A 72089-nucleotide genomic window follows, 5' to 3' on the forward strand; every position below is an offset into this window, starting at 1 on the left:
ATCTATCTATCTATCTATCTATCTATCTATCTATCTATCTATCTATCTATCTATCTATCTCATCCTCTCTCTCTCTCTCTCTCTCTCTCTCTCTCTCTCTCTCTCTCTCTCTCTCTCTCTCTCTCTCTCTCTCTCTCTCAAAGGCTGTGTTCCGATACCCACCGTAGACGATTAAAAAGAGAACTAAGCGGACCGCGGCCATTTTATACGTATCGCTCCAATTCTGACGAAGCCGCCACAGGAGGACAGCTTCGCGAAGACATCCTCGAAATCAAAAACGATTCAGGCTACTTTGCTGTACAAACTTTATTGCTTGTCAACCAGTATTTATTCTAACCGATCAAGGAGTGAAATTTTCAGTTGTTAATGCACCTTGGTGATCGTCCTAGTCTTCTTGCTTGTCCCTCTTATTCCCTGGCGCCGTTTACCGTGCAGACAAGACGGTAGCTGCACAGAATGCTTGGAAACTTCGACGGGAAGATCACCTGCGCAGGATACAAACTGGTCACGCATTGTCGTGCGCTTAATGTAAGCTGTGCTGTGTATTTAAGATGTTCGCACACGCAAAGTGGTAAAATTCAGCGATAATACATGCTTTTCCTAGCTTTATTTCTTGCCGACGCGAGGTTGCGTCAAGTGGCAGAGAGGTCTTCCAGAAGCGTTCCACTATACTTGAGCTCGAATCTGTCTTCTTGTTAGTCAAATGAGACTGTCCTCAATGCTCGCGAGAATCGGAACACGGCCCTGTATTTTCACAGGGGACATGGAGGGGAAGGCGTTACCGGAGGCTGCCCTGCCACAGCAGGTCTCCTGGGAAATGCTTGCGATTCGCTGAAGCCCAAGCAGGTACGCTATTGACGAGGCGTTGGTGTACCTGAGCTTCTTTATTTATTTAGACTGCTGTGTTATTGTTAGCAACATACAAATGGTTTACGGCAGAACATGATTTATTTGCACTGCTGACGACTGCTATTGCTAATGATTGACAAACTGTACTGCTGAATTCTGCCCTGTTTGCTGCCCCGTGCGCCTCTCGTCAAAGCCCCTTTAGTGGTTTTTTCACCACGGTTCTCAACACTACTGTTTTCAACCTCTTACGCTGGAATAAAGATTGATTGATTGATTGATTGATTGATTGATTGATTGATTGATTGATTGATTGATTGATTGATTGATTGATTGATTGATTGATCAGGTTTAGACTTAAAAATAGCGATTCATACAATTTTTTTGTGGTATGAAAATACGTGTGAGTGCGTATGCCACCTTGCTTCAGGTTGGTGGCCGGGGATCAGAGCCGAAGAAGAAGTCCCTGCCCGTCAACAGAGGCCGCTTGGCCAAATCGGGCAGGTTGGCGTTCTTTCGACATGTAGCGCGTTGAATAGGACTGGTCACAACTAAGCAGCCCGATAGGACGCACCAGACAGGGGCTACAGAGCGTGCTCGTGCTTGTATGGTGTGCCCTATCGTATTTATGAGTTATACTCATTTGTACTCGGTGCGTTACAATATGAACGAGGGAGCTCGTACGATCGTGCGAAAGAGCTCGTGTACGCGCAGCTAAAGTGTACACCGACACAAAGAGCCACAGCTTAGACTTGCCATTGCCACGTCAAAGGAAGCCGCCTCTCGTGCGATTTGTGTCACGTGCTGCAGTCGTACCCAAGTGCTCGCGTAAAAGGAAGACGGAGGGTGAAGGGCATGGAACAACGTACGCGAGGAGAGGCGTTACTCATCCAGCGAAGGCAGGCTGGAAGGGAGGTAGGGGCAACGCCAGTCGAATTGCGTGCACTCCCGCGGGTATATCGCGTGTGTGAGCTGACGTGCTTTGCGCCAATGTGCCGCTTACGTACAGAATGATTTTTTTTTTTTGAGACGTCTGGGTGATCCCGGAGCGGTATTTTCGAACGACCACTTTCGGTTATACGACTACTTTCGCGAGATTTCGTGCGAGACTTGGCATCGGACGCGTCGGCACCTTGCGGCCGACAGTGCCTGGCAACACTTTCGTGCAAGTTCAGTGAATTGATCACTTCGTTTGAGTGGAGTGCTCAGGGTCTCTAGACTGTAGATGATTGTGCGCATTTGGGCCAAATAGTCACAGCGTTCTTAGAAAAACTAAACTGCTCGAAGCTTACGGAAAATACTCAAATTTTATTAATGACAGCTTGTATCAACGTCGTCGAAAGTAAAAATATATCATCCCTGCATTCTCTCTGTCTCATTTCAGTCCCTGCAGGCCGGTATGGCCCATTTCGATCTGGTCTTTTCCGGTTTGGTCCAGTATACCAGGCTGACAGTCTGACAAGGCGGCGTTTATACTATGCCACGTGCCAGCTCGTCGCTGTTGTGGCTGCGTTCCCCCGATCGCTTCGCCGCACTGCGCACAACTACAGCGCAGCGATGCGCAGCCGAGGGCCAGCGCGGAGCCCGCGCACCTCTGCCTGCGCCTTCACGATTTTACGGTGCCGCCGGTTTGCGGGCGTCGAGACGTTTTGTACAAGCCCGCGAACATGCCGTATACAAGCGCAGCTGTCAAGCCTTCCAGTTATAAGGCACGAGCAGCGGTGTTTCTCTCGTCAGGCTAAGTTAGATCTTTTTGTTCAGTTGGACGGCGCTGGTTCGAGGAATAACTGCACCAAGTTCATCTTTTATTACCGCTTAAATAGGAAAAAGAGTAGACAATGTACGAACTTGAGTAAAAAGAGGGCGAACGAAGGATAACAGGGGAAGATAGTACGCTTTTCACGGTCTTGTGTCATATATATATATATATATACATATATATATATATATATATATATATATATATATATATATATATATATATATATATATATATATATATATATATATATATATATATATACATATATTTGCGAAATTGTATTTCCTCGAAATGCATTTCCGTGTCGGTCGGCACTCAACCGAGGATAGTGCCTTGGCGGAGGTGAGCTGCGGGCTGGAGTTGCGCAAGTTTTTATTAAATTGTGTAGCGTCACACCTTCTTAGTTCCGTTCACATTTTGTTTGTAACTATAGTTTCTCACTGTTGCAGCAATAATAATAGTGGTTAATAAACCCTAGTATGCTCCCTAGGGACCTTTAAACGGGCTGATGGTTTTTAAGTTGTCCTTGAGCTGGATTATTTGAACAGGCCGATATTATTTGGAAAAGAAATCGAAACACACACTAAAATAATTGACAGAAGTTCAATAATTAACTTCAGAATTAATTAATTCAGGGCACATGTTGCAATTTACGAATTTTAGCTGATGAGTCTGCAAGGCGCATCCACTTGAAACGAATGTCCGATGACACCAGTTTCGAGATATTATATGCACAGGCGTTCCAGTTATTTTTGTGTTTCAACGCATAAAACATTATTTTGCTAAACAAAGTAAGTGGAAGAGTGAATTTTTACGACGAGTTTGATAACGCGTATTGTGAAACTGCCGACATTATGGAAATTCATTCCAAGTTTACACGCCTTGCGAACTCACCGACTACCATTCGTAAATTGTCATACGTGCCGCAAAGGGATTATGTTGCTTTCTCTCTCTTAACATTATAATTAGTGATTTTTGTTAATTAGCTGAATATGTGTTTCGACCTCTCGTGCAAGCACAGGTTTTAATGTCCGCCTCTCTGAATAATCCAGTTGAAGGTGGATAATTATGTCATCTGCAACAGGCGATTTTTGAGAATTATGTCATCTGCATTACACTGTAACATAATTTACACCCTAAAGAGTGAAAAGGGTGTACATGTGTCTATAACTCACACCCTTAAGGTGTCAATTATATAGATAACACCCTAAGGGTGTGAGTTATAAACACATTTACACCCTTTTTAACTTTTTAGGCTGTAAATTATTTTACAGTGTAGGCGATTTTCGAAAATTCCGTAAAACTTAAAAATGATCCCCCTGGAGAACTAGTACCATCGCCGAAATAGGGAAGAAAGTGAATATCTTGAAGGGGCAGCGCAAAAAGACGATGACAGAAGGCAGGAACACACAGGACCTTCTAAAGTGAATGATATAATTCACTGTAACGAGGCGAATCTGTGCCAAGGTATGTGCACCGATTCTTTCGAACGCATTTTGCCTATAGTCCCGTACACAGTGGACGTTTCATCCTTCGGTCAGACATCTTAATGCGTGCGAAGCTCGAGCAACATTTTGCTGTCACTCCTGCGTCTTCAGCTATCATAGGCTGCCAGCAGTGAGGCTATGTAGGCTAAGCTCCGCAGTACCCATTGAGATCACTTGCTCTTCTCGCAACCACTAGACCTCCCCGTACCTTTTTCTTTCTCGACACGGTGCTCTGTTTCAATTACGTTACAGATAATTCTTAGCTTAATTCGCGAAAACTTCTCCGTCATTTCGCACGACCAATTTAAATTATCCAATCCCAAACTCCAGTTTATACAAAGTCCGCATGGACAATTATGACTATTTCGTCACAGGTGGCGACGCATGTACGAGACAAAGGACCATTTCCTGACCCTTGTTGTGCTGTGCCGCTATCTGTAACAGCTGACGATTCTTAATTCTTTTTCTTCGGCTAAATATCCTTTTTGCTGTTCTCTAAAAGGCCAGCAGCAGAAGAGTTACCTGGAAAGCGTTTCAGGTACAGGAGGTTGGCGAGGCTTGTCCGTCCGACATCTTAATGCCTTTACACGGGGGGAAAAGGACGTACTTTATTCCTTGTATCTTTCTCTCGAACTGTACACGTTAGGGCGCGTTCCCTTGGCCACGGATAACTTTTTCCCCCTTAGTGCGCCGTCTCTATGCAGAACGAGTATACATAGGTGTGCGTATACTCAGCTCTCGCTATATGCAACGACGCGTAGCGCGGGCAGTAGAAAACCTATAGCTTGACATATTTATGGGAAAAAAGTGTCTGCGACCAGAAGGCGTTTAAGGCAGTTCGCAGCCTTTGGTTGTTTTTCGTTTCTAGACCGCCTTGTTCGTCCTTCTTCTTGCTCGCGGAAATCCACGATGCCGCAGCACCGGTTTCGCGCCGCTTGCGCCAGGATATATCGACGCCGAAGCTCACTACTCGCAGGTGGGCATAGTCACGGACCGTGTTCACTCAAATAAAAGCCACTTCGATGTTTCGTTCGTTGAGAAGAGAGACCGCGGGAAGGAACAAGAGGCACGAAATCGCGCTCTTGTTCGTAGTTAAGTACGTACGTACTAAGTACGAATAGTACGCACGTAGTACGTAGTAATGTACGTAGTTATGTACGTAGTTGTACGTAGTTAAGTACGTAGCTGTACGTAGTTAAGCACGTAGTTGTACGTAGTTAAGTACGTAGTTGTCGCTATAGCGCGACAGGTCGAATCAGCTGGGTGAGCCGCGAGGGGCTCAATTTTTTGGAACCACACGAATCCGACGGACACGAAGCCGATCGAGGAAAGCATGGACGCAATTAACTATGTTTCTTTAATTCAAATGTGGAAATAATAAGGAAAAACGAAAATTAAAGCAGAAAGAAAGACAATTTGTAGGCGGTGGACGAACGTGCAGAAGCTGAAAAAGAAAATCAATAATGAAGTTGGCAGTTTTGCCCGAAGGGTGAAGCATTGACAGCGGCATCTATGTTTATTGCTTCGCGCTTGAATTCCTAGCTTTAAATATACGTGGATGCGACTATAGGTAGATCCGACACACGCGGGTGCACCAAAATTTCCGGCACCCCTGTAATTGCACCTCACAGGCGCCCCGGCGCTGCCCGTAAGGAGAGGCCTCAGTGAAATTATACAACTTTCAGATTCTGAGCACTAACATTATTTCGCACGTTTTTAAACAACCGGGAGAGAGCCTGCACCACCTTATATTTCCCGAGGGATCAGTTATAGCCCGCAAAGAAACTTCACGTCTCCTCATCGAATTCTTAAGAGAGACTGGTTTTATGGACATGTGGTGAAGCCCTTCAGCGGTATTGTGCGAGACGCTCGGGCGGAGCAATTGCCGGCCTTGATCGCCAGGCTAAACCCGCCTGTTGCTACACTTCACCACCACCACCACAGGAGACAGAAGAACGAGGAGCTACGAGGGGAGCAGGACGGCGAGCGGTGATCGTATTGGTGGTGATGATGCACTCGTCCATTATCAATCAATCAATCAATCAATCAATCAATCAATCAATCAATCAATCAATCAATCAATCAATCAATCAATCAATCAATCAATCAATCAATCAATCAATCAAACTTTATTTTTCAAGATCATAAGAAAATATGGGCGCTATAACGTAAAACTATTCCAAACTTTTCTATTCCAATTCTGCTATCAGCCCCCCACGATGGGTCAAGAACTTTTTTCGACCACCCCCACTTCACCTGTCTGTCACGGGACGTCACTAAAACCGCGATACCTCCCCATATGATATGATGTGTACGCACTGATTATGCATGATTTGACAGAAAAAAGAAAAACAATAGCCCTTGGCTATTGGTAAAAAGTTTTCGGGCTGCACCCACTTCACCTGCCTGTCACGCGACTTCACAAAACCGCACGAACTCACCGCGTCAAAGTGACGTGTACGCGATAAAGATCCATTAATATGCCGAACAAAACTTAATTTTCTTCGGAATAGCCCAGGCTGCCCCGTTCCGAAAGGAACGGGGCAGCCTAAATAAATAAATAAATAAACAAAAGATGACAGCCGCCGATCGCTGAGACGCTGGCTACTCGCACCTGCCGGAGAGCATGGGTGTATTTGCGTATAATAAAACTTCTTTCATGGCCGTGTAACGTTTTCGAGCCCTTTTGAGCACGTTTACCACCTCATTCTGCCAACTCTTCTTTGCTGAGGGTCAGTTTTAGCGTCATTCTGAAGCTTCCGTTGCATGCCGCCGTGATTTTCGACCAGCCACCACAAGCTAAGTAAGGGAAAGCCGACCAATCGCAGACGCTGGCACCACCCTCTTCATTCGGTTATCGATTTTCAGTGCACTGGCTCTGCTTCAGTGAATCCCTCTCCACTTGAGCGTTCTCCTCGCCTCTTGTCAGCCAATTAGATATGACAAGCCGCTCAGTGTGGGCAATGTTATTCGTTTTTCAAGCAAACAAAAGTGACCTCCTATGAACGAGGAGAGTGTTTGATTGGTCTGTTCAGACAACCCTGCGGGTGACCGCCCGGTGCTTGCGTCGGTAGTTACGCCAATTTGACGTCAGGAGATTGGAATAGAAACATATGGGAACAGTTTTACGTTACAGGGCCCTATATATACAAAGATTCTTTGGACCGATAGCCTAAAGTGGCTAGTGGCCGGTCCAATGCAATATACAACAAAATATGCATAGAGGGAAAAAGAATCACGCAATAAACACACATAAATTCATATATATACGCGTATATAAGCACAACTATAATACGTACATACATATAGTGAGCATAATCTCAACGATGTCTCTCAACAGACACGCAAGTTCACAGGTCTTGCATAGAGAGCAAAAATGACTTACATGATAGGCCGAAATTACGTGCAGTTTTTATTTCAAGCAGGATCTTGTTCCAAATTTTCGTTCACCTAAATTCTATTAATCTTTCGCCATAAACGTTACGACCTTCGGGCAGGTTAAGGTCTGAAGCATGACGCGTATTGCGTATAGGAAGTCTGCTGCACAGTGTGGATACCGCGGCCGCCATTAGCCCTCTCGCCCTAAGGTTACCGTATACGCTACCGAAGACCTTCGGTAACATATACGGTAACTATTTCGCCGTAAAGGCCCTATAGGCACCTGGCGGCCGTCGTAAGGCGCCAGCAACGTCACACAGAAATGGCGACGTGCCGGCGAACAACGCCGCGAACGGCAGAAGTCAGAGCAGTGGCACGTGAAGCAGACGACGGCACGAACGCGTCCACGGTGCATCCAGCGACTTCGCACTGCCGGTTTTAAGGCCTGACGTGCGGGAAAAGGAATTTTCGTTTGCCTGATTTTGAGAAAGGTCGCCACTTGTACGAGGCAGGCCACATTCATGGCACCAGGTACTACATAAAGTGCAAAACTAGTGCAAATTGCGGTGCAAACGCGTCCCGCCAACAGAGCTCACCGCGGTAAGCTAAGACATGGAGCGCCAGCACTTATATACCAGATGTTATTTTGCTGTGCGCGTTAACATTGTCGCGTACTTAACCATGTAAATAGAGGAACAGCACAAAAAAAAAAGGTTCACCGACGATGTATGAAAAATCTACAAAATACATACCATTGGGTAACTATCATGAGGTCGTCATAGGTGTGCGCCACTGAGTACGTGCCCCAAGAGCCAATTGTGGACATCTGCCGTTCATGAATGAACTTTTTCTGACGTCTACTTGGGTCACTGCAAGTGTCACAACAGAGGCGAGTTTAATTATTTATTTACTAATTAATTTAAGTCATCTCACAGGCTCCAAGCAGCGGCGCTTTGTGTGAGGGGGGATTACAAAGATAGGATTACAAATTTTCTATTAGTGATATTGTTGACTGAAACAGCAACCTTGTAGTCGCGCAACATCGGAACTGAAATAACGCGTTGCCACTGAAAAATGTTACGTATAGGTTGATCGTGGCATATGACGCTCAACGTTCGCTTTTGGAATCGTTCTAGAGGTTTTACAAAGCTAGTGCACGACACACCCCATGAATCCAGGCAGTAACTTATGGGACAGTGGCATAATGAAAAGTACAGTGTACGACGTATAACTTATAGCCCTGTTAGATTCCTCGCTTGCTGCAGAGAGAGAGAGAGAGAGAGAGAGAGAGAGAAGTCATAACGGAAAGGCAGGGAGGTTGACCAGGTTGAGCTCGGTAGGTTACCCTGCACTGGGGAAGGGGAAAGGGCACTGAAAGAGGACAAGGAAGAAAGAAGTTCATGCACAGTTTGCACTGTTACACACACAAACGTTAATCGCGCTTGCTGCAGAATTACAAGTTGTCATGCAAAAAGACTATTTCCATTTCTGACTCTGCAAGAGAGGCATGGATAAGTGCGCGAGCATGCATTCTTTTGCAGTGTCAGAAAAGGAGACGGTATTTTTAGATCAAGACTTCTAATTTTTGTCTTGTACCCGCGTATTCACGCTCGTTCCGAGCAGACTACGGAAAGATGGCATTCTTCGACTAAAAATTGGTTTGGCGGTCGGAGTGCCTGTTTTTCTTTGTCTTTGTTTTAGCCGTGCCATTCCCGCCTATATTGAAGATTGTAGCCTTCAACAAGGTGTTGTCACTACCAAGTCTGTATTGTAGGCGGGCGTGTGCGGTATACGCGCGAATTTTTACACCTTTCGGGGGCGGTGGGAGCGGCGCATTCTCACTCGCGGTGTCCCCGGTGATTTCTCTCACCGCCGCTTTTTATTGTTGCCTCGCTGGTGCGGGGGGAAAAAAGAAGAAGAGCGGCGCCGCCTCCTCACACGCAGGTGTTCACGCACTTCCGCCGGCTTCCCGCTTTGTGTGGCGCCGCTCTCGGCTCGCTCTTCTGCAGCGCAGCGATCCTGGGCGGCATGGGTTGAAGGCAGTGGAATACGCGCACACGCACAAAGCTTTATGTAACAAACTTGCTAGAGGGAATTCTGGCGCTGGGATCGTTTAGATATCACGGGAATGACGATTAGCACATAGTATTATCTCGGTACGTGTGACTTCGGACATCCTTGTCGCTCTGTTCAGTACGGTTTATCGGCCTTTATTGGCCTAAATTTTGAAGACACTACATTTGTTTCTAAGCGCACAAGGCAAGAAGACTGTGCACATGCATCAATTTATCGCTTTTATAACACAATTTCTTGCTCAGAATTATAAGTTTTCAAAAAGGTCACAAAGCCGTTCGAAGCTAGAAGGGCGAAGTTTAGACAAATCCATATACTACCCATCATTTATATGCTGACTGAACCGCCATGTTTGTAGCCCCCGTAGACGCCATATATGCCGCCAGAGTTCCATCTATTAATTTTGTAGGGAATTTTATGCGTACGGATGACTTGTAGTGACGACATCTGAGGTCGCCATGTTGGAGGATCAACACTATGAAAAGCTGCTTCTGACGAAAAATAGCGCGAAAAAACAAGGGATGACAAAGAAACACCACACGAGCGCAGGTCTGCGTTCATAATCGTATTTCGCGATGTTTATTTTCTAAATTATTATTGGGAAGATGCGACACCTCAGCGGTTTCATCAGGGGGACGTTTCTGCGACGATCACTTCGACGGCACTGCCGCCTTCGAGTGACGTAGTGCTCAACCAGCCAATCAGCGCGCGCCTGACGGTGATACTGTCGGCGAGGCTATCGCCGCAAGTGATCGTTGCAGAATACGCCCCCAGAAGTGCTTTTCCCACAGAGGCATATATATTAAACTGACTGGAGGTAATCATTAGAAAATGAGTTGTAAACATTAGATGAACATCTGAGGGAAAGGGTCCACCGATTAACCTTATAATACACGGTCTGAAGCCCAAACGAGACACGCAGGAAAATGGCGGCGTGATGTAGTTAACGGTGGTCGAGCAAGGAATGTCGCGTGGAGCCTGAAAGGAGCGAGATTTATCGTTGCATGTGCTGCCGTTAGCGCTTGTTCCGAGCAGATCAACTGGTTCCCGATTCATCGAGTTCATAACTGGTTCCACACATGCGAAATGCTGACGCTCCGAAAGCGTCGAGTCGTTCGTATGCTAAAAAAATTTGAACGCATTTTCTAAAACACTGTGTGTTTGGAGGTGAAACACGCACAACAGTCGCGAACACTCGCAGCACATACAAATACATGCATACTCCTTTGAACACTATGCACAGGAACGCACAGATTGCTTTCAAGATGCTTTCAAATGGCTAAACACACATGCTCCTTACAAAATTTTTCAACGAGACTAATTGTTCAACAGGAACTTGTACATACAAACGTGCCAGGTTTCATTGCACGTATCACACGTATCACACGCAATCACTGCTCAAAAACGAATTCGCTGTTCCAAGTCTGTCATATTGGTCACCACTGCACGTACATACATACATACATACATACATACATACATACATACATACATACATACATACATACATACATACATACATACATACATACATACATACATACATACATACATACATACATGCAAACTATGACATAAGGTCCACACAATGAATGCAATGCCATGCAGGTGTCAATGCTTCGTCACTCCACAGCTTGCGTGTCCCACGCGCGAAATCCTTCAACCAGCGGCGCATTTAGCCGCCAACATACCCCTTTCACAGGAGTGACGCGCTGTGACGTCCCTGGATCCGGGGGGCGGTGGTCTGCTAGGACGCCATACGGACCACGCGCTCCAAGGGAGAAACGCCTTCGCGAGCTCAGTCCCGGGGCTACTACGCCCATAGAGAGGTGCGAGATGTGGGCCGCACCCGGTCTATGTAAAGGAGCGTAGCTGTTTCCGTGCATCGCTGGATGTGCCCTCGAGTTTTATTATTTCCCTGCGTTAGCGGAGGTGCACTCCCAACATTCGTCACGTGGCTCCCTGCGGCGTACCAAGGTGACGATGTGGCCTTGTCGGCCGGTCGACTTTAGGATCGAATGCAGCGCCACACCCGCGTGTGCACACGAGAAGGAATGAGACGCAGATCCATTGACACTGAGCCGTTCAGTGGCTGTGGCGCTGTATAGGCACGAGGTCGCGCGATCGATTCCCACGACGGCGGAATGCAGAAATGCTCGTGCATGTAGCATTGAGCGCACGGTAAAGAAATGCAGGCGGTCGAAACTAATCCAGAGTCATCCATTATGTGGCATCTCTCGTAAGCCATGCCTGCCTGCGTTGCTCTGGTTAGCGACACTCAAGCCGTACATGCGCAGTGATGGTGCATATATTTCAGATTGCACATTTGGGTAACGGGCCGACAGAATACAGACCCTCTATCCTTGCTTTTTTTGTTATCGCGTTTCCTCTAATTGCCTCACTTTTGGCCTTCCCCATCCTATCTCGTACGCCATATACATATCATCGATTGGTTCGCTTGTACCGCCGTGAGCGCGGGAGAGGCTAATAAGCCAGCTATCTAATCTTCGTACGCGACATACTAAATGGTGCTCTCCCTCAAATTGCCTCAAACGTGCCGTGAAATCGTGTTTTTTGGAATGCAGCGTACCGAAATTAGAACACCTACCGTACCCTCTCGCGTGATCCCTGAAAAACTACATCCGTCTCGCTGTTATGGAACGCCGGAGCGAATCGAGGAAGAGGATTACCGATATAAGTTCTACCACGACACGACGCATGCTGTGCCGCCATCTGTCGTCCGGGTTCGACAACGCTGAGCAGGACCCCTTGGCGACAGCTGCGTCGCTTGTCCTGCTCCGTTGCCCGGTTGTCCGATGTGCCCCCATCCGACTCGCGGACGCGCCCCGGAGTTCGACCGGGCCGCAACCGTCATCGCCGGGCTTCTTTATCAGCGACCAGCCTGTGAACGGAAATAGGTCTGCAACAGGAAGAGAAGGGCCAGCTTGCCGAGATAAGATGACTGCGTCGAGAGCCAGCGCGCGGATATCGCTCGCAACGGTGGGGGATGCTTTCTGAGGAAGGGTCGCGTGAGGCGAAGGTGAGGAGGGGGGGGGTGCACTGATAACGCGGCGAGCGTACGAAAAGGCCTTCCGCGAAACAAGGGAAACCCGTCGCCAGTTTGGAACAAAAGCGGCTGTGGCGCGCCGATAAGGCGAATCGTAAATTCGTGCCGCGCGCGGGAGAGCCTTATCGGTTATGGGCCTTGGCTGGCTTATCGCGAAGGTTGAGTGCTCCGGGCGGGCGCTCGCTCCGGGGCTGCAGCCGATACAGCCGCGACTCGCCGGTCGCGTCCGCGCAGGCGCGCCCGAACAAACCCGACGCGAGGCACGTCTTCATCGTGATGGCACGAGATGGCGAGGCAGCGGAAGGGAGGGGCCACGATGTGATGGCGGATGGCAGCGAAAACCCTGGGCAGTGGACAAGAGGATTGGAAGCGAATTGAATGAACGAATGAATGATTTAAAACACGAGTGCTTTTAAAAGATACCACTAGGCAAGGGGGCCTTCTGTCTAGGCCTTGGCAGGTGAATTTCTTGAGACACTTCTTGGGGGGCGTACTCCACCATGGTATAGCGTTTGCTGTGCCTGGATGAAGTGAACGTTCTGTAGGGAATGTCCACCTTCCAGAAGCGCTGGGGCTCAAATCTGATGGTAACGTTAACTGGCCAACAGTGAAGAGAAGCAACAGCACGTCAGGGTACCAGGAAAATATAATAGTAAGGGAGGTGATAAGGACGAGATAGTCACAGGCATGGGTAACATAGGAGATGAATATAGAGATAGGCAGAACGTTAGATTACAATGTTGCAACGTTTAAGCAATTCACGCATGCTATGTGATTATTTGTCGCCACCTCAGTTCAAAGGGCATGTCATTAGCGATCATCGTCATCATAGCCTTGGCGATAGAAAGAAAGAATGGATGCAAAGAAAAGGAGGGTTGGCTAGCGGCACGGGGGAAGGAGAAGGGCGATAAAAGGAGAAAGAGAGCTTAAGGCAGAGAGAGAGAGAGAGAGAGAGAGAGAGAGAGAGAGAGAGAGAGAGAGAGAGAGAGAGAGCGGCAGGGGCCACCGTTCTTAAAGTGCATCGTGAAGCCCCGTAGACAGCAGGAATCTTAGTATGATGAAAAAGGTCTTCTTCACGGATGTTCTTTAGGAACACTGGCTAGAGCTTTCAATTCTGATAGGGGACGATTGTCCAATTGGTTCATCACTATGCACATCACTTACCTCCTCGGCCCGATAGCGCGGGCAGACACAGGTCATGTGTGCGAGTGTTTCATCACCGACGCATGTGTCTTGGCGAGAATGAGCCAATACGATGTACAGGGCGAATGGGAGGCTAGACACTGAGAGTTAGTGAAGGGAGATGGGTGCCACACCCGGATGATGTGGTGATGGTCTGGGTAGCATTTACATGAGCTTGGGGCGCCCAAGGCGGCGAGGATTCGAGTGCCATCGAGTGTTGTACTCGTGGATGGGAGTCATGGCACACTTTTCGTGTCTGTGCTCTCCGCCACAGGGCGGTGTGCTCTACGTAATGCTGGGTGCGGGAACGCAAATTTGACCTGGGCGGAGCGTTGTTTGCTCATGGTCGAGGAGCGGGGTTGTGTCCGGATCTTCTGATCACCGTGGGCGCTGGGTGTGAACTCTACAGCCCTTGTAATGATGAATATAGTTGCGGCAGCACAGTTCTCAAGAACGCAGAAAATGCTTGCCATCCAACGTCAGAAAAACTTCCGTAAAACGCGCACAAGAAGTTCTGTTTTGTTATGGAACTACCTGCAAGCTGGTTTTTCACTTTATGCGTACCCCACTTATTTATTTATTTATTTATTTATTTATTTATTTAAATATACCTTACAGGCCCAAATGGCATATAAGAGCTACGGTATATAACAGTAAAAATTCCTCTTAGCCGGTGTCCTGCCCCATTGGTATAATCTCCTCATTTTGCTTGTCTTTCAGACAGTCATGGCTGCAGGAGAAGAAATAGACGCCGCAGGACTTGCACGTGATGTCATTCTTGAGCGTACCCGAACCAAAGAAAAAAAATAGCGAATTCTTTACTTTATTAAGGCGCCCTCTCTGCATATTTTGGAGCGTTATGAGGCACGCGTAAAGATGCTAGACGCAATAAAGATTGCTGCCGTGTTCCAGGAGACCACGACAGTTGGCTGAAATACTAGAAAGACATACTGCAAATGTATACAGGGAATTCCCCCGTGCCTAGCTGTACCAGGGCGGAAGTCTTCCGGCAGGACAGAAGTATTTACTGGACGTTTCGGTCATATACATACTGTGCACAAGTGCCGGGCAAAGTTAATCACTCGCTCTTTTTTGGGGGGGGGAGGGGGGGTCTTAGAAAGTCTGCGCGAAGCCGCTGCCATTATTACTTTGATAAAGCGTTCGCTTGAGCCCTTGTTTTGTAATCGCGGGGAAGAAGGAAGTAGGTATGGATGGCACGGACATAAACTCGCGTTCTTGCGATCCCTCCTCTCCTCATTGCGGCATATTGGGCAATGCACACGCTGACTGCGCTGCTGGTTCAGCACACAGCAACTTCGAGCAAATACCTAATATTTTTTTTTTTCTAGGAGAGACGGATCAGCCACAGTGCATTCTCTTGCGGACGCTCACACCTTGCTATCTGCACCGACAGGGAGCGGCGGTATACGCCTATTCGGAACCAATGAGCGATCTTCAGATGCCGTGGTTGCAGGAGTGATCACGCATGTCTGTCTGCACCGTATTCACCTGAACGTTGGCTGTACAAAAATCGGACGGAACTAACTTACAATGACTATCCAAATGTGCGAACAGCTGAAGCGCGTCATGTATGTACTGCAGCTTGGCTTCACTGTCGCGCTGCCCTCTGGATACCCTGCCCCTTTTGGCGGGGCCACCGTCAAGTCCGCGCATACCCAGCGGTACATGCACTGGGACCCAGGATAACGTGAAAGAGTTAGCGTCGAAGTGACACATACCAATGTGAACGACCCGCATTTTTAAGCGCGCTACCTTCGGGATCGGCCTATACATTTTTGGTGGGATATGTGGATAGCTCGATAGCCGGAAGGAAAACTGGTCTGACAGTGCTATGAGAATGATATTCGCAATAAAATACGTCTCGCGTAAAATAAAGAAGGTAAGATCGCCACTGTGGCCTGTGTGTAATGTACGAGATGACATAGCACACTTGGCCGGCAATTGCGAACCCTTCGCGCTCCAAAGGATAGTCCCACAACGACATAAGTAAATACCTCGGAGTTTACACCTTGAGCTACAACATGTACTTGGACCACCGACCAGTGCCGCCCGTGAGAGCTTCGAAGGCGCCTTTACCTTTTCTGCGAGACACATGCATCTCAACCAGATGCCTCAATTATGCATATTGTGTTACGCGTGTGGTACGTGCGTGATAAATGTCGTCTCTGCTGCGTGTAATATTTTATTTATGATCGCATTTACCTTGCGCAACATGTTAGGCGTGCAACCATCTCCAGTTTTCATTAAAGTACCCCTCTTTCCGTCCACCGTCCCCTCGGTAAAATGTAGATGAACAAATGCATAAAAAGAAAGGAGCGAGTGGCGGGGGCAGGTTGAATCACTAGAATATATGAACGGCGATGACGTGCTGTAAGTTAATCCCTGCAAACTTAGAATTTTTATGCGTGCACAGTGCACTTAGCAACGTCACGTTCCCATTCCGTGCGTTTAGTGACAGTGTACGTATCAGGCAAGGGTCAGCTGACAACGCGATTTAATACAATAATAAAGGAATCGTCCCGAGGATTCTCATCATGGTTTCCTGTAACATTGCGACTCCTGTATTTTTCACGCCCAAAGCGTAAGTATCAATTAAGTATCTTTACGTGATTTGAATGCGAAAGCATTCGTACTTGTCTAACTTATCACCTTAAATTAAAACTCGGCCTCACCTTGCTCTAATTCGTACCAACCTTAATCCACTTTGCGGTATTTGTACCAACCTTAATCCACCTAAATACACCTTAATCCAATTTTGGGAGTGGGCCACGGCGTCCGTCTGACGCCGTGGCTGTTCACCGTGGGATTTCTCAGTGCGAGCTGCTGCACGTCCAGCGCCGGGAACATGACGTCATCACTTGGTCACGTGGTTTTCTCGCCACCCGATGTTAACGCCCGACGCTCGCCGGATTTCCCCGATTCATAGGGCATATAAGGCTTTCGCCTTAAAGGAAGCTTTAGCTCAGGAAGTTTTAGCTCGGGCCAAACTCCGACGCGGCCTATTCAAACACATGTAAAAAGCAGAAATACTTTTTTGAGACAACCCATGGACCGATATTAATGAAAATTGTTACATTTGAGAGAAAAAGTTGAATTCTAGTGACTGTTGGGAGCGGAATTTCGATTTAGGGCCTGAATATTGTTGAACGAATTTATAAAAATTCGAAAGTTTGTAAAATATAGAAGCACGAAGTTCACAAATTAACAGCTTTGTATCAACAACAGCTATCGCAGTTCTGTAAACGGTATCCATTAGATCATTCAAAGCGAACAAATTCTTTTTGTCAATTTGCATCTTACGTGAATTCATTACAATGTGCACAAGGGTTCTGCAAAAAGATGTATTTTAGTATTACTAAATTTTTTTGAGATTCATATGTAACGTACCATTTTGTCTGCTTTAGATGCACTATGAGATGCAATTCACATAATTGTGATATAACTTTTCATTGCTTAGTTACAGAGCTGTAAACTGTAACATTGTGTTTTCTGAAAATTTGCGATATTTTTCAATTTTAATTAATAAAATTCCCGACCCAGATAAAGAATTCGAAACCAACAGTCACTAGATTTTAAGTTTTTCTTTTAAATGCAACATACCTCGTCGAATTTGGGGCAGTGGTTGCCGAGAAAAAGTAATTCTCCTTTTACATGTATTTTGATAGGATCACCCGAGCTAAAGCTTCCTCTTAAACCTTTGAATGAACTTGTCCGCTTGCAGGAGTACAATGTGATAACAGTGCGCAGTGGTAGTCAAGCAAAAACGAATCTTGAATGTTGCATACTCGTTCGGTTTTATGACTGTGGTTGCTAGGTCATGAGAAGCGGTACATTACAATGGAGATGCTTAGCGTTGTTGGTGGCAGCAATGCAATGTTGGCAACGGCAACTTAGTAGCACTTGAGCTGCTTCGCGTGGAGGATTGGGCATGATTTGGGTGGTTATTGACTCGGGCCTATTCCTTGTTCGCGAGGGTTGCAATGGGGACTTGTTGGTAAGGGGTGTGCGGTAGCGCGATTAAAAGACGGGACAAGAGAGGACACAGAGGGACACACACGTCTGGACACACCTGTGTGTCCCTCTGTGTCTTCTTTTGTCCCGTCTTTTAATCGCGCTACCGTACACCCCTTGAATATGTCTTGTATTGCAAACCTATAGACACGCGCAATGACTGCTCATCTCGAGTGTAAGCAAATCCGTTTTGAAAGCAAGATAGGACTCAGAATGCGGAGCAGAGATAATGGCGCAGTGTAGTGCGCGAAAAAAAAAAGGAAAAATAAAAGCGACGCCGTTCTGTCTGCTGCCGCTTGTGTATGTAAGAGAGGGGAAAAAAAAAAGAAGTTCCTGGGCCATTGACCTGTGAAAGGGGAGGTCAATGCCTGATTGACGAAGCAGGGTGTGAGGCTTAACCTACAGGCTCGAGCGGTAAGAGAAACAACAGTTGAATGACATCGAGCTGGAGGTGGTGGCGCCGAACGGGTAAAAAGCGGCGGTGACTGAAGCACTTATGTCATTTCTGAAAACACCATGTCTGAAAGGACCGCGTCTGAGGCCGCAACGGTCTTCTCAAATTCTCTGTTTCTTCTTTCGCTTTGCTTTCTAACACTTTTTTTCTTACCCAGTAGGGTTTACTATTAGGGCTGTGCGATTGATCATTTAATCTTCAGATTAATCGATTGGTGCTCTACAGGCGAACTGGAACGAAATTTCCCTTTGAATAAGTTTGCTATGAATTAGTAGCATACCAGGTATCTTTCCTTTTTTTTTTTAGCTGCACGAAATTTTGAAAAATTGCCTTTGGCATTTTGTACAACTTTAACCCTTGAGCTAAGTTACTCGATGAGGCAGCCATTACTTCCACGAGAAGCCAAATTATTTATTGTATAAGTAGTATAATTACCCTGACTAACCTTTAATTAATTACTTTATGGCGGCACGTTTAAATTTACGAATTGTAACCGGTAAATTTGCAAAGCGTATCCACTTGGAACGATTTTTCAGGATGACACCGATTTCGAGATATTCATTTCCAATGTGCGCGGCAGAATACATGTGCGTTCTAGTTACTTTTGCGTGCTTCAGCAGTGGAACACCGTTGCTTGAATAATTCCTGTGGTACAGCAGGCCGTCACAAATCTCAAATGGCGTAGCAAGCAGCAGGCGGTGTTCGTTGACGCTGCCTGGGTTAAAAATAAGGATGCGTATACCTCCGTTGTCGTAGACACTCAAGGTAACATACAGGATGCCATCACCGTCTATACCAAGGACCCCACAGTAGCAGAACAAGTAGCAATCGCCTTAGCCATCCGGGCTAATCGGTGGACACATATTTACAGCGACTCTAGAACAGCCATACGCAACTTTACCAACGGATATGTGACACGGATAGCAACAAAATTATTAGAGAAGGTCAAGAGTGAGAGGATCGAAATCCGCTGGTTTCCTGCACATCTGGGGGTGGTGGACGGAGCTCGGAGAAACCTCAATGAGGTGGCAAATGAAGCAGCACGAGGACTTTCTAGCCGTGCTCTTCAAGACCGAGCAACTTACACTTCACCCGGGGAACACAGGGATCGATTATTAACATATAACGAAATCACGAAGCATTATTATTTAAGCAGAAGGAAATACCCATTGCCACACGGTAAGCTTTGCAGAGCCCAAGCGGTCACATTACGTTTGCTACAGACAAGAACATACCCAAGTCCATATTTTATTAACAGGATCTATCCGGAGAGGGAAATTCAAACCAACTGTAATAAGTGCAATGGCATCATTACTCTTGACCACATGCTTTGGCAGTGCCCCGCGGTCTTCACTGACCGTGACAAGGAACAAGAATGGTGGCGGCAAATGCTACACAGTGAATCACTCTCTGACCAATTACGGGCAGTCCAGAAGGCCCGCGATGTGGCTGAAGGGCTCGGCCTGACAGTCCCAACGTGGGAGCGGCCCGCGTCAACGTATGGTTGACCTTCAGGACCCAATAAAGTTCTCCATACCATACCATACCATAGCCCGCTCAGATCTGTAGGTTGCATCAATAATTATTGGCTTTAGCGAAACGTCGCGCTGTTGTTCTTTCTTGAAGACGGTGAAGTCAGGAAAATTCGCTGATATTGTAGTTACGTAGTCGTCGAAAGTGTCATCATCGGTGTACTTGCTCTGAGAGGGAAGACGAGATAAGCCCGCGGCATCTGTGTGTCACCAACAGCTCTTATGAGCAACAGAAAATTCGTATTCTTGAAGCCGCAAGGCCCACCGAGCCAACGAGCCAGCATATAGAACTATGGTGGGTAACAATTTTGACATGGCGGCCGTAAAAGTATGGTCTTAATTTATGCATGGCGGAAACAACAGCGAAACATACTAGCTCCGCGATTTTCGTCAGAGTACGACTTGCGTACATAAACATTCAAACTGTCATAAGTTCTCCCATTCACTTCAACCTCAACCACGTGACCAGCGTCCCACACTCCTCACACATACATTTTTTCCGACTTTGACACTCCTAATACGGAAGCATTAAAAACATTGTGCATATCACACATTGTGGGAAGCGATGTTATGCGAAGTATTCTGCCGGCACATGGCTATCCATCATTGTTGGGTATTCATAATACCCTGGAAGAGATTGCAGAAGCACAAGAAAGGGCACAGATTCTTAGGCTCTCGGGCACCAGGGCGGGCAGACGACTCCTAACTGAGATGGGCGTCCCCCCGGCCACTGTCGAAGATGCCTACCAGGACCTTCCGAAAGAGCAGAAAGATAACATCACAATATCGCCCGCCTCGCGCAATATGCATCCCCAGCGCAACGTGGAAAGAAGGAAGGCCAGAGCGGTAGCGCTCCTACGCCGCGCAACCGAACTCCCTGGCGGCAGCTGCTTCGTTGACGCGGCCCAGTATGCAAACAGCAACAATTTCACGGTAGTTTCAATCAACCACAGAGGTTCGACCGTTAACGCCGCTTCGGTACGAAGCACGTCGTCGCATGCGGCCGAGCAAGTGGCCATTGCCTTGGCCCTCCTGGACGACGGACATGCCAATATCTTTAGCGACTCCAGGGCAGCCATCCGCGCCTTCAGCGTTGGCGCCGTGTGTAAGGAAGCCTGTCGCATCCTCGAAGGCAAAAGCATCGCCACCCACACTCTCACGTGGTTCCCCGCTCACATGGGATCCATCATGGGAGGCCCCACAAACCTCAACGAGCTGGCCCACTCCAAGGCGCGAGGTCTCGCTTTCCACGACCATGGAGAACTCCAACGCCGGCCCGCAGTGGTGGAGAACAGAGATCAACCGACCACATACAACGAAATTGCGCAGCACTTTTATCTCGGCAGGAGAGACTTTCCCCTTCCACACAAGAAGTTAAATAGAGCGCAGGCATTGACCCTCAGATTATTGCAAACAGGTTCATATCCCAACCCGGCTTTATTCCACAAAATTTATCCCGACACCTATGCCACTAGTTCTTGCAGGCACTGCAAGCCTAGACCGTATGCTCTGGCGTTGCCCCTCGTTACGAGGCACGGAACAAATCAATGAGCACAAGTGGCTCTCCGCTATCAAGAGCCCCGATGCCGGGGCGCAACTATGGGCTGTCCAGAGGGCCCACGATGCGGCGGTCGGGCAAGGCCTGACTGTCCCAACGTGGGAGCGGCCCGCAGCGCGCTGAGTCGCGTACCTCAGGACCTTATTAAAGTTTTGCATCAATCCATCCATTGGGGTTCGGCAAAGCGATACCAGGTGTATCAACTTTTTTGTGTAAATTCAGCAGTCGTGTGTGGGTCGCGAGCGTGCGTTTGTTTGAGGACAGCAGCACGACGACGGCCACGTTGAAGACGCCTGTACGACGGCAAGGGCACGATTTCTACGCCGGCCGCTCGACGCGAGCTTATACGACATGTCGGGTTCCATGTATATGTCGTGGACGAGGGTATAAGCGAGAGAAACGCGGACTGTGACCTCATCAGCGACTACGTTTCCTGCAGACGCACACACCTACGGCTATGCCATGTGGTGTATATGTTAAAACGACGATGGTATTTGTACTCCGGTGAAGAAATGTTAGAGCGTGATTAACTTGGACGATCATGAAGTGGCTACAAAGCCACGCAGTTTCTACGTATACCGTAAGCTGCTACGAGGAAAGTACTGGGCAAAGTGGGCCGGTCCCGGAGATGGCGCCGTTTAACACTCAAAGCTGCCAAAGAAGACGAGAGAAGCTGCGCGAGCTGCACGCAGTTTCAAAGAGCTGGCTGGCTTTGGAACGAGAGACGTGTGCGTGTGATCGTATGTGTTCCGATTGTGTGTTAACGCCGAACGAGTTCTGTATTTAAAGGCGAAAGCCTTGAGTGGCTGGTGCCCCCGATGGTCTGGTAAACGCGGCGTGCGGTGCAGAAAGCCATGTGAGCTCGCCGCGCGCAGACAGGCGCTCGTGCTCACTGCTCGCACGTTCGTCGTCTTCTTCTACAGATGGCTCCGATGCCGCTCAGCATGCAAAAAAAAAAAAACGAGGAAAGAAACACGCCAAGTTAATTAAGATAGAGTTAATTCAGGCACTCACTCAAACCCACGAACTTCGGTGTTGGCACAGTTAATTAATATAGAGTTAATTAGAGCACTAGAACCCACGGCCTTTGGTGGGAGAAAACAAGTAAGAAGTAACAACGTATTCAAATGAGAATCTCGAGCAATTTAACGAATGCCTCTTGAGCGCGCACTCTTTCGCCTTGACCCGCTTTGGCGTATATGCTAAAGTGACTGTCAATTCTTACGCGTCAGGCAATCATAATAAAAAAGAAAGCGATCGCGGCCTAGTGCTCGACGGCAAAGGCTCGATTCTACCGGCGGTCACACATTATTTTCTCTTTTATTAAAGCTGGGCGAGACAGGAACCTGCCGCATGTGCCAAGAATGAAGCAAGGAATGTGTCTTATTAAAAATAAATCTCGGAACGCACTACAAATACAAGTCACAAGGATACAAAAAGTGACTGCGTCTGCGTGGGCAGATGTGTCCGTAGTTTTCTCGCGCTATACTTTTTTTTTTTTTGTCAGGCAAGAAGATGAATGAAACTAAGGGACGCTAAAATCCGTTGTGTTTCATTCAGTTTGTTCTTTGTCGAAAACACAGCACAAGACAACACTGAACGCGCACCAACTAGGCCTGTTTGTTGCTTTGCTGAGAATTGATGTGGTCGTTCACTCAAGATGTGGCTGACGTGATCTTAAAGGTAACCATCGACCATTAGGAAGGTTTCTGTCTTCCAAGTTTTAAACCATCAGTCCCGATTTTTTTTCTAGCTCCCGTAGACTTAAATACGAATATATACATGATTCATCAATTAAACAGTTCTGATTAATTGGGTTAAACGCTTTAATCAATGTACAGCTATATTCATTATTGATGACGGTGGGGCCGCCCCCACTTTTGTGGACGTAATAACTTAGCAAACAACACTAAAGATAGCAACGGTGCCGGCGACGACGAGAGGACAAGATTGAAGGAACACCAGCTGATCTCGCGGTCATGTTGTCCTTATGTACAGTATATGTAAGAAGATACTTGTGTGGACTCTTTCACTCCCATCTAATGGATGGCCGTCCTTTAAAGTTACTGCACTGTGCTTTCGGAGCTGGTGACTGTAGAATGGGCACTCTTTGTGCGCTTGTTTGTGTGACTATCGCACTTTTCTATATTTTCTTCCTTATTTTTTTATTTGTTCCTTGAATAATAAATGTGGGATTCTGTGATAGCAGTTTCTGACGTAGCCTAGCTTCCCATGTTTCTGTATCTTAAAATAAAAGCACACCAGCTAGCGATGAGACAAACCTTCATTGAATCTTTGCAGTCCCAGTCCTTATGCTGGCGTTAAATCGTTCAGTTGGTTGATTGGTCACATGATTTGTTACAGAGGTTTAATGATAATTTTATACGATCTATAGCGCCTGGGCACCACCGATTGTACGAGCTGCTCTGTAGATGACCGTGCCAAATGTTTTTGTTTCAACTATGATAAGAAGAACGTTTTATCGTAAACGGATACGACCTCCCATCTTGGTGGTGACAATCCGGAGAAGATGAGTAGAGGGAAAGGGATCTTGGCCAGGCCGAATTGGTATCGCGCGGACAATGACATCTCCCGGACGTGCTCCAAAAAGAGGTTATGTAGTCCATGGAGAGAGTCCAAGATTCTCTTTCGCAATGTCGTGACGCTCGCTCCTCACCTCCGCTCCATTTTCTGGTCCTGACCGAGTGATTGCACGGCCAGTGGTGACGTCAGAACGGACTATATGTCGTCTTTAGACACGCTTGTTTTTTTGCTTTACTTCAGCTCACCGCTGACCCTGTGCGACTCGTTGGAGGGATTTAGTGCACTTAGAAGTACTGACTGTTGGGCGTGTTGGTAATCCATACTCAAAGAAGAATGGCGCTAACGAACAGGGACAAGATAGAAAACACGGACAAGCGCAGTCTAGCAATAGTGGTTTATTTTGAAAAACACGCCAGATATATACCCTAACATAAACACGTGTGGCACCATAAGAATTAGTGGTTTAATAATCAATTTCTAGTTCGTGCAGACTCAGCGATGGCTTCACCACGCACATGTCAACGGACCTATGAATAAAGAGTGCTTCAGCAATCTCCCTCACTATCCTATCTTTGTGTCTTGACAGCATCTTAGTTTCTTTTAGCAATGGCTTGTACTTGCATTCCTTGAAATGTAGGAACAAATCAGACGACGGCTGCCCTTTCAAAGAAGCTCTGTGGTCCATTAATCGGTTGTTCAAACACAGTCCTGTCTGGCCGATGTACCATTTTCCGGAAGACAGGGGAATGCGATACACTGCACCCTTTCGACAACCAACCAACCGGCCACGGTGTTTGACAACGCAATCACTCCACTTCTGTGTATTCCTTTCAACCTTTATTCCTACCGCTGCGCAGATGCGGCCCAATTTGTTTCTTGCCGAGAAGATGACATTTACGCCAAATCTACTGCCCACCTTTTTCATGCGGTGAGACAAGGTGTGCAGATATGGAATACCGGTGACTGGCTTATTTATTTATTTATTTATTTCAGAATACTGCAGGCAAACAGCTATGGCCCATGCAGGAGGGGCTATACAAGGCATAAAAATGCACTGTGATATAAAAACGAAAAAAAGAAGAGCGAACGGCAGTTTAACAGATTGCCGCTAATAAACAAGCAGAAAAATACGTATACACATACACATATACATATCTATACATATAAACACATATACGCACATATACAGCACTCATTCATTCAAATAAATGTCCTTCTAGAGCTTTAACAAAATTAGGGGACTGGAAAATGGCCTCCTGAAGACAGTTCCAGTCGGCAACGGTCCTCGGGAAAAAACTGTTGAAGGTTTCAGTTCTTGCAGAAATTGATTCCAGTAAATGACTTCCTGTGTGGTGTGTTCGTCTAGACGACAGCTGTTTAAGTACTGTGGGATGCGAAATTTGTAGTGTATGTGCTAAAGGGTTATGCATGAACAACAAACGGGACATTTTCCTACGTACTTGAAGTAGTTGGATGTGATTTGTTTTCATTAGTGTGGTAGGTGAATCAAGCCTTCTGTATTTGTTATAAAAAATCCTAGTCGCTTCCCTTTTGACCATCTCAAGCTGGTAAATGTCCTTCTTTATGAACGGGTCCCGTAAGACCAACCCGTACTCTTTAGTGTTGACCGCTCTTGTCATGACACCTTTTGCTTCCAATTTTAACTTCCTCGGTAATCTTTTACTGAGCGAGGGTAAAGTGCTTACTGGATAATTGAATTGCCTGAGCCTGTTGAGTTGATTAGAAGAAACCTCACTCATTCGATGCGGGCAGGACTTGCGCAACGCGACTTCTAAACAGGATGCGGCAATACCATTCTTCACCAGCTTCGAGTGACCAGAACAGAAATCCAGAATGGGCTTCACACACCTTGGTGAATACACCCAACAGGCGTGCTCACCCTTGATTAGGATATATAGATCCCAAAGCTGTATACTCTACTCCCTAGGTACTTTAAAGGCCATGAACCTTCTTAAATATCTTGAGCACATTCACACTGGTACTGACGCAGCCATTCGCTCCAACAAAAACAAGATAATCCTCAACATAACGCCTCGTTTTTAGCACACGTTCCAAAACAACCGCTACGTCACGATCTATCCTACTAAGGTAAATTTCACGAAGTATCGGCGCCACGCGGGAACTTGTACAAACTCCCTATCTCTGAGTATAAACTTCATCAGATAAAGGAACCAGCGTTGGTAATAAATACACGGGGAGCAGTTCCAGAAATGTGCCTACAGAAACACCACACTTGTCTTGGAAACACAGTTCATCATTGTCATTCTGTATGCAGTCCTGCACGGACCTCATCGAAGTGTCATGCTCCGAAGGGTAGAATAAGTCCTCTTCGTCAATGCTAAGCACAGACATGGCAAGGAGCTCCTGTCGCTAGGAGCCGGATAACGTTACCAGACTTCTTCAGAGGGAAAGAATCATCAATGCATAGTGAAAAGAGATGTTCTTTCAGGTATCCAGAAGGGTCTGAGCAAATGAAACTTCTCATTTTTGACAGCCGCACATAGTTTATCCAGCTTTTGCTCCCCTGATAAGCTAACAGCTTTCTTCTGCAGGTCAGCCATTCTGTCCGTTGCTCTCTTCAAGTTCTTATTCACAGCCTGTATCGCCTTATCGGAAACAGTACCTTCATGCACGACAACGAAGCAACCCTCTTTGTCGGCTATCAAAAACGTCATACCATTAGTAGTCATGAAAGCCACCAAAGAATTCACCTTGCCTCTTCAGCCGGGTCTTGCACTGGAAGCGGTCATGGTCCCTGCTCCTTCTGCAACGCACCTTGTCTTCTTAGCCTCAGAAACCCTTTCAGAAACAGGGCGTGCTACGGCTAAGGCCTCTGCAGGTCAGAGTGCTGGCTCGAAGCAGAACTTGTGGCCCAACCTTAAGGTATTCAGATGTGTCTCTTGCAAGGCGGTCTCATCCAGGGATACGACCTTGTCAGGAAGCGCTTGTGCTTTCTTCTTCTTTGGAAGTGTAGGACGGATGACATTCCAAAGAAATTCCGTGATGCGACGCCTTGTTCTACACCACTCTCTGTATAGGTGCATCGACTGACTTGCTGCAACACGGCCACAGTGGATACGAAGGCAGTCATCATACAGCCTCGCTTGTCTCCAGCACTCCGATTTCAAAATTCTCCAGATGCGTCTCGTGTTGCTAGGCGACGGTTGTAAAGACCCGCCCATATTCTGGGCGTCCTCTGGAGAAGTTTGTTCCTTAACGTGCCACGAAGCAGCTCTCGCACATCTCACGCACACTGCATACAGTGCCACCAAATATCCAGGGTTAAGAATGGGAACATTTACACACGAATGAGAACCCAATGAACTAGTGATGTGATTTAGAGCGGCTAACTATTGGGCGTGTTGGTAATCCATACTCAAAGATGAATGGCGCAAACGAACAGGGAAAAAAATAGAAAACACGGACAAGCGCCGTCTAGCAGCAATGGTATATTTTGAAAAACACGCCAAGCATATTCTTCTTTACAGCCTGTAGAACCACGGCGACGCCGTGGCTGTTCACCATGGCATTTCTCATTGCGAGCCGCAGCAGGTCCAGCCGGGAACGTGACGTCATTACTTGGACAGGTGGGTTTTGCTACCATCGAATGATAACTCCGGACGCAGGATTTTCGACTTCGTGGGGCTTATAATACTTCCGCATTAAAAAGATCTGAGTACATCCATCGTAAATAATGAAGCTGCTTGAAGCATGGCCTCGAACAAGGCGCATTAAAATGCCCATGGAGGAGCAAGTCGCACACAGGGGACAACCCAGTTGCAGTGACCTTTGGAGGCGTCAGAGAGTAGCGGCGTTGCCTAGATGCCACGCAGTGGCTTCCACCCGAAAAGCCGACCTGACCCACTTCCAAAAATCTATTAAGGTGGAATAAAGTGGAGTAAGGTGGATTAAGGGGGACTGAAATGTACTAAGATGATTTAAGGTGGATTAACTTTGGATTAAGATTGGTACAAATAAGAGCAAGGTGTATTAAGGTGTACTCTAAACTTAAGGTGTTAACTTAGACAAGCCCTCATGCTTTCGCATTCAACTCACGTAAGGATATTTAAGCGACTGTCAACTTTTTGTGTGTCCCATTCAGTTATACCAGCATTTGGTCGCATTGAAGGTCTTGATAGTTCTTTATCTGCAAAGAAGTTATGCATTGCAGTGAAAGAGAACCAGGGGCTCAATGTAGCAAGTTGGTGCACCAACGCAGCCCGGCCCATGTACAAGGAAATATAGTGGGAGAAAAGGCCGCAGCGAGGCCAGAATTAATGCTGAAACCTTTTCTGTTTTAACCTAGATGAGAAGGGCAAAGCCCCAATACATTTTATAATTAGCGATTGGTCCGTTTAGAATTTGAAGAAAAAAAGCTTTCTCGTTAGCTCAGACGTCGCAACATCTAGTGACCATCTCGTTAAGTTTGCTCAAGTAAGATCCACTTTTCATGCACGAATAAACAGACATAAACAAAAGTGCGATATCGTGTGTCGGTGTCTTCTTTTGACCGGTCTTGAAACTGCGCTTGCCAGAATCATTTAGCAGTTTCTTATGGTCACGCTGCACAGTGGAATATCCACAACACCTCGGGGCCCTGCAATGTCGTTCCACCACTTCTGGGTGTCGGGAATGACTCGGCGGAACAGCTGTCCCCTCACGCATACGAGGGGGTTGGGCGGGGGTTGGGTTGGTTTTCGTGAGGATCTTTCAGACTCCCCGCGTAGGATTTTAGCAGAGTGGAAGAGAGACAGTAGAGGTTCGCTACGAGGCCGGTCCTGTTTGTCTTTGGGTTTAAGTTGCGAGCCCTCAAAGACCCTGGCACACCATGAAGCTATAAAAAAGAAAAACAAATAATAACGCAGGAAAAAGCGTTCTCTTCCTCCATACCGGCTCACAAGCGACAGTGGATGACGGCTGTGGTGGCGTGGTTCAGTACGTGAGGGTGAGAAGCCGCATGGAGGGCGCTGAGAGCCGCCGTAGCTTGAGTTCGGATGCTCGGGCTCTTCGTCTGTGGCGCGCGTTTGCTCGAGCGCAGCAGAAGGAAAGGGAGTGAGTGCCCCATTTGTTTGGCGTGAGCTGGCGTCCGCAGAAACGTGCCTGGCTGCGTTCGTTTGTTTTGTTGTTGTTTCGTTTCTTTTTGCCCCAGTGTGCTTAACGCGTCGACAGGAACGGAGATTGGTCTGTGACGAAGAGTGGCCGGGAGAGATGGTGTGCGTGCCTGTGCGTGATTGTGCCCGAGCATTTAGATATGTACGTGTGTGCATACGTGCGCACTATTTTGTGTGTGTGTGCGCGCCCGTGCGTATGTATGTATGTATGTATGTATGTATGTATGTATGTATGTATGTATGTATGTATGTATGTATGTATGTATGTATGTATGTATGTATGTATGTATGTATGTATGTATGTATGTATGTATGTATGTATGTATGTATGTATGTATGTATGTATGTATGTATGTAAACGCCCAAGTGCGGGCGCTTCCGGTGTGGTCTGCGGCTGTCAGAAGGGGCGCGCTCTGGTGGCGACGTGCGGAATACTCAAGGTAGAGCGGGTCTCATGGCATTGGTATTTGTTCGTTCGCCTTGTGGCATGCTTAAACAGAACCAATAGGGTAGACGCTGACGTCAACAAATGAAGCAAAACAAACAGTTAAACAGGCGGCAGGGGCTGAGTTGTTTGGAAGTACACTTTACGTTGTCCCTATATATCAGGATATGCTGGCAACGGCCTGTTTGTTATCACACATTTCAGTTTGTCTGATATCGGCTGTGCTAAGTGACTCATTTCAAGAAAGTTTTGAAGCAGAGTCGGAGCGAATGCTAGCGAAAGCAGCGAAGAAAGTATTTCCGGTTACGGTGTCAAATATGCGAGGACATGTGAATGAAGCGATCGAGTTGTGTCTCCTTGTCGTCACCAACATTAAAAGTGGATTGTAATGTTATATTTTCAGTAGCGGCATGTAAGGTCGCGTTTCTGTAAAATGTTAACTGCGCTCCTTTCACGTTCACGTACATTGTAAAGAAGTATCCCGTAAAGAAGTATAAAAAAGATATTTCGCAAATGTATGCCAGTCTGAGAAAGTAATACGTGAAAAACAGCGAAGCTGTGTCAGTCAGCTCTAAGTACTAGTGGTTCGTTTGCCCGAACTCAAGGCATTCTTGCATGAAGACGCCTCTGCAAAGCTTCCCTTATGTAACAAACAAGTTTATTCTCTCTCTCTCTCTCTCTCTCTCTCTCCTCGTTTGCTCGATGTTAGTGATGACTCACCACCGACGCCCTGGTCATGCTCATACCGAGCTCCCACGCAGGGGACGTATTCTCGGCCGATCACTGTTGACGATAATATGACTTTCGCGTGACGTTGTTCACGGCGCGTTGGCTCATTCGAGCGATTTTGCTCAACCAGCCAATCAACGCGCTCTGAAATTGACATATCCGAAAGTGATCGTCCGAGAATACGCGCGAAGTCTGCGTTACTGACCGCGTCGTGAGTTTCTGTTGCCGCAGCTACGCAAGACTCCTAGAGCTGACCTATGGCGTGGAACCAGTAATGAGAAAGAAAAGATAAATATGCATTTTTAAAATTTTTAATGAATGTATTTAAAGAAAGGTTGGTGTCTATGTGCGGCGCCGGCTACTCCTCCTCTCTTACATGATAGTTATCGTCGGAAAGTTGTCAACGATCATGAAACTGGACTAACAAACACATCAATGAACATTCACGTGCTATGTCTTGTTGCCTGTTCTAGTAAGCTGCGCACACGAGGTAACGTTTATTTTACATTGGTTGATTATTACGTCTCAAAGGAAATTTGGGGCTCCGAGAGAGATTGCGTTGGATTTACATTTGATATCGACTATGCCATCGCACGCCGGCCTTTGCCACAAGAAAACCGTAGCGCAACTCCCCTTAACAGCGTCTGTGTAAGATATACTTTACATGTCTCCAGTGCTTAAGAACATCAACGACACCTTCATCGCAGAAACAAGACCTAAGAAATGAAGGTATGTCGCTTGGTGACGTTTTTAGCATGCTACACTTTAATTGAAAGCATACGTTCGGTATGGAAGTCCAAAAGTTAAACACCGACGCTGACACCGGTTTTCCTTGTTGAGATGATAGAAAAGTCATTGAAAGCAAACGAAACCCTCTTCTCGCCGCGCTGGCGGCGAATCTCTTGCAAAGCTGGAATCGACCAGATTGAAACGCTTTCCTTCCACTCGCGTCCGGCCACCGCTACTCTCACGCATATATAATTTCCTACAATAATCACTAGAGGGAACTCTGGCGTTGCGATCGTACAGCCATCATTGGAATGATGGTTAATACATGGATTCGTCTGATCTTTGCACTCGGGGCTCCAACATTGACGTGGCTTCGTTTATTACGCTTTATGTGGGAATAAATTGACCGTAATTTCAAAGCAATGTATACTTTTTTTAATGCAGGAGGTCGTAAGACTCTGCAAGCAGGCATAATCGCTGCTAATGGCAGTGGTTCCGCTTGTCCATGTGTCCGTGGCGTAATGGTTTCGATATCGGGCATCTGTGCTAGAACTCCTGTACTCGAATCCTGCCGTCGAACGATTTTAATAATGTTTCTTTAAATATTTTTATCGTAGTACGTTCTTAAAAATGATCGCCTTGCAAAGTCACGAAGCCGTTTAAAGCCAGAAGGACGAAGTTTAGGCAAATCCGTGTACTACTCATCATTCGAATGCTGGCCCTGTGGTAATTGTATGAAACGCTATGCTCTCACGGGACGGTGTAAATCGCTATTTTCTAGCTCACCAAATTCATGCAGTACAGCAAAAACTATGGGTCGTGTTAGCCTACCAGAAACAAGAGGACCGGAAGAGCCAGGCACGTCCGCCTCTTATCGCGCGACGCCGACTGAATTGAAGCTTCACGGAAGGATTAGTAATGTACAGTGGGCGAGACCTCCGCCTCCCTAGTCTTCCTGTATATGGCTACAGGAATATGGCTACTATTACCTTCGCCACAGATCGAGCGACCGGCTCTCGTTGCCGATTGGCTGACACGAACCATATACCGTTCGCAGCACTGCACGGGATTGGTGAGACGGAGTGCAGTTGATGGTAGCGAGGAAACAACGCCACACTTTTGTTAGTTTAACCATTGAATTTGCCACGGACGAACGATTTTTGACAAGTATTCACCCCCCCCCTTCCCCCATGTTCGCCCCAAAACGTGCTTCGATCACTTGCGAAAACTCGCAGATTAACTTGCTGCGATCTACATTAACCATGGTATGCTTTCCTGGCAGGCTCTCTGATATACTCAGTAATTTATTCCCCTCTTTCTTTTTTTTTTCGTTGCGTGATCGTGCTTGTTTTGTGCACCGGTGGACGAGCTACTAGACGGCGATAAGAAGTGGTCATTCCTAGCTTTTGTTAGATAATCTTACTCAACAAAAGGCTGGCCATAGTTCACTCAGGCCCGTTCCTTATGCATTCATTCATTATCGCCTTCCAGGTCGTGTCCAAGTATCGAATTCTCCTGTCTCTCTAGCCATGCAGGATAAGAAACAAAAACCCGCATCTGGTTTGTACGAACGCGAGTTTCCGTGAAACCATTACTCATTAACGCTGTGCGTAATCGTTGGCAGGCGAAACGATAACAGGACATTTCAGATGTGAACGCGATGCGCTATGCTGAATGACGATGGCCGCTGTTTTTGTATGCAACCGGTCGTGTCACAAACGCTCTTCTGGAAGAGAAAAAAACCCAGGAGCAAGAAAGAAGCTGCTTCTTTTGCATGCTTATTTCTTCACTTGTGGTCACCGTTCAATTGTTCTTCAAATTTCGAAGCAATGTCGTTGCTATTTTGCCTACATAATCTACAGGTTATTTAGTATCAAGTAGCAGGAAAACTTCGGCTAGTCGGCGAGCCCGCCTGTCCATATGTTCAGCCTGGATTGTATGGTTCTTTTTTCGTTGGTAGATGCGACAGTTGAAAGCCAGCCCTATCCCATATCCTGTCGAATAATTCAAGCTTATTTGCTCAGCAAACAAAGCAAGAGAGTGAGAGAGAAATGAATGTATCAATTAAGAAAGAAAGAAAGAAAGAAAGAAAGAAAGAAAGAAAGAAAGAAAGAAAGGAAGGAAGAAAGAAAGTAAGACGAAACTGCAACGCTAGGCCCGGCCATTGCGCTTATTACTTCGTCGTGCCTGCTGCCTCAAAAAAGTAAAACGCGTCGCCATTTCTCCCTTATATTTCTTATGGCTGCCACTTTCGCATGCGTCCGCGCTAACTGACATCAAAGGCCTCGTGCTTGGCTTGAACGTTCTTTTCCTTCTTTATTTGAGTGGCGATATTGTGGTCTGTGTCGCAAGGGCGTCCGCCGTCGGGCGATGCTGACTGCGCGTCTCAGGACGCTGCAGTGCAGCGAGGCGCTTCGTTCCTTCAAGGGCGTACGCACATTGGAGTCTCGCGCGCAAACAGGGTACGCGTGTAGAAAAGGGCTCACCAATGGACTGGGGCACTTCGTTGCAGAAATTTAGGTGCACCTAAGCGCAAAGCTTAAAAGAAATATTCCGCAAAAAGCTACAATGAAAACCCACATTGGTTTTTCACACAGCTCTGCACTTGGAAAAAAAAAAAGAAAAACAATGGGTGCGGCTTAGCTCAGCTAACCCTGGATATGCAAATCGAAAGCTTGGTTTAACCCGGTTAAGTCTTGGTTTCATTTGGTTAACCTTTGATTTAGCTGTAATTATTATACCTAGGTATACAATCATCGTTAAGCCAGGTCTAACGGCTGTGCCTAAGTCGGTGGCTAGACACGACTGTAATTAGGCTTGGGTAGACACGCATCGTTCGACGGTGCGACGCCTGTTGTGCCACAGGGAAAGCGCAAGTGCTAGACATGCAAAGAGACGCCGCGAACATGCGCAGCGTCGAAGCAGGAAACGAACTTCGGCCGTTACACGGTCGTTACATCGATATCGACGATATACGCCTGTTGCAATCCGGACCCTCTCCAGCGAAGCAGCTGGCGGTGCGATATCCGCGGGATGGTCAGACGCCGCTTGGCGACGACGGATGAAAGCCTCCCGCTCCAGCGCGACGCTCAGAGAAGACGGCCCGGCCTCGCCCTCATTCATGGCCAAGCTCGCACTGACTAGGCGAGTGCGGCGCTCCTCTTAGCCAGGCGCGCGGCCAGTCACGTGATCAAGCGGCAACACAGATGCGGAGAGCGCACGCGCCAAGCCGGCGGTGGCGGCGGACCTCGGCGCGGCGAGTCACGAAATGCGTTGCCAAAGCTACGGCGCAGCTGCGGTCAAATGAAGGTCAAATTGCTGGCGACGGCGAAATTTGGCTCCACTAGAAATTAACCCTTGTCCGGGGATGAAATTCCCCAACCAACGCTCTATAACATCTCAGCTAACCAAGGGGCTAGCGGATGGCATACCGCGAGCACGAAAGAACAGACAACTTGAAGGGGTGTGTCACTAACACTAAATATATCGTTACTTCGATGATATATGCAGTGATTTGAAACTGAGCAAGAGCTTATTTTGTTGGCTCTAACCTTGGCTGTCTGTTGGCTCTCTAATTGCTAGCTTATATATACTCCGCCGCCGGCGCGTCTTTCCGCATTGCGTGCTTCTCTCCGCCCCTTTTTTCATGCGTGTGCGTGGGGTGCGTGCTCATCAGCATTCTCAGCAGCAATTAGGGAGCATCGTAAAACAAATTTATATTGCATGCAGTGTCAATATATATATATATATATATATATATATATATATATATATATATATATATATATATATATATATATATACCCTCAAAGCCAATGGTACTACAGAGGGGAGTGGAGAAATATGCACTTCTAAAGGGGAGCGGGGAGGAGAACCACAAGATACAGTGAATTAAAATAACAATTTCAAACAGGCATGTACTTTAATTAAACAATGATGGTTAGTGCCTCGCGAAAACGTTGGTTATCAATGATTGATGCAATGTTAGCAGGAAGGACATTCCACTCGATTGCTGTGCGCGGAAAAAAAGGTTCGCAAAATGTCTTTGTTTTACAAAATGGAATACCTACCTCATGACGATGATTAATGCGATGGCACGTATATTGCGGTGATAGAATAAATTTGTCGTCAAGAACGGTATGGTAGTATAAGTAATGAAATAAATTCAAGCGGCCAAGTTTTAGACGCGCGGCTAGAGACGGAAGGGAAAGGCTGGGTTTCATGGTTGTTATGCTAACAGTGCGATTGTAGTTAGAGAGAATGAAACGAGTCGAGTCATAGATCTGAACAAGTTCCAGGGCAGTGATTAAGTTTACATGCAAAGGGATCCCAGACAGAAGCATCATATTCAAATTTTGGTGGTATTAGGTTTTGGTAAAGTGTTAGTTTAACTGAAGAAGGAACGCTGGAAAAGTGGCGACGTAAGTATCCTAGCGCATAGGGTTAGCATTGTTAATGTTTTCTGTGTGCATTGTTCAATTTAGATTACATGATGTATAAAAACCGAAGTATTTATAACATGTGACGGATTCTAGTGGAACGCTGTTCAAAAGATAAATTGAAGGAATATTCACCATATTTTACACCATTTGGATATAGCAACTATGTCAGATTGGAGAGTGTTAGTATCCCTATCAGTATTGATTTCACGAAAAATTACACAGTCGTCGGCGAAAAGAAGGATGTCAGAGGAAACAACGGAAGCCAGATCATTAATGTAAATTAAGAATAGAAGGGGTCCGAGGATGGGCCCTTGTGGAACGCCGGAATGTACGTTAGGAAAGGATAAGTTATGGTCATTAGCAGTAACAAATTGTAATCGGTTAAGAAGGAAGGATTCGATCCACTTAAAAAGGTTAGGGTCAAGGTTAAAAAAAACTTAGCTTGTGCATGCAGCTGATGACACACTTTGTCGAATGCCTTGGAAAAGTCCAGGAACATGCAGTGCGCGTTGGATGATTCATCAAAAATATGGTGCAATTTATGAGTGAATGACAAGAGCTGAGTTTCACATGAATATGTTTTATGAAAGTCATGTTGTGCAGATGTGAAGAAGGCATTATCTTCAAGAAAACTAACAAATTATTTAAATATTACATGCTCAAGTAGTTTGCAGCATGTACTAGTCAGCGAAATGAGGTGGTATTTAAAAGGTGACGTTTTACTGCCGTACTTATGGAGTGGAACCACCTTCCCAATTTACCAGTCTGTAGGAAGACTAGATGTGTGAAGAGACTGTTGGAAAATTTCCGTTAATATTATAGAACTGTAGAGTGACGTTCTCTTCAAAAATTTAGCACATATAGAATCGTAACCAGGAGATGCAGTGTTACGTAATGAATCAATTAGTTTAGCAACGCCTGATACATCAACAAAGGCAGGATACATAGAAGAAAAATCAACATGGTACAGATCTGAGAGCTGTACATCTGAAAGAGGGCAAAAGTTTTTAACAAACACGTCGCTTAGTGTTGTAACACATACGATGCTGTCACCATTATGGCTTTCAAGCGCAATGAGTGAGTCGCGGGCTAGGTTTACGAGACGCCAGAATTTTCTAACATTGTCCTTCAGCAGAGATGGCAGAGTTGTTCACATGAAGAAAGTCTTAGCCGATTTGAGCGCTTGTACATAAACCTCAGAGACTAACTGATAAGCGGTCCACATGGAGTTAATCTGCCCGAGAATTTAGCTAAACGATAAAAACGTTCCTTCCTGTGCGATAAGCGCTTAAGGTTACGATTATACCGAGGGACACGTGGGTTAGTCACAATGCTCCGCTTAGGGCTGTGCTTATCTGTTAGTTGGTGCACTTTGTTTTTAAACAGATCCCAGTTAGCTTCAACGGACCGGTTATCAAAACCTTCCGAAAAGTAGTCGAGAAACGTAGCTAGGTCGCTATGAATGGCCTCAAAGTAAGCTATGTTGTAGTCTAGTTTAATCTTGCTTACCTCCTCATCTTTAGGATGCGGTGTGTTTAGGTGAAAATTCATTAAAATGTGATCACTGATTCCTGGTGTCAGATGAACAGTGTGAGATACGAAGTCTGGATTATATGTGAATAATAAATCAAGGGTGTTTGTACCGTTAAGGGATACTCGGGTTGCATGTTTTATTGTCTGAGTTAGTGAGAATGAAGAAGAGATGTCCAAAAATTCCTGAGCCTCGACAAAGAGCGCTGGTTGAGGGTCCAATATAATATTCGGAAAATTAAAGCCTCCCATTAAAAATAGAGGCGACGATGTGAAACGCATGCGAATGAGATTAACGGCATCGTGCAATTCATTAAAAAACGAGGATCTCCGACTACCCCGGTTATGTGCTAATTGTGGCCATGTTGTCCCTGCAAACTTCTTAATCTCACCCGCCCACCTAACTTTCTGCCGCACCTTGCTACACTTCCCTTCTCTTGGAATCCAGTCCGTAATCCTTAATGACCATCGGTTATCTTCCCTCCTCATTACATGCCCTGACCATGCCCATTTCTTTTTCTTTGACTTCAACTAAGATGTCATTAACTCGCCTTTGTTCCCTCACTCAATCTGCTCTCTTCTTATTCCCCCTCCCCCCCTTAACGTTACACCCACCATTCTTCTTTCTATAGCTCGTTGCGTCGTCCTCAATTTAAGTATAGAACCCTTTACATAAACCTCCAGGTTTCTGCCCCGCAGGTGAATACTGGTAAGACACAGCTGTTATACACTTTTCTCTTGAGGGATAATGGCAACCTGCTGTTCATGATCTGAGAGTGCCTGCCAAATGCACCCCAGCCCATTCTTATTCTTCTGATTATTTCAGTCTCATGATACGGATCCGCGGTCACTACCTGGCCTAAGTAGATGTATTCCCTTACCACTTCCAGTGCCTCACTACCTATCGTAAACTTCTGTTCTCTTCTGAGACTGTTAAACATTAGTTTTCTGCAGATAAAGTTTTAGACTCACCCTTCTGCTTTGCCTGTCCAGGTCAGTGAGCATGCATTGCAATTGGTCCCCTGAGTTACTAAGCAAGGCAATATCATCAGCGAATCGCAAGTTACTAAGGTGTTCTCCATTAACTCCTATTCCCAATTCTTCCCAATCCAGGCCTCTGAACGCCTCCTGTAAACACGCTGTGAATAGCATTGGAAAGGTCGTATCTCTCTGCCTGACGTCCTTCTTTATTGGGATTTTGTTGCTTTTTTTATGGAGGACTACGGTGACTGTGGAGCCGCTATAGATATCTTTCCGTAACTTTGCATACGGCTCGTCTACACTCTGATTCCGTAATGCCTGCATGACTGCTGAGGTTTTGACAGAACCAAGCGCTTTCTCGTAATCAATGAAAGCTCGTAATCAATAAGGGTTGGTTATATTCCGCACATTTCTCTATTAGCTGATTGATAGTGTGAATATGGTTTATTGTTGGGTAGCATATATATATATATATATATATATATATATATATATATATATATATATATATATATATATATATATATATATATATATATATATATATAGAGAGAGAGAGAGAGAGAGAGAGAGAGCACTCCAAGATGCCGCTTTTTTGTTGTCTCTGCATTCCAAAGGTCTACGGCCGTCCATTACTGAAGCAACGTCTCTTTCCGGGAGTCTGAAACCTTTTTCGGGCACCAGTTATGAATGCGCATTGGCAACTACTTTAACAACAACCTATATGACTCGTTCGTATAATTGCTTCTACAAGAACTCGTATGTGCAGTTGGGTGTTGTCACGTATATAACTAATAGTTATTATTGTAACCACCTACTGCTACCCTCAGAGTAAGTATACATTATAGAAGGAAGAGGCTACATAAAGGAGGTTAAAAATGCGATTATACAGAAAAGGCACATTATAAGTAATACTGAAAAGTTATGCTAGCTCACTAATATGCACATCATAACAAACAAGGAAAAATAGTGGTAGTTCACCATATAAATCTGATGATACACTTTTCAATACACAAATTAGGAATTGCAGTTTAAGACATGCATATAGTTAAGTTGCAAATATCGTATTTATACAAAAACAAGCCACACGATATATTAACCGCAAGTTTCATGATTTAGATGCAGTTAACTAAAGCATCTCTAAATTGACCAGGATCACTTATACTAACAATAGATGCCGGCAGACCGTTCCATTCGTTGCATGTTTTCGGTAAAAATGATTTGCGAATCTGTTAGTGCGTTAGAGCGAGACACGTGTACCTTATGCGTATGATCTCTGCGCGAGGAGATGAAGAGTTCTGGGTTAATCCATGCCGACCGAAGCATTGCGTTCTGGTATTAAATCTTATGAAATATGCATACGCGCGATTGTTTCCTGCGGGTAAACAGCGAAGGTAGGTTCAGTAGTCTTCATTTGTTACGCTTGCCGTACCATGGTAATTAGCATAAACCGAGCGGAGCGATTCTGGACGCTGTCAAGGCAGTTAATATATATGAGTCGCGCGTCAATTTCTGTAGAATTACTTAGCAACTGTGTTTATGTGCCTCACTTGGTCCTTGCCATCTCTAGCCTGCCCGCTGCGCAAGTTGGCGTGTTCGAAGGCCGCGACCGTACGTCGAACGTGTCTTCCACGCTGACGGGGCGAGGTGACCTCGTCATTCGCGCATCGTTGCAGATAGTGCTTCTGTCTGGGGAGGCACGGGCGGTGCCTTCCTAGACGGTCGACATGACGACGCTTACCTGCTTCACGCTTCGTGCAACATCGCTCCAGTCTCCTGCCTGTTCCAGGTATACTCTGGATACCGCCTCTTGCTTGCCTCACAGATAGCCATCTCTGCTGGGTGGTGTTCTTTCTTTCTCTTCCTCATTTTGCTCGAGGTACGCTAGCATATACAAATGAAATAAATAAATAAATAAATAAGTAAATAAATAAATAAATAAATAAATACTGTAGGCTTGCTGAAAATTTTGGAGCTAGTGGACCTGAAACTAGACAATGGCTTATGAGAAACAGCTTTGTGGAGGTCTAGACATTAATTTTGACCATATTTACTGTATACACCCAAGTGAGTACACGATAGGTCTTGCACTTGGCTGTTATGAAGTCAAACACTGTTATGATGTTAAGAAACAAAACAAAAAGGTTTCTTCTAACGCTCTCGCCGAGCCTTCTGCGTTAAAAGGACACGATATTGATCATGCGCGTGTGCTAGCCACTGAAAGTAATCTAACCTCGCGGCTGCATCTCGAGTCATTACTAATCCAGACCACTGACACCGCGCTGAACCGCCATGACGGCAGCCGTCCTTCCGTTTATGCCCGCTCTTTGGTGCCATCTATTCACACGTACATAATTGTCTCCTCCTTTCGTTTGCTTTCATTGTGGACAAGGAACAACGTATGGGAGCCGAAACGTCTTGTTTCCCTTTCCTTTTATGCTTTTGGTCGGCGCCCGTTTTACCTTTGACTGTGACCAATCTCTACCAGACGAGTTTTCGTCGAAATCTTGATTACGTGCAAACAAATGCGAGTTGCTAAATGCACATGTAAATTGTACATGAAAATGAGTAACAATTGCAAAACATGCGATACATCTATATAGAACACACAAAGAAATAGGTAAAACATAGTTGCGCACTACACGGGCCAGAGAGAGATAAAAGCAAGGAAAAGCAGGGAGATCAACTAGACGCACGGGCGGTTTGCTAGCCTGCGCTGGGCGAAAGTGAATATAAGAGAGGATATGAGTGGCAGGTGCCATGTATGTCCACGAATCATATACGTTTGTGAGCCACACGACTTAAAAACTTTCTGCGTTACATTAACCCATAAATCAGTGCTATAGCGGAAAAGTGTCTTCTCTGTGCTACTTGTACTATACACTTTCGTTCGTTCAGCTGTTCGTTCAGCTGTTCTCATTGGTTGGCCTTGGAGCGGTCGCTGCAGCAGTAGTTGCGGTTGACCGCTCCTGCGCATTTCCTTCGTGAACAGCTCAAGAGTACATAAAGCTAGCGTATCGCAGTGTTTGGACAGCGAGTGACAGCGAGCGTAACGTGTAAGCTAATATAGTTTTATGCTACTAAATGAATTATGGGAAATGTTTATGCAGATAACGGTATATATAACGTGCCGCCTGCGCTTGTTGATGGAGAAGAAATGAGTCCCGACCGGCGCTGTCCGTTCATCACTACTAACAGTTTAAAGCGAACAAAATTCATCCATATAAGGTAACAGCGGCATTACGGATGACAACAACAGAAACACATTTTCGCGGGCTGCAGTCATTGTGTAATGCAGCAGTGAAATGATTTAAATGTGAATGGTGGAAAACAGAAAGTATATATGGTAAAACGCAGAAATTAGAAAGTACACTGTAAACACTATCTATTTAATATAGCGTGTATAGGGTTTATGTGGGCGAAATCTACGAAATTAGAGGACGCCCCGAATCACTGCCTTGCCGATAAGTGCCAGGATGGCGTGCAGGATCACCTTGACCACGTGCGGCGGTCACTCACTGCTCGAAGCTATGAGGTTGCCTATATAGGAAGGGCCGAGATCAGCACGTGCGGCTGACTGAGCGGCGCACGTGGTCGTGCGCACCCACGCAGTGTCGGGACAACCAGGGTGGTGTATAAATGCGTTTCGCATTTAGACCAGCGACCTGTCCCGCTGAAAGCCGAGTGTCTTGCGCCGGAGACGCGAGAAACTGACCAGCGGCATAGGGACAGGTTCGTGCCCGTAATTCGTGCGCTCTCCGATAATCTTGTTCTGCCCTGGAGCGACCGCCTACAGCATATGTCAGAATGGCGCTTCGGTCTCTCGGAAGATCGTTGCCAATCGCGAACGTGCGCCACGTGTTCGTCAATGCCCGCACGATGACGCCGAGGAACACTACGGCGAGTTACACTGGCGCGAAACGAAGGAGCTGACGTGGATCGCCGTGCGGACAATGGCGCGCGCTGACGCGGCGGACACCCGTGCGTCCCGGAGACGGAGCGACCTGTCACCCACTGCCTTTTGTCCCTCGCCGTCGACGAGTCACGCTCGGTCGGTCAGCGTTGCGGATGCCCGCGCAGGGCGCGGTCCTTGTATCGCGAGCACCGCTTGAGACGCCGTGATTGAGTGCCGGGCTCGTTCTTGAGGGGCGTCGCGTATTAAGAAAGTTGTGTCGACCGAAGCATCCACGCACCGAAATTCTTTCGCTGTCGTATAAAAGAACGAAGTTTATGAAGGCGCACTAAACAGAAACATCAGGTTAAGTTAGATTAGTAGATCACACTGCTGGCTTGTGATCACGCCCGCATTAGCGTGTGTGATTAGGGCGGTGGTAGTGGCGGATTTTAGCGACAGGCGGCTTTAACGAGGCAATCTTCCGATGTCCTGGCTCCTCCCAAGACGACCAGTAGACCGGCGTCTCTTAGGAATGCAAGAACGAGACGTGAAACTTCCTTCAGGGATATATAATAGACCCTTCTAGAAACCGTTTGTGTGTTTGTGATGTTATAAGTGTGTCTTGTTTCTCACGTAACAGCTGGAGCCGCGTGCAGACCGTCATCCAAGGAAAGAACTACATTAGGGCCAAAATTCTTTTAATCCATTATAAAAATCCATTATAGCCAATATACTTCTCATACTTATGCTTGCCGGCTATGTATGCCAGGCTAACCCCGCCTGCTTCAACATCACCACCACCACCACCACCATCTCATACTTATGCTTCTGTAATACCCACGGAGGTGGACATTAGGAATGGACAATTGTGGTTATCGGGTCTAGCCTTATTTACTACCCTACGCAGGGAAGGAGATAAAGAAGACCAAGAAGATCAGCACAATTGAGTGACTCCTCCGACACTGAATTCGATAAGTTTTTGAGAAACGCCGATATTTAAAGAAAGTTCGTCTCCTCCTCCACGCCACGAAAATCGTTAATGCATTTTCCTTTCTCTTTTTTGAGTTGGGCAGAAGTCGGCGCTTTCTCTTGTCTCGTCCGTCCGCATTCTCTGTTAGCACTTCTCTATTCAATTGGACAACGATGTATCTACCACTTCACACTTAGGTAACTGTATATTTATATATTTATTTCAACATACTGCAGCAACGAAGGGCTGTCGCAGGAGTGGGCAAATACAATACATGGAAACGCATAAAGAGCTCTGAACATCAATGATTAGTAATGCGCAATAGAAACCCATCGAGTTGTAAAGATCTTACGTAACCAGGTAGAACGTTCCACAATTCTGTAGAACGGACAAAAGAAGTGTATTTAAACGCATCAGTATTATTGTGAAAAGGGGACATATGCAATTCATGGTAATGTCTGCTAGTTGTGGGTCTAGCGTGTGCTATGTATTTGCTAAGTATGGAAAACCGTGGGGAGCTAATTAGAGTATAAATAAACTTCAAAGATTCAATGTGACGACGGGAAGAGAGACTGGTAAGTATATGAATACTTGCTCGCCTTTGCTTCTGCACCTGAGCCCTAATTCCCAATCGGTTCGTTCTCATTTTCCGCTCTCTGCTTGCTTTCTAGCCCGGAATCGATCGTATCTCTGCTCACAGCGGCTATCACGTTAGCCACCAACGCGCACCCATCAAGAGGACTGTCCGCGAGGAGAGTGTACACGTGAAAGCGGCGAGATGCTAGCGAGGGGGAGGAGGCGGCGACAGTCGGTCGACTCTTTGCGTGACCGGAAGTGACGTGTCTCGCCTCCACACCCTTCCCATTCCTGTTCAGCTGCGTGTCATTCGGGGCACGTGCCGCGAACTTCCGGTCTCCTTATGGTGGCCGCTGGTTTGGCCCGTCTGTTTGCAATCTGCGCCGAGTTCCTGCCTTCTAATCATCTTGTCTCCTCGTTCGTTTGACATCAAGGTAAATCGTCGCACACATGCGCGCGCTGACGTATCGGTACATACGTATACATAAATTTGGAAATGTTTCGTAGTTCGACAACGCTTCGTTGTACCAGCGTCTTATATACGTATACGTATATTAATTACGGAAATATATAGTCCTACTTAAAAGAAATCTCATGCTTAGCGGCCCCCCCATCTTCAGAAAAAATAGAAATAAAAAATCTAGATTCTTGGATTCATTATCCGTTGGCTTCATGTTGTTGCGAGTATATATATATATATATATATATATATATATATATATATATATGTGTGTGTGTTGTCTGTAAGGACACATAATTGATCTGATTAGCGATATGAGTCGTAAACATGGCTGCAGCATGAATCAAACTCGTCACTGAAACGTATAGTCGGAGGCTTCGCCTGTAATTCCTTAAAGTCTTATGCGCGCACAAACACAGGACGTCGAACGAAAAAGGGACACACAGCATGCGCAAGTTGTGCATGTTGTGTGTAGTTGTGCATGCGCATGTCGGGCGTCCCTTCTTCGTTCGACGTCCCGTCTTTGTGCGCGCATGAGTCTCTAAAGAATCATGTACAACCAACTCGCCCAAAACGTAACGCCTCTGAGCTTCTCCTATGCTGACGTTGTCACCCAGCAGTACCTTCCCACGGTCAAGTAGTGATAATAATCCCTGAGAACGACGAACCCTACTCCTTTCGATGATTTCGTGACCGCTGCACGTCGTTCTTGCGCGTAAAACAACTCGCTGCTCGAAACGCTGCTGTCTCGTAGCAGGGCCACGCACTCCTCAACTGCAGTGGCGCTGCCGATGAGACCCGACGTGGCGTTTCTTTCTCACGCGGTCCCTCGCACGCGACGTCACCTGCGCGGCCCCGTGGACCAATCACGGACGGGGCGACGTCCGCGGCACGTGGCGCTGACCGTAGGTTTTATCGCTAAGTACGCGGCCATAATGGAGAACTGCGCCCCACACGCACTCTAAATGCATGTATCGACACATCGCCCGAGCGCGCACTCGTTCGTGCAACAGCGCGTGGCGAAGAATCAGCGGGCGGTGTGCGGAGTGTAGGCGTGCGCGGATCGGCAGTATGGCGATTACGGTGCCCGCATTACGGGAACCGCACGGAGGGGCTGGATGTCTCTTTGCGTAGCGAGGCGCATATAAAGTATATATATAAAGTACATTTGTCACTGCGGCAGTCACTCTCTGAGGTGGTGACATATTGCCTAAACAACCTTTACGAATATGTTAAGAAGAACAACTTTATTGAATCATAAATCTGAGTGGTGTATACGGATGGAGCCCCTATTCCGGGGCCGCGCTGGCTTCTGCGGCTCTCCGGGCCTGGTCGAGGGTCGCCAGCTGGCTTCCCAAGTCCAGATCAGCGCCTCCCACGACCAGTTAGCGAGTGAGTTCGTAAGTAGGGGCGAGACGGCGCGTGCCGGGCGCCTTGGGCATTCGTACGTGATGTACTGGAGTGTCGGTGTATCTTCGCACCAGGGACAGTTGTCTTTGTGCCTGTCGTGGTACATCTTGCGTAGCCTGTGCAACTTAGGAAAGGTGTTCGTCTGTATAGTCGGCGCCAGTTCTTTTACTGCGCCCTGTTGAACTTGGGGTGGGGAGAAGGCTTTGTTCGTCGACCGAGTCTTTGCATCTCCAGTGTTTCTCGTGGCGTGCCGGAAGGGGGGGGGGGGGTGGTTCCGTTAGGGTGGAGTCATCCGCGGCTCAGCCTGTCATGTCTCAAGCCAGGTGGTCCACCCTTTCGTTGGTGTCCACTCCGGCATGTGCCGGGCACCAGGTGATCCCATGGTCTTGTGTTATACCCTTGGTCTCAGGATGCGCACGACGCTGGCCGGCAAAACTCCAAGCCGGTATAGTCGTCCTGCGTCCTCAGAGTCCGTTAGTACGTGAGCCGATTGGCCGTTTGCTTCGGCGGCTCGTACGGCTGGGCGATGGCGGCGGCCTCCGCCGTTGCGCTGGACGAGGCGTGCAAGGACGCAGCCGCGACCATGCGTGCCCTATTTGTCGCGACCGCCACGGAAGCGGGCGTCCGTGTTATTGTGCGGAGGTACAGACTTGTGTCCGCGAAATACGCGTCCGGGAGGCCCTGCCTTTGTAGCAGGGCTGTCGCACTGGCTCGTCTTCGTCTTGCGTGGAACGTCGGGTGCATGTTGCGTGGAATGGGATCCACATGTAGCCGTGTTCGCAGAGCGAGTGGTATCAGTTGAGTCTCGTCCCCGCAGAATTGCGGCGCCAGGGGGTAGTGCAGGCTTCTTAATAGACAACGTCCCCGGGGCGTCGCGTTAAGGCGCTCTCGCTGGGCGATGACGGTGGCAGCGGCGAGCTCTTCGTGTGTGTTGGTCAGCCCCAAGCTCCCGGAGGCGCTCCGTGCTAGTGCTCGCCGGAAAGCCGAGCGCCGCCTTACAGGGGATTCGAATCAATTTGTCCAACTGGTCGGTCTCGCTGCGGCGCGTGGGTTGGAAGGGCAGTGCGTAAGTGATGCGGCTAATGGCGAACGCTTGCAGCAATCGCAAGGTGTCCGCATCCGTCATTCCCTCTTTGCCGCGCGCGATTCTGTTAAGGAGTTCGGTGATACTGCTTACCGTGCGTTTGAGTTTGGAGAGTGCGAGGGAGACGCTGCCTGTTTCTTGTACGTGCATCCCGAGAACCCGCATGTTTGCTGTCCTCTTGATGGGTTCCCCACCGAGAAAGAGTTGTAGGGTCGGTGCCCTGTTCGCTTGTGTATTCTTGGGTCTAATGTGTAGGTAAGCCGACTTGGACGAACAGCCTGTCTATATAGTGAACTGAACAATGCGAGAGTTGAGTCGTAAGATGTAGCACCCGGTACTGCGAGGTTCTTTTTCATATTTCCGCTACGAAAAAAAATATGACATATTTGCCTAATTGCAGGAAAACTTCAGGTGACATATGAGGCGTCCGCTGGTTGCTTGCTATTTGAGAAAGCGAACATTTCTGTTTGTGATTTTGATTTGTGACTTCTGAATGACAGATTTTTGTGACTTCAATATTACAGAACATGTGAATAAAAATATTGCAGGTAACATGTGCAAATGCTTCGAAAAACGACAACATGCCCGGAGTGAAATTTTCATCTTTTCCAGGCTTTATATCGCATCCTACGCCTTTCGACTTGCGAAGCGGAAGGTCTCGCACATTACAAAAACCTCTGAGGCAGTTGTTGTTGATAAAGTTATAATTTGAATTTGTGCTTCTGGATGAATGTCGACGTGCGGTTGTATGGGAGTATTGATGCTCCCGTGACAAGAACTTCTTACGAGGTTTAGCAGAGACACGTTTTCCTAGAATTCTGTATACCGACCAAAGGCGCGGACTTCTCAAAATTCTCCAAACAGCTTTGAATGGAATAGCTCTAAAGATGGGACAACACTCGCTGTTTCCGTCAAAAGATGTTGCATTACCCACTAGGTCGGATGCCGACATTAGTGCAATGCATCTGTTAAAATCGATTCCGACAACGCAGCACCAGCACCAATGCACACCAGTAATGGAACAGAAGGCAGCACGAACGAGCCCTGGGAATATCCTATACGCCGCCCAAAGCGACTCCCGATCAGCACCTCCCCGTGCCGACTTGCGCTCCCGGACTCCGCGGACTAGCAACGCACCGCTCTCTAACGACTTGCGGACACCACCGACTCGAGGCGGAAAGCGGGCGCGCGCGAGCGTGTGAGAACGGCGGTGGCCCGAGTGCGTCGCGGACGCACGGCATTCCGTGGCCAACGCTGCGGCCACTCGAGTTGCGCACGCACCTGGAAAAGGATAGCACGCGCCGCGAAGTAGCAGAGGTGGTGTTTTTTTCCCACGAGGCACGCGAGGCGACACGCGTGACGACCCCCCCCCCCCCCCCGCCCCCTTCTCCGTCGCCCATGTGTTCCGCCAGTCACGAGAGCGAAAAGCGAGGGTTGCCTGGTCACACGAACGGGGGGCAGGGGAGGCCTAAGGACGGCCGTGGACTGTGTACGACATTGCGGCGGGTCTGTTTTTAATGACGTGCTTCTGTTCGGAAATCCTACTCACCATAGAGGAATACGAAAGGGACTAAAGAGGAAAAATGAATTTCAGCTCTGTTAGTCAGTTGTACCTTTCCGCAATACAAGAAAACAGTCTGTGGCGATTTCGCAATAAATGCGAGACAAATGCGTGAGCATTGAGTCGCACCTCTTTCAGATCCCAGATACACCATTAAGATACATGAACAAAGTGTTGTTCAGGATCTGACGCGACACACGTCCTGCTTCTTCGAGTTGCACAATACACAGGGTGACCATTTTTAATTATTATGGATTCTTTAAAATTCGCCTGCGGCAGATGCCGTAATTTTTGTCCTTGAAGTGGATTATTCACTGAGGCGGACATTACCAGCACGATAAATCAAAACACATATCCAACTCATTCACTAAAGTTCGCTAATTAACTTCTTAATTACTTTGCGGCACATATTGCAATTTACGAATCGTAGCCCGTGAACTCGCAAGACGTACACACTTGAAATGAATTTCCAGGCCCTGCAACAGGCACGTACCCAGGATATATTTTCGAATGGGGGTGGGGTGTGGGGGGGCAACCCAAGGTGACATTTCTATGCAAATGAGGGGAGAGGGTACCTTCACCAGTACATTGCAATGTGAATAATGCCCATCATTCGCCATAAAGACGCGGCGGAAAAGAGAAATGAAATAAAATGTACATATCTCACAAGTAGGCCTGTAGACCTTACCTCTCCACCCCTTTACTTGGCACCTCTCCTTTATTTGGCAAACAAGGAACCACATCAAATGGACTCGAGCAAGAAAGGGGCGCAGGAAGAACACTGCCACGAACAAGTAAACAAGCGAAAGTGTAAAATAAAGGTTTCTAGTAGCGTTTTTGAATTAGCTCTGGAAGAATTATAGAGAAATATATATTTGGGGAACAATCGCAGGGGGTTCTTTTGGATCCATCGTTTACTGCTTTACCAAGTTAAGTGCCAAAACCGACTCGTATTGTTATTTGGAAAGTTGCGTAACGATGCGTGGCCGCCAGTCCCGTACAACCAAGCAGAGTGCAGGACGCTGTGGTTCTAGTCGTACTGCGCCCACCACGGAAAGTTAGAAAAACAACCATATAAGCGCAGCAGAGAAGTGGCTACGTCAGGCGGATCAACTGAAAAGTGTAGAAGTGTCGTTCAAAACACACGGAATTATTCTCCACTTCCGGAGCATTTTCTCTACTCCCTTCATAAATAAAAAAAATGCTGATCCATAAATATTTTCACAAACAACGGGTAAATTTGTTAATTTACGCCATTCCTTCCTGTTTGGCTGTTGCCTCTGCTCTCTCCCTTAGTAGATCGCTTAATTTCTCAACTCCTTAGGACTTTTGTTTCCAGCTGCCAATCTTGCACGAAAAGTTCTGTACAATTAAGGAAAAACCAGACGAGGTAACGGGTGACATTCATATTGCTTATGGGTTTAACGGTTATTACAGGGTTTGATGATGGACGCTGTTTCGCATTATATTGTTTTCCACCTTATCTAGATCATATCGCGGGTGTATGGTTCCGGGTATCTGCCAGGGTCGCGGCGAGTCGTCACTCTAGGAAATAATAAAGCAAAAGGAAAAGTTAAACGCAACTGTCGCTTTCACCTGCCACAACTCGTTCCACGAGCGTACAGACTGCAGCTGACTAGGAACCGAATCCCTTTCCTGGTCGCTGGAACAGTCTAAACAAAGAAGGTTGAACTAACGAAGCAACAGCGATGCGCGTGGCTGTTGAATAGATTGTCACAACTGAACGCATGTCAATTAATCGCGCGGGCACTGAATCGGTGAGAAAACTAGCCTTCACGCCCCAAGAGATGCCGATAACTACCACCATTCAAAAGGAGTGAAAAAGGCAGCAAGATGTTGACCGCCGAATTGCTGTCAAGTCTCAAGACTGATTTGGCAGTGCTTTAGGAATGTGTGTGAGCAGTGGTATCGTGGGGGGCGGGTTGGGGGGGGGAGGTATGCTGCTTAATTTCAGGAGCGGGGGGGAGGGCAGGGGGGGGTGCGTGCCTGCCCTGCAATCATCACCACAGGCAAGTCAAGAAAAATGATAACTACGATGGAGCAGTGGGAGTCGGTACTGCTCAGCTCGGACGCCGAGTCTGAGTCCCGGGCTGTCCGGACGACCGCCGCCAAAGAGCAGGGGCTCCTGGCCGATGGCTGAGGGGGGAAGGAAGGGAATCCCAGCCTTCCCCACGATTAACCCCATCCTGGAAAATCAACGAAGTTGTTCTCTCTCTCTCTCTCTTTCCAGGATGACACCAGTTCACAAAGTGTGGAGCGAAATACATGGGCGTTCCAGTTGCTTTTGTGCTTCAGTGCATAAAATATGCATTTGTTTAAAGTGTATGTTTCAAAAACAGAGCACTTTTACTGTAAGTTTGATGGCGCATATTTCCAAACTGGCGCCATTCCGGAAATTCATTCCAAGCGGATACGCCTTGCGAACTCACCGGCTACAATTCGTAAATTGCAATATGTGCTGCAAGGAATTAACTCAAAATATAATTAGTTGTGTTTTATTAATTAGTTGAATATGTGTTTTGATTTCTCGTGCAAGTAATGCCCGCCGCTCCGAATAATCCAGCTCAAGGACTATAATTATATTATCTGTAACGGACTATTTTTAAAAAAATCCATAAAACTTAGAAGCGATCACCCGGTGTATATCTTCACGAAATGGCCTACCTCCACCACGTGATCTGCTTCTTAGACTTCCCACACCTATGTACACTTCGTTTACGCTCTGACATTCCTCAAGCTGATGCTTAAAAAATAAAATAAAATAAAGTAATCCTTACCGTAAGGACAGGCTCGAAAAATGAAGGACGCTAGGCGACGCCGCCCTGACGATCCCTGCTCCAGCTAGTCGCGATGTCAAGGATTTTGATGGCGACTGGTCACACCTAGTTATTTTTTTATTGGTAAGAGAGTGGCTATATTGTATTCTAAACAGAGCCGAATTCTGAACTTAGCAAGTTTTAAGAACATTTATAGAGCCAAAATGGCTGAAATGCAAGAAAATATTTTCAAATTTGTGACGTGACATTGATTTACCGGGAATGGATATTTATTGTTAGGTTAACGAATTACACAATATACAAGCCTGGTAATACCAATTGCTGGGTACTAGTCTCAAATCTAAAGCTAGTATGAACAAGTTTTATTTCACATATTACGTAGGTACCTTAAAGATACTATGTATGAGATTTTCAGAAACGTAACAGTTAAATAAAGATATCCAGGTTCAATACGGGTATATTAAAAAAAAAAGGAATAGACGTATATGTATGAACCGTTCGCATAACACTTTTTCTGCAAAGGAAAAAGCGACCTCAATTAGTAAAAAAGAAGTATATATCTTGTGTTGTGCGCGTAACTGTAATAAATGTCTTGTAACATAACTCTGCCACCATAGTGATAATTTTGCATTTGGGGCTGTTCCAAATTGTGGTTCCCACAAGCTGCAACAATCGTTCGCTATACGTCTCATAAGTCGGTGGGAGGTTGAAATTGCCTGATACAACTTTTCTATAGTCATTCGGGAAAACGCTAAATATATATATGTATGAAAAGGATAGCTGTATCTCAGAACACTATGTATGACAGTAGCAATCAACAACTCGCATAGGATATATCACAAGACAATATTCTCTTTTCGTGAAACAGTGGTCTACACTGATCACATATGGAATTTGTAATTACCCTCAGTACATGAATTTGAAGTTTTCCCGCAGGATGTAAGTTTTTTAGGTACATCCTCGGAATTCTAGGCAATATGCTTCGACGCGATATTAAATAAAGAAAGTATGACCTCCACTTTCTCTTTTACTAATGAATATTTTTCCAGGGAATTGAGGAAAATAGAGTTTCGAAAGAGCACTTGATCAATATAAATTGACCTGGTGTTTCTCTTTAGTGCCTTGACAGCATAAGCTCGGACTTAATAGCTAATCTGTAAAGAAGTACTACATTGAAATTCTAAAGTGACCAAAGGCTCAACCTGACATCTTCCTCTTCCTGCACCAAAGGATCCCAAATCAGACACAACAATATGGAATTAGTGACGTCACATTGACCCACTGGGGTTTGCACTTGAACGCCAAATTTAAAAGAAAAATGAAAGAAAAGTCGAATCCCCTTTCCTGCCATGCGTATGCAAAACAGCTTTGAAAGAGTATTTTGCCCGTGCAGCTCATTTAGTAATCTTCTTTTATTGTATACATTTAAATGGTGACGCAAACGAAATAAAAGAAGTAAACAAAGAAACGCGAGCAATAACGTAGCCGACGAGCAAAAGCGAAGCTAAATCACCGCAAAAAGAAACGTCGTGAACGCTTGATGAAACCTCGCTTGTCCCGTATACAAGCCGGCGTGGGAGTTCGCCTTCTCGGTGGATTGATGAACTGCACGGATCCATGATTTGTGTACGCAGCAGGTAATGCGCTTGCGGAACGTTTGTAAGGAGCGGCGTCGCACGCCATCTAGTATACAGCCCCCTACGCAGCCACCCCGCACCCACATTTCAGCGACTGTTTCGCAGATGCGCCACCCGTGGTAGTTGTGAGGACGTTTCGGCAAATTCGTGTTGCTCTTCGCCTAAATGGGTGCGCAGCTCTTTAGAAAGCACAGCGTTTGATGAAAGCTCGTATCGATCTTCACACATGGCTGCAATTCCAATATCTTAATCGACCCAAGTGAGCGTATTATCAATACCGGGTGTTCTTTTTCATCCGCGGCTGATCAGAGCAGATGACATGTAGAGGAATTATGAATCTTGTTACTAATATTTTTCCTTAAAAACGACGTTATTAATGTTTCGGTGCTCATGTCAGCATTTGGCTAACTCTACAACAATGCTACTGCTGAAGCAGCGTACATGATCTCGAAGAAGTGATGAAGTTCAACAGGGGGGAACTTTGGACTAGTTTCTCCGACATGTTTAAACAGGAAAAGAACCGCGACTTCAGACGGGACGTAAGGGTCCACCCTTTCGTCTTACGTCCCGTTTGAAGTCGCGGTTATTTTCCTCCTTAAAAAGCGCCGAAGCGACTGCATAGATGAAGTGAACATTGCCATCCATTCGGTGTCAACAGAAGTCTCAGCGGATTCGAGGATAAGCGATCGATTCCAATTAATGCGATAATGACACATTTGCGCACATCACCTGCGGTTTACGTCGACCCAATTTTAATCCTATTACGTAGCGTTCTGGTCTTTACCGTTCGTGACACGTTCATGGCGTCAAGGCAGCACCCTTCCTGCCTCCCCCTTCCTCCCTGTCTTTAATTATCGCAACATCCCTGTCTTGCCTCCACCAGCCGTAAGAGTAGCCGTTTATGTAATACGGAAGCGCAATTTACTAATACAGCTTAAAGGGACACTGAAGGAAAATATTATGTCGAGCTATAGACTGAAAGATTAGGCTTCTGGAGCAACGAACTTTCATTCCTAGCTGGAACAGAAAATTTGCAAGCCAAAAAATGACGTAAGTAAAATGCCACCGATTTTGAACTATGGTATGTCTCATGTGACGTCGGCACTGACTGTTCCACAGATAGCGACAGACAGGAAGGCCACAGGGGGATCGCGCAAACGCGTCAGTTTTGGCGCGGGCTATTTAAATTGAGAAGCAGTGGCGTGACATTCGTCGGCGAATTTCTAGACAACATAGTGATATACTGGGACACAGAAAACGATCATATAGACTTCTGGACGAATAATCTATCGATCCGACCCGGCCTAATATCTTTCTTTAATATCCCTTTATTATATTACACCTATTTAGTGTCTCTTATTAAAGGGCACATCACACCCTCAAAAGAAGCGAACACCGTGTTAAGCCTTCAATTCGCTCTCCTTCGCGCTTAGCCATTTTAAGGAGCCCGCAACAGCCTAAAGAAAGACAGAAAGAAAGAAGCAATGCGCAGCTTTCCGAAGATCATCGAAGTTATAATTGTCTAACCATGTGTGGGTGGCACGCTTGCTGATGCTACAGCGAAGCTGTTAAGCGTAAAGCCTCTTTTGCTGTCAATTCTCTCTCTTACGGTACAAAGAACACGGCGACATTTAGTTGTACGCAAAAATAGTTTCAGCCAAGTTGTTCGATTGCCTGCAAGATCCATAATAAGCCCAGGTAGTAGTTAAAAAGACACGCCGTTGAAGAATGCCTTCAAATATGCTAGAGTTGATTCCATACTTGAAGGAAAATTCAACCACATTTTAGTCAAGAAGCCGGAGAACAACCATAGAACCAGTGGCGGCTACGTAAAATAGCATCTAGGCTGCGCTCCTATCTTGCTGGCTCCAAAGACAAGGACTCCGTGCGGTGACGTATTCTTACCATAGTTATCATATTGTAGTATTGTTAGTTGCTCCACCGCGAGCATTTTCATGCAGCTCATTTGCATAATGATATAAGCCGCTTGATTATTAACCACCCATCTACTTACGTTACATAGGGATTTGGTCGCGTTATATGGGCCCTACCGAGGAATATTACTTTAGCTGCTTGCATAAATCCCGCTTCTGCAATACCAAAGTGGCGACTGTTCCTGCGAAATGAGACATGGTCAGCCAGAAAAACTTAAGTGGAGTCAACTGCAATTGCCATCTATATATAGCATCACATAAGTGTCAGTATACGGAGGTGCGGTTGTTTTTGTGATACCCAGTGATCCACGTTGCCATCAAAGAGGTTCAACGAAGAGCCGCACATACCCAGTCAGCGCAGGGACGCATACCCAGCGGCAGCACATACTCACTTCCAAATACCCGGAGGACCCAGGGGCACATACCCTGTGGTCCCATCGGCACACCGAGTTGGCGTCAAAGTGGTTCATCGAAGAGCGGCAGATAGCCGCCACGTAGTCGTTACAGAAAACTGAATTGAACTCGCCAAGAACGTTTCACATTAAAAAAAGGAAACCGTCAGCAAGAGCACAGCTGGAGGCGAATTCTCTTCCAGTTCCGAATGATCTGGAGCTTTGCGCCCAGACTTCCAACACCTCCGCCCCGTCCTCTTTCCTCCGTCTTCTACCGGCGTACGTACGCGCGCGCGAATTCGTTCTTCCGCGCCGGCCGCAACATGGCTTGACTATGGCTTCGGCAACGGTGGCGAAATAATTGGGGGGAGAGGAAGGGGGTCGGGGAAGAGTCCCTCGACCGCGTGAATGGGCGAACGAGCGAAAAACGCCTTTCTCGGTGGCACCTCATTCTCTACTTGAATTGTCTTTTTCTTGTTCGATAGCTTCGCTGATGTTCTGGGAACGATTTTGGGCACGTACGGGGGCCTTTCGATTTCTCTTCTTCTTTTTGCTTTCGCAGTCGCCACCCTGTTTTGGTTTCTTTCGCTTCCGGAAGCCCGCGCAGCGCCGACCTCGCGCGTAGGCCGTGCCTCACTTCTCCCCCTTTGTTCGTCGCCACGCCGTCAATTTCGCACGCCCATCTCCGCCCATCCGACGCATCGCCGTTCTGACTTTTTCGCGTCTTCGCTGTTGTCTATTATATCGTTCTTCTCTCTTTCTCTCTCTATCTTTCTATATCGTCGGCGGTCGTTACATCCACATCGTTTTATCTGTACCTGTCGCCGATGTACGCGTTGCGGACGGTTCCGTCTATCTGGGTAAGCAGGTGTGTTCGCGAAAGGCCTCTCTCCTCGTTTCAGTCCGCAGGACGCCCCAGCAAAGCGAGGTAACCCTCCCCCCCTAGCCCCTCTCCGGCTCTTTCCTACGCGTGCCCACTTCACCCGCAGGCGTGCCGCCGAAGCCGCCCGAATGACTCCGAGACGTGCGTTATCGCTTGTTCTGTGTGTTTCTCAACGTTACCATTTATGCGCTTGCGTCAGTCATCGCTCGGCACGACGACTGTGCTAGTCTCTCTTTCTCTCTCTCTCTCTCTCTCTCATCCACACTCCCCTCTCCATCGCCTCCCGCCTCTCCTCAACCCGCGAGAGATGTTCATCTCGCAATTCCAATTTTGACCGGCGCCCGTCACAACCTGCCCGCGCGCGCGCGCGCTCACTGATTGGAACCGGCGCGAATTTCACGCACCTGCGCGCTCTCGTCTCTTCCTTCTTATTCTCCTTCTTCCTCTGCTGACTCGCTGTTCGTTTCATTTCTCCGTTCTTAGAAGTTGTCGGTGGCGAGGAATGGACGCTCCTAACAGTATATGGAAACGTGCATGTGCTGTGTTGGAGCTGGGAAGGAAGCAGCTATATAGCGACGCTTTCGTCCTGTACCTGACGCGCGCTGCCTGAAGGATCGGACTTGACGCGTCGGTGCTTTGTTAGGACTTCTTTGACTGCGCTGAGTAGAAAATATCCGAAAGAAGTACGAGACGCGGGTGAAGCGCTCGAAGCAGCAGCAGCGTCCTGTACATGTGCTGTCATTTCACGTCGGTGTACGGAGCGATGGTACACGAACAGCGGTAAAAGATTCGTAGTCTCTTTAAAAATTAATAATTAAAGAATCGCATTAAATGGATACTACCGTATTTACTCGTGTGAGACCCGCACCTTATTTGGAGCACGAAACATCGAAAAACAGTTTCACCAAATTTCGCAAGACGGCGCCATTCCGTTTCCGTGGCGACTGTAAATGTGTTCATGGTCGCGCACCAGTGGCTGCACTTAGTCACAAAGAAAAGCTCTATAATCTATATATATATATATATATATATATATATATATATATATATATATATATATATATATATATATATATATATATATATATATATATATATATATATATATGTATATATATATATGAGAAGAAGGGTTGTCCTTTGTTTTATCCGTAAGCAACCGACACATTTTTGTGCTTTGAATGCAAGCTTCCCCAATGTGACCTCGTGTTGCTTCCTAGTACTTTTCTTTTAAAAGGAATAGAGATCAATGATGCGGTGGCGGATTACGCACCGGTGGGGCAAGGGCGACCAGAAGTTGTAGATCCGTCGTTCGGGATGTAGCATCCGAATATCCGCAAAGTATTAACGCTGGAATTTAGGCGCACATTCGCTGGACCTAATGTACGCGATCTAAACTATGACAAGGCAGCCCTCATGGTCAATGGCGTGGTTTTGGAGGTAGATATACGTATGAATTGCTTGGGAGAACGAAGACAAAGCATCGCAGTGTTCGTGAAAAGAAGGGTTCGAGTGCCGACACATGGTGTACTCTGAAAGGAGGCCAAATGGAAGCATTGAAGCAATCAAATACGTGAGCTGGCGAAGTCTGCAGCACATCTAGTTCATTGTAGAGGCATTACCGTCGTTTAAAGGATCCGTGCAGTGCATCGTAGGCTGGGATTTCTGTCAGCCAGTCAGTAACGGGAGCCAGCGGTGTGTTCCACAATCCAAAGAAAGGAAGAAGCCCGGCCCATTGTGCGCTGCACATTCATCCGTGGTGCTTCCACTGAGCCGGCGTCGCGCGGCGTGCGATCAGAGATGGATATGTGGTTCGATTCTCTGGTTGGCTGATACGAACTATATAGCTTTAGCTTTAGCGCATGGAGTTGGTGAGATGGTGCGTTGCGATTTCCCACTGGCAATGCGCGATGCCTAGGAGGTGATTTCACTTTGAAATTAGGTTCCTCTATAAAATATTCCACACGCATTTGATGTCTATATTATCACCCGGCAAGTATTTCCTTCGTAGAAACACTTCCGTCCTGAAATATCAATGACGAGGATAGGGGGAAAAAACAATATCGTCATGGCTGGAGAGATTTCACGTTGTTCACTGCTATTATACAGTACACGTCATTGGCTGTAAACCTGTCAATATATGGCTTTTAGTGAATCAGTAGAGCCCAGTTGGGACAAATATCTGTCCTTAAATGGTCAGGCCTGCGTTAAGAAACTTTAAACACCATCCGAGGCGGTTGGAAACCCTATACTTCCGGGCTTCACTCGTTAGAGAAGAGGCGCCAACGCAGCAAAGACCCTAACTCGCCGGCCACGAGTTTACAGTGTGAACTTGATTCGGCTGTGTTGAGTGCAGTTTTATTACCAACGTATTAGCACACATGCAGCGAATACAGTATTTGAACAGCACACTGTCTCCCTGTTGCTTTTTTGTTTTTGTTTACTGGCGTCTTCTCTTCCGCCTCATTCTTTATACAACTTCTCCTCCATGGAAGTAGAATAAGTGGACACATTCAGTATATCCATGAGGCATGCCTCTCCACTTGCAAGCTTACCGTACGTTCCACACATGCTCAAGCATAGGAGGAGGCTGAAAATTATTTATGAAAAAGAAGTCTTTAACTAGCGTAAATTTGTCCATAGCGGTGTAAGAAGTTACACGTACCCTTTGATTACTTCAAACACCTTTATGGGTACCGTTGTTTGTCCCGTGGCCAACACCCTTGTCCTTAAGGGTGTAAAAGAGCTTATGGTGCGAGTTACTATGCAGGGAGTGGGACGAAGGGAAGCGAATATGGGCGGAAGAATAGAAAATTAACAGAGGAAAACGTGCAGGTCATTGTGACGCTGTTTCGAAGGGGAAGGCCAGGGACCCAGCATCCACTTCAAAGTCAAGGGGCGTCGGTAGAACATTTCCTTGTTCATCCGATATCCGTGTCAGTCGTCTGTGTAAACAATGCACTCAGGCAAGGTGTGCTCTACACACTCCAAACACGCGAAGGGTGATTCAAGACGCACACGTTTTGCACCACCCTTGCACACGATCCAATGGGTGTAGCGTATATATACGCAAGAAAGTCAGTCGGTGGAAAGCAAACAAACAAACAAACAAACAAAGAAACAATAACTTAGAAAGAAAAGCAGACGCGATAAATGGAGTCGATATATAAAGGAAGCAGCCTTTCTGTGGGCGCCGCCACCGGCAACAACGAGAGACTGGCGCTGGGGCCCCCTTGACCCTGAAGCGTTGGCCCGTCGCCGCCTCGCACCGTCGGCAAGCGAGCAAAATCGTTGAGTGATGATGAGGCGACGACGGCGAGGGAGTTTCCCCCGGCGTGCCATCGCATGCCGCGTTTTGCTGGACTCCGTCTGACGGGGCGTCCGACTCCCTGCAGCCCACCACGCAATCACGTTTTTTTTTCTTTTTTCGGTCGGTGAGCCAAACGTCTGGAAACAACAGCGCAGGCCCGGAGCGCTACCAGGTGGAGGCATTACGAGCGCGATTGTCGACTGTTCCGTCTGAAGCAGGGAACAGCGGAAGCTTGAGCAGCGCAAGCGCGTGCGTATACTCTGAGCGTTGCACAAAATTGTGAAATCAACGACTGCTCGGCGCATTCGGGAGGGCAAGCTCAAGAGCAACCGACGCTGAAGGTTCGTTCGTGAACCCTGAGCACCGGCGAGGTTCGAAGCGCACGTCAGCAATTATTACCGCATCAGGTTCCAATGCACGAATCCCGAGTGGTCGTTTTTTTTAACAAGTTCTTTGTGCCCTCTCACGTTGCTCGAGTCTTATACATCTTAGCCGACATATTGGTGTGCTAGGTCGTTGGAGTGCATACATTCCTCGGGAAACAAATAATTTTTTTTTGTTCCCTTACATAAATAATGTAACGAAAGTATGGAACAAATATTTGGCATTTTAACAAGGAGTTGTGGGAAAAGAAAAAGAAAATAGGGCAAAAGAAAACGAGTCATCAGCGGTTGACATCGACGAAAGACGAGGTCTTCTGGAGCACATTAGTGGTGCATACGGTTCGTTGTTTTATGTTTGTCCATGTTTTTTATTCGGGAGGGAAGGGAGCCTCTCCCAGAAGACCTTGTCTTTCTTTCTTCGATGCGAACGACTGTTGAGTCACCTTAACTTCACCCACGCGACCTTATTCTGCGGAACATGCAAATCTTACGAGCCGCAAATTAGTCTGAACTTCAAAAAAAAAAAAAAAAGAAGGAAAGAAGGAAAAAGCTCCTCTGTAGTTTCTGATGGCGAATATAAATATATAATAAAGTATACACAGCGGATACACAGTAGTATTCGGTCCACATCGTGTGCATTATTTAGTCGGATAAATGTAGATCTCGCACGAATGCAACTTTATTAGCATTCCTTAAACGATACATTTGCACAGAGATCGGAGACGTGAGCTTCCTTACAATAGAAGAGCAACACCATTACAGCACCAGCCCACAGTTGCATGAATTCGCGATATCACTTATTGATGGCTGAGAACAGCTAAACAAAGTACGGTTGTGCGCTTGACTTTGACTTTATTTCGTTGTTCCCGTCTGCGCTTCTCGTGCAGAATATCCACAAAGCCCCAATCGCGCTGAAGCAGGAGCCCTACTCACCGAAGGTATAGTATCCCGCTCAATACGAGTTGCAACACGGACATAAACCCGTCAGTTCTTTCAATAATAAAAAATGAGCAATGACATTTTTTTTCCTGTAAACAAGTTGCTAGCAGTAATAGGAACGGTGTTCAGCGTTTTTTTTTTTTTTGTGTGTGTAAGCGCACTGTAAGCGCTGCCGTACGCGCACTGCATGGTAGCACGGCAGTGCCTACACAGGCGAGATATAAAAAGGAGTAAAAAGGAACGGAGTGTCGCCTTTCAGCTCGTATTGAGCGTACAGTGCACACTGCAACACGCGTATAGGACAGTGCAGCCTGTTCGGCGTACTGTGCCTGAACACAGCAGATGCCCCGAGCACGAGCAGTGTCCCCCACGACGACGCATTGACGGCGACAATGTCCAGCCAGTATACGCGCCGACCGTGCCCAGTGTGATGCTCTAGGATACATGCACGTACAAATCGCACAGACATGCCCAAATAAGTTCTACGGGTTTCGCGTGCCAAAGCCACGATGTGATGACGAGCTACGCGGTAGCGGGGGACTCCCGATTAATTTTGACCACGTGCAGAACGAAGGCTGCGGAAACAAACAACCCTCAACTGTGCAGCAAAGCTGGAACACTGTCAGAACTAATAATCATAATCGAAACATATACCACATAACGGCTGATTCAGTAGCAAATATAAAACAAATTTAATGTCCTGGCTTTATAAAGCCAGGGCGTATCAACTGCTTTACTATTTGGTCTAAAGCAGCTGTTTTATTGCTGTGCTATTTTACTCAGTTTTGGTAGCTGCAGCGCAGATACGCTAAACATTATCCAATATAAAAGCGGCCAAAATGCAGTTAGGGGCGGCAAAGAACGATGCATGTAAGGAGCGGGAAGAGGAAAGAAGCGCCAAGAGCTCAGAACTGCAGACTGCACGGACGTTTTTTTCGCGGGGTGCGCCTCGGAACAAGTAGTGCAGCTGCGGCAGTTACATCACTCGATTTATCTAATTAAATCATAGATGAAACCATGGATAATCAAATGAAGCCGACGAGACTGTACGTGGCCAGCGCGATGGCAACCCCGGATCAACTGAACCAATAGAATCACGGACGTGGGAAATAGTCCGATCAAACAGTGCGAACTTGGCCGTCTCAAAGCTAGGGGTTGAGTGAGCCAGTGAGATCACTGTGGCGAGACACACGATTGTTTCCAAGGCAGCGCACTGCACTAAATTACGGTGCAAAGGTGTCATCTGCTATCGTCAGCACAGCGCCATGCGCGCTCGTATAGAATTTCAGAAACGAAGACCCTGGTCTGCATTTATATGGCCAGCACCGAAAAGTTCCGGTTTGGGTGCAGTTCCAAGATTGTCAAAAAATAAATGTCTATTCGCTTCGGTTTCAGGTCAAAAGAAAATAACAGTTGAGTTCCAGTTTTCGCCTGAGTTCCGGTTCGGTTCGACACCCTGGTTCGTAAAGTCCCTGGTATGCATTAGGCGCACCAATAATTGATGATTAAAATATTAGGAAGCGATGCGGTTCTCTTCATTTCATTACGCTTGATTTTAACTCGTTATGCTTTCACAAGAGCATCGACTTAATACGACAATGCAAGCGGCACTTATAAACCGTATAGGCACCACTGAATTGCTGGTAATTATAATTCATTTGCGTTAGTAACTGCACCAACAAAGTGGCTAGTACAGCAACAGCTATTAACATGTATACTGACTCAATGAGTATATATTGTAAGTGTATACATTGTAAGTATACACATATATACTTACAATGACCATTTTAATTAGATTATGAGTCTTCGAGTTAGTGATATTTACTATAGCATCAGCAGGTAGTGAACAGTACTATAATTTTATTACCTTCACTTACTAATAAGGTCGCTTTTTGTTTCTGACAAGTAACTTGCTAGTATTTAGTTAATTAATATGACAACATTCTCTCTCTCTCTGTATATATATATATATATATATATATTAAGGCCCGGTCGCACTATAGGCCCACACGACGACGATTTTTCTTGTAGGTCGTGTGAAAAAACGGAAAATATCATGCCCACTTTGCGCCTTGACAACCGGACGGAAGTGACGATATCTGCAGAACAACGCGGAAACGGATTCTTTCTTTCTACGGAATATGCGACCACTTAGCGCAGGCCCACAGCCGTGTAAGCGCTAGCGCGCTAGCGTTGCAATGAATGCGTGGGAACGCGCCGATGCATCCGCCTACTATAGCCGGGCCGACTCTTTTCCTCCCCGCTCGCAGCACCGTGAATCGCGGGATGGGGAGGCGGTGTACCGAAAAATTCAATTTGCTTTCCGTATTAACATATTCGGGCTCCAGAGTTCTTGGTGGCTGCAGTTTTCGTTTAGTCTTACATTACCGAAACACCAAGTGTGTGTGTGCTTATCTTTTTCTTGATCATGTTGTATGGGAACAGTTTTTCTTGTTTTTTCTTTTTTTATTCCTTTTCGTGACGTTGTTGAATATATGGCAATTGGCATAATGACAAATACAAGGGCAATTGCACAAGAAACAAACGCTTCGTTGCGCTGTGTTCAGATGTCGAAAGGACAACGCTTACAAGCGAGACAACAGCAGCAGACGATGAGCACGCGTATTGTCTGCGATTATCCATTTCTTAATCTAATCGCCCTTTCTCTCTTCACATAAATGTGAACAAACCATCCTGAATTAATAGTCTACGGGATGTTCGTTTCGTGTGTCTGTGTGCTTGCTTCTTCCGCTCTATAAAAGTCAGGGGTACAATCAATCGGTGTGGTCTCGAGATCCAGGGAAGCTTTGAACATTTCCGCGGCCCGGACGCGCGGCCTGGAATTTAGATCTGCATCGAGGTCTACCATAAGTGACAACAGCTCAACACCCTGCTACTTTAATATCTACGAGCAACGACTGAGCGAGAACACAACTTTTCTCGCGAAACGCGTGCTCCGTAAACTTCAGACGCCTGCTGTATACATTGTGGACACGGCTTAATTCATATCCGCGTCGCGCGAGTTCTTTTCGCGGTTTCTAAGTTGCTATCGTATATCACATTCCCTTTGGTGCTACATATGCGGGGCTCGTATTGTATGCGGGCTTATACGGTATACCGCGAACCCGCGCTGACCGGCATACGCCACGGATCCATTCCTGCGCCTGTTCGCGTATGTACGGCGCATGCAGCAGCTCCGGCGTGGCATTGCGGCTTTTGCCGCTTTAATGCCCATTCGCGTCCGAGTGCGCTCGTGTGTATACAACGGCGAGGTCGTTAAAGACCGGCGCTCGTGCGTGTGAAACATCCTGCAGGTGACCGTATAGGTGCCTCTGTTTCGGTCACCGATTCATCGGATCCGCGTGCAAGTGTGGTGCTTTATGGAGGAAGTATAGTTCTTCTCATCCGGTGTTTACTAAATTGAAAGGAATCCAGGCGCACGTTAAAAAAGAAAAAGAAAAAACACGCAAACATTTAATTTCGACGCGTTTCGGCCACGGTCCGGCCTTCATTAGGAGTGATGAGTGATTAAGAGTCTTAAGAGTCTTGATGAAGGCTGGACCTCGGCCGAAACGTCGAAATTAAATGTTTGCGTTTGCTTTTCTACGGGCGCTTGCATATTTTCTAAACTACCCGTGCGTGCGTGCGTGCGTGTGTGTGTGTGTGTGTGTGTGTGTGTGTGTGTGTGTGTGTGTGTGTGTGTGTGTGTGTGTGTGTGTGTGTGTGTGTGTGTGTGTGTGTGTGTGTGTGTGTGTGTGTGTGTGTGTGTGTGTGTGTGTGTGTGTGTGTGTGTGTGTGTGTGTGTGTGTGTGTGTGTGTGTGTGTGTGTGTGTTCTACCCACTCGCAACGACTCTAGCAGCCGCCATTCTTCAGGTCGAACGGTGTTGTTTGAACGCACACGGTGTTGTTTGCTTGAACGCACGGTGTTGTTTGTTTGAACGCACGGTGTTGTTTGTTTGAGGCACACGGCCTCAAGCAGCGAAATGGAACGCGCGCTAAAGACATTCACCGGTTGGCTCAAATTGCGGGCGACAGCCTGACACTAGTGTGTGAAGTTTTTGTCGTGCTTCTTATGACATGCATTTTATTTATTTATTGCAATGCCAGTCTCGAACGAGTACATCACGACGGCTTATTAGGTGAAATTCATACTAAAACACGCCAATAAATGTCATACAACGACAAGTAAAGTAATACATTGTATATAAGGCATTGTCTCTGTAAGACACGTTGTGCGTTATACATGCGTAAAATACTCTCCGGTATATGGTATTACAATACTTTGACATACGAACATATACTTTCTATACAAAGAGCTGTAAAGTAACAAGCAGGTGAATACTTGCCCGGTTGCCTCGTACGTTGCTACTCGTTTTTATCAGGGCCGATGTAGCAGCATACGAGGCGACCGAGTAAGCGAGTGTCAAAACATCGCAACGTCGTACTCTCTCGTGGCCACGTAATGCGCCATGACATACCATTACAGTATAGAAAAGCAACCGAAATTGGCCGTAGAAAGGTTAATATACCGAATTATTTAGGGTGTTGTGAGGCTTGAGGGCATTTTTTTTCTGGAGTTTAGAGGTACCGCACTTTCACCGAACGCGAATAAGAAAACTCGAAAATATCATTTCAGTACCTCTTAAACCCCTGTGTATATGTTTGCCTAACAGGATGACTTCTTGATTAAAGATTATACACGTTCTTGACTAAAATCGAGTCCCTCGGTTCCGCTGAAGTTTCTTGCTCATCGTGCCGTATCAGTACTGCTCGCCTATAAAGCTTGGTGCGCAACCCTTTGGTTTCTTTCTTTCTTTTCTTAGGCAGGCTCGCCGTTGCACTTCAAGCAGTTTCCTTGCTTTGCGCTGTTCCTTCGCGTCGGCTTGTCTCCTTCTTCTCGTTCTCAGCAGAATATATATAAATGCGGTGGCAGCGCGTCGACAAACTGTTGGCTCAGACTTTTTGAAAGCCACGCCCGTCACGGCTCGATGGAGGAAGCGTTCAGGGGGAAAAAGTTGGAAGGAGACGCTTTGAATGAGGAAAAATACGCACAAACGAAAGAAGGAAAAGAAGGAAACTCGAAATGTAAGTAGGAAGCCGACGCGTCGATGCGATTTGCTGACGCCATGTGCCTTCTTCACGCGGTTCCTTCACGCTTGCCTGCAAACTTTACACAGACTAGAGGGGAAAGAGAACCGACTCGCGATTCGTTTCAGAAACGTATGACGAAAAAAAAAAAAAACACGCTGTGAAATGAACGAACAAAAAAGATAACAGGTGCGTCAAGCGAACTGAATTGAAAAGCTAACGAAGCAGCTTTGTGTGAGGAAAAACTTGACTGGAATGGGATGTTGGAAGTCGGGTGCCGTCAAGGAATGGGTAAGGGTTGAAGGAGGGAGGAAAAAGGAATGGGTGCCATGTTGCATTAAGGGTATCACTCTTTCATATGGCGCAGCCACTTGAAGTGAAGGGGAAAACTGAACAACTTCCTGCCCACGTATCGATAGGAAAATGTTTTTGAATTGTGACGTGGTTTATCGGGTACGTCAAGCGTCAGCCAGAAACACAGCGGTAGCAGCGATCGCTCAGCTAGATCGGCGAACTTTCAGTGGACAAGCTGCGTATTCAATCAAGAACTTATATCTACGATGGTTCTGCAAGTGCAGTTGTCCCGCTGAATAGATAGCTACGGTTTGGAGCATCCGCACAGAGTCACCAAGTACTAAAGCTAACCCCGACTTCACCCTCGCTATCATTATCGTACGCCAACATACGAAGCATATTATCAAAGCGCGATGTCATCTCTTCCTTCTTGGAAGGCAGTAAATCGGACATTATCGCTTTCACAGAGACATGGCTGCATTCTGCAATAACAAATAATGAAATCTTTTCATCTTCAAACATGTACGACATATATAGGTGTGACCGCTCTATTAAAAGAGGAGGTGGTGTCTTGATTGGTGTAAAGAAAACCATTACGTCATTTTTGGTCAACACTAATTCTGATCTCGAGATTTTTTGGGTGGCCTGCACGATGTCATCTTCTAGAATACTAATAGGTAATTGTTGCCGTGCACCAGATTCTAACAATTCTTTCATTAATGCTCTCCGCGACACAATCAACAAAGCCATTGAACTCTTCCCGGCTGATTTAATTTATCTTCTTGGGGATTTCAATTATCCACTAATCGATTGGACGAATTTATCATCTCCTTGTCATATGTCGTCTGAATTCATCAACTTGTCTTTAGACTTTAATCTCTTTCAAGCTGTCACGAAACCCACACGTGGTGCCAATGTTCGAGATCTCATTCTTAGTACAGCACCTGAAACAATAGGTCACATAGAATATTTGGATGGTTTCAGCGACCACCATTTGCTCCAAATAACGATAAACACAACGCCACCGGTTACGGGTAAAACGACAAAACAAATTCGTGATTACAATAAAGGCAATTATAAAACAATAATCTCAGAATTTGAAACTTTCTTCGAAAACACAATGTGGTCATCATTTTACGATAGATCCGTAGAAGAAAACTGGCTCATGTTTAAAAATACACTGTGCGCATTAGTAGACAAGTATGTTCCACTCGTTAATATAACTAACGATAAGTTGCACCCTTGGTTTACTAAAAAGCTTCAGCGCATGAGGAACAAGAAGAAACGCTTGTATAATATCGCTAAGCGAGATCGCACATCAACAGCGTGGCAGAATTACAAAACGTACGTTAAATCGTACTGCTCAGCTTTAGGCGAAGCTAACGATAAATATTTTTCTAATGATCTTCCTGAGCTGCTTAAGAACAATCCTGCCAAGTTTTGGAAAATAATAAAGCCTAACAACGAATCAGATGAATTGTCCTTACAAAACAGCAGCAATATTTCTATTCCAGTCAGCGAATGTTCGGAGGTCTTTAATTCATTCTTCAGCTCTGTATTTACACAAGAGAACACTTCAAATATACCTTTTGTTTCAGAATTAGGCTACCAATACATGGAACCTATTGAATTCACTTTGGAGGGCCTCTCTTCTCTCATAAATAACCTTAAGATGTCTTCTTCATGTGGCATAGATGGCATAAACTCAAAGATTTTAAAGAATACGGTAGAAATATCAAGCAAAATTCTTTTTTACATATTCAGACAATCACTTGCGACAGGCACCTTCCCGCAAATTGGAAGATGGCGAAAGTTATACCTGTATTTAAAAATGGCAACAGGATCTCCTGTGAGAATTATCGTCCCATTTCATTGACATGCATTGCCTGCAAGTTGCTTGAACACATTATCGCTTCGCAGATTTACAGACATCTTGAGACTAACAAATTCCATTTTCATAATCAGCATGGCTTTAGGAAGGACCTCTCGTGCGATACACAGTTATTTGAATTTACAACAGACCTACACACTAACTTAAATTATAACTTACAAATTGATTGCTTGTTCCTTGATTTTTCGAAGGCATTCGACCGTGTCGCACATTGTCGCCTAATATCAAAACTCTCCGCACCTAAATTGGACTGTCTTACCTTTGTCATGGCTCCGAAATTTCCTGTCTAATCGTCAGCAGTTTACTATTGCAAATAACTACTCTTACTCCGTAACAGACGTTTCTTCTGGTGTACCACAGGGTAGCGTCCTCAGTCCCTTGCTTTTTCTAATATTTATTAACGACTTACCTCAAAATTTGTCCTCCACCATCAGAATATTCGCCGACCACTGCATAATTTATCGCCCAATTAAAAACTCAGATGATCACCTCGTTCTTCAGCAAGACCTTCAACAAATCAATAACTGGTGCAATAAATGGCTAATGACTTTAAGTACCACACAATGCAAAGTAATGTCTTTTACCCGGAAGTCGGCAACCTCACAGTATCCCTACCATATTAACAATTACACTGTTACAACAGCTACACAATATAAGTATCTAGGGGTTCTATTCACATCAAATCTTTTTTGGACAGAGCATATCACGCCCATTTCAGCTAATGTCTCCCAATCGTTGGGGTACTTGCGACGCAACTTAAGAAATGTTCCTTCGAATGTTCGCAAGCTAGCTTACCTAACTCTCGTTCGTTCCAAGCTCGAGTATGCATCTCCCATTTGGTCCCCTCACCAGAAATACCTAATTGAAACGCTAGAACGGATCCAGAATAGAGCAAGCCGCTTCATCATAAACGATTACAGCTACCAGTCTAGTGTTACACAAATAAAACTTAAGCTTTCATTACAATCCTTGAGCACTCGCCGAGACATTGGCCTTTTATCACTGTTCCACAAATTCCTTCACTCCACTCGAACACCCGCATGCTTGAAACGACCCTAATCCACGCCACATAGGCTTCATAATCATTTCAGCTATGCCCGCCTTTACGGGTCTACAAAAGCATTCCATTACTCTGCTCTTCCTCGTGCTATCAGAGTATGGAATTCACTCCCGGACAGCAGTGCAAGCCAACCTAACTACGATTCATTCCGTGATGCCTTGACTGAATACATGACCAAAGAAAAGTGAAGTTTTACGTTTGTCACACAATGCTTTCTATACTTGCACTATCTTTTACAGCTTATTTTCGCAATATTACCGTTATGTCGCTATGTTTACCGTTTCGTTGGAATGTCGCGTCCGTAACTTTCCTGTCATTGTTTTTCATTATTACTGTTTTTATTAATTACACGACTTCACTGAAAACAATCTGTGTGATTTATTCCTTGTTATTATATTATGTTTTTTATGTTTCTTCTTTTCCCTAGTGAATCATGAACTAATTAATTCTTTTTTCATCTCAGTTGTACTTTGGTTGTAGGTTGTAAACAGAAACGGTTTATAGATGTCTTGTATTCTATGTATTTTCTATGTACTGCCCCCCTTACTCAATGCCTCACTTTGAGGCCTGTAAGTTATTTTTAAATAAATAAATAAATAAATAAACTGGCCGCGCGACACGCGATGGCGTCGGAACTTTCCTGCGTCATTCTTCTTCCTTACGGATTGATTGATGATTGATTGGACGAATGTTCTGTTTTGCAACGGGCCACTCTCTACACTAACGCCAGGAAGAGAAAAGAAAGATTACGAACCCTCCCCTACCGGAAAATGAGGGTAAGCTAAGCTTGTCCTGTGCGCACCTCACCTTCGTCGCGGTTAGCTAACCCACGGTAACGGTGCCGGATTGCTTCGGCTCCCGCTCCCTCAGCTCGGGATCTTCTTCTAGTTGCTGTCGGATTGCCTGGGCTGGGGTGGCTCTAGAGGAGTGTTTATAGCCCGACGTTATAGGCGCGCGGGCGAACGTGGTTAGATGCCGGGCGCGTCCGTTACGTTGGCGGCGCCAGTGCGTCGAACCATCGGTTGAACTGTAGGCGCTGTTGTTCTCGCCAACGTGACGTAACGTGTGCGCGCGTTCACGCTACTTCGGACTATATTTAGCCCTTAACAGGCTGGATCGGCGCGCCGACGGTGAGCCCTTTCACGGGCGAGTTCTCGCCACCGCTCGTCGAACGCTGCCAATTCCTCGGGGGAACGCACAATGCGTTGCCGTTCCAACCGTTTTCCGAAAGTGAACTGAACGGAAACGAAGCCGGCGCACCACACGCGATACCATTTCCTGCCCTTTCCCTCCTCGGCGGTAGCGAAACGGCTCTGATTGGTTGTGGAATCAGTGCTAATGACTCACGCTCCGGCGCAGGCGCAACTGTGAACTCATCGAACCGCCCATTCCCGCAGCTGCTCTGCTTTGGGAGCGAGTGAGTTTTTCTGCGGGACCACGACAACGCCACTTGTGAGGCAATACAAGCTTCGGTTGAAAAATTGAAGAAATTAGAAAGAGAAAGAACACTACTAGGCGCAGGGTCTAAAAGCGGTGAAAGAATGAGGGACATTTGCTCACGTAAAGGGTAGCCGCCATTTGCCTTGAAAGTCTGTGCGACATTTGCACTGTAGTGTTTCACCGCTGGACACCACTCTATTTTTCGCCACCTCATTCTCTATATGACGGCCTAGTGATCTCCTTCCTCTTCCTGTACAGAGGAAAAGGTAGGCTACAAACACGGCCACTGTCTCCTACTAGTATCACCCGGATGAAGTATATTTAATTTAGTTCGCTTTGTTCTATGCTCTAATGGTGTGCATGCGTGCGTGCGTGCGTGGTTTCATTACTTCAGGAGAGTTCGCAAAATTTAGATGTCTGTCGTACCTGTGAATCTACAATGTTGTTGCATTGGCGTTTCGATCTCACTTGAAAACTTTCCTACTCTATTTTGTGAGATCTTACAGTATATATATATATATATATATATATATATATATATATATATATATATATATATATATATATATATATATATATATATATATATATATATATATATATATATATATATATTACTGCCAGCACACTCAACGCTGTCTTTTATTTGTTAAATGAACCAGATTCTATGGAAATTGCCTCATCAGTTTGATAGCAAGCATATTAATATTTGTGCTATTACCTGTCAGTCAATAAGTGACTCAGAGTTGCCCTCGAGCTGAAGGTTCCTATAACCTTCCATATGTATATATTTGCGAAAGCATCACCGAAAGTTGCTGCGTTTCCACGTGGGCATTGCGTCATGGACATCGCAAGCACTACCTAACCAAGCACAATTCGATTTGGAGACCTGCCGAACTCATTTCCTCTGAAGTGCCTTCCTGTCAACGTTATTCCTCGGAGTGCGGTGGTCGGCCGCGGTTATAGAAGACCTCCTGTTACCATCTAGGATGAATTTCCCGCTGCATGTGCTCAGCATGTGAGAATTGTCCTTCACAATAAGACATATATCTAGGTTTACTGCATGTGAAGAAATATTCGTGTCAATACAACCATCTGTGTACTCAGCTTTCGCACAGAATCCAAAAAGTTGTACTTGTAGAATGCTATCAGCTGTGCCCTTGGTAACAGTGTTTCCACATGATAAAGGGTGTCAAATATCTTACGCCTGCTCACGTTTCCACAGTTGATTGTATACTGCAGCAATCTTCCAAGTGTCATACTAGGGTCTGTCTGTCCGTCCGTCCGTCCGGCCGTCCACGTAACGAAAGTGGAAATGGCGCGGTCGGTATAGGGTGTCACCTGTTATGGTGACACCCTATACTGACGTGTACTGGCAGCATCGTTAACCTTGCACTACATCGGACAGTCCGCAATGACGGTACAGAATAGCTTTGAATGTAATAGCAGCAGGATGCTACTAGATAAAGCTGCTATCAACACTTCCTTTTTCCTTGGAGTGTTCGCCACGAATGCCCGCGTGTGCGCTTGACGTCTCGTGTGAGCGGGTCACACTTAGTGGATCACGCGCAACGCCTCTGTTGAAACGGAGGCTCGTTCATTGCGATTGTGCACTGAAGTTCAGAATCCACTTGTGAAGGAACTAAACGACGCATCCACGGTAACGCAATTCAGCTCACGCCAAAAGCTCTGGAGGCTGCTTAAGTGCCGTGAAGTCCGAAGGTTTGCAATAACCGAGCCTATAATGTCGCACAACGACAAGCTGGCTCGTGGCCAGTACTCAAAGAGCTCTTTTCAATTCGCGTCATCTATTGGGTGTTCGCGTTCCCGGAGGCGAATTGTGTACCGCCGCAGTTACGATTCGACGCGCATGTCGCGCGAGCTTCCTTCCATGCAGAGTGTGCAAGAAGCTCGCGTATTGTAAACTGCTTTACTTTCCTCGACGGTTTCCATCCGTCCAATTGGGGGCAGTAGGGACGCCAATTTCGACGTTTCTTTCTTGAGGTACATTTTTTCTTTTCTGCTGCTATACGATTCGACGTTGTTCGAAGGTGCTGCTGATAGTGGAACACCGTTTACGCAAGCGTTCAAACGGCCATTCATAATGTGTTTGCTTTAGCGAGTCTGCTTTGTGGATCTTTCCATTTCATCTGAGCACGTGGATTCGTGAGTTTATCAGT

The 72089-nt window shown here is 46.4% G+C and overlaps 1 long non-coding RNA gene across 1 annotated transcript; it reads right to left on the reverse strand.

Moving 5' to 3' along the window:
- Positions 1 to 288: 288 nt before the first annotated feature.
- Positions 289 to 8321, reverse strand: LOC142587266 (uncharacterized). Its single transcript, XR_012829420.1, has 2 exons — positions 8226 to 8321; positions 289 to 485 (listed from the first exon to the last, which is right to left on the reverse strand). It is a non-coding gene; the product is annotated as an uncharacterized LOC142587266 (long non-coding RNA).
- Between the last annotated feature and the right edge of the window lie 63768 nt (positions 8322 to 72089).

This window comes from Dermacentor variabilis, chromosome 7 (genome assembly GCF_050947875.1).
Source record: "Dermacentor variabilis isolate Ectoservices chromosome 7, ASM5094787v1, whole genome shotgun sequence".
Classification (NCBI taxonomy): Eukaryota; Metazoa; Arthropoda; class Arachnida; order Ixodida; family Ixodidae; genus Dermacentor; species Dermacentor variabilis.